Source organism: Panthera pardus, unplaced genomic scaffold, assembly GCF_024362965.1.
Source record: "Panthera pardus isolate Hobbes unplaced genomic scaffold, ASM2436296v1 HiC_scaffold_11, whole genome shotgun sequence".
NCBI classification, from domain to species: domain Eukaryota; kingdom Metazoa; phylum Chordata; class Mammalia; order Carnivora; family Felidae; genus Panthera; species Panthera pardus.
The window spans coordinates 88,861,331-88,928,089 of NW_026526666.1; the positions used below are offsets into that span (position 1 = coordinate 88,861,331).

At 43.1% G+C, this 66,759-nt stretch overlaps 2 protein-coding genes and 1 pseudogene across 8 annotated transcripts; 2 read left to right on the plus strand and 1 right to left on the minus strand.

Annotated features, from left to right (window-relative positions):
* Nucleotides 1–18,597: 18,597 nt before the first annotated feature.
* LOC109273888 (RNA transcription, translation and transport factor protein-like) lies at nt 18,598–20,346 on the plus strand (annotated as a pseudogene).
* Nucleotides 20,347–30,888: 10,542 nt separating this feature from the next.
* On the plus strand, nt 30,889–44,498 carry SRSF10 (serine and arginine rich splicing factor 10). 6 transcript variants are annotated; one of them, XM_019461791.2, is made up of 7 exons: nt 30,891–31,088; nt 32,548–32,652; nt 36,225–36,328; nt 37,925–38,087; nt 38,315–38,368; nt 38,502–38,603; nt 41,958–44,498. In XM_019461791.2, exons 1-7 carry the CDS (start codon nt 31,024–31,026, stop codon nt 42,016–42,018), a joined length of 654 nt encoding a protein of 217 aa, XP_019317336.1. In that variant the 5' UTR covers nt 30,891–31,023; the 3' UTR covers nt 42,019–44,498. The 6 variants fall into 6 exon arrangements, with proteins under 6 accessions (XP_019317332.1, XP_019317336.1, XP_019317334.1 ...); XM_019461787.2 differs by lacking the exon at nt 41,958–44,498 and having other exon boundaries at nt 30,889–31,088; nt 38,318–38,368; nt 38,502–40,596; XM_019461789.2 differs by lacking the exon at nt 38,502–38,603 and having other exon boundaries at nt 38,318–38,368.
* A 1,127-nt stretch (nt 44,499–45,625) lies between these two features.
* Nucleotides 45,626–49,984, minus strand: PNRC2 (proline rich nuclear receptor coactivator 2). Of its 2 annotated transcripts, none has more exons than XM_019461793.2 (3): nt 49,683–49,984; nt 47,978–48,183; nt 45,626–47,706 (listed from the first exon to the last, which is right to left on the minus strand). In XM_019461793.2, the coding sequence occupies exon 3, from the start codon at nt 47,686–47,688 to the stop codon at nt 47,269–47,271; it is 420 nt and encodes a 139-aa protein (XP_019317338.1). In that variant the 5' UTR covers nt 47,689–47,706; nt 47,978–48,183; nt 49,683–49,984; the 3' UTR covers nt 45,626–47,268. The 2 variants fall into 2 exon arrangements, with proteins under 2 accessions (XP_019317338.1, XP_019317337.1); XM_019461792.2 differs by lacking the exon at nt 49,683–49,984 and adding an exon at nt 49,054–49,248.
* Nucleotides 49,985–66,759: the final 16,775 nt, after the last annotated feature.

Sequence of the window (66,759 nt, forward strand, 5' to 3'; positions counted from 1 at the left end):
AGAAGAGGAGTCTCTAAGCTGGGAACTAGAGCTTGTTTAGTCCCGTCAGCCATCTTATGGAACAAAACTTCACTTATTTTCCCAACAATGGGAGCAGGAAACAAACCAACAGCGGCAAATCCCTTCTTCCTCCCCTGCCGCCTCCCTCCAGCTTCCACAGAGAGTAACAGTTGGCAAAGCAGAAATTTCCTAATTCAGAATCCCAGAGCAGAAAGAATATGGGAAGGTGGGTTGGCACAATAATAAGTAAGTAAATTGTGTTACAAAATGGTGAGGGCTGTGGGGGGGAAATATAGGAAGGGAAAAAGGATCAGGAATGTGGGGGGGGGGGGGACGAGGTTACATTTTTAAACAGGGCAATCAGGGTGGGCCTCATTGAGAAGGTGATGCTTGAAGTGTAATTTAGAGTAATGAGATTTACTACTACTCTGACAACAATGCCCTCAAGGTAACCGTCCAGTACTCTCCAAGAACACCCAGCAGGACTCCACACGCCAAGAACGTTCTAGAGAAAGCTTGTTCTCAGAAACAGAGACTTGCCAGGTGTAAATACACACACACACACACACACACACACACACACACACGTATATGCGTGCATTTTCAGGCCGTGAGAATACTGATGTCCAGACTGGGAATAATCAAATTGGTAAATTAGTCTAGTCATCTCAAAATCACTTTAAACAATTGGCATATTCCACTACACAAAATGTGAAGGCTTTTCAGACAAAAAGTAAAAGCCTGAGTAGAATGAGCCACAGAATCAAGTAGCCTCTTGAGAAACAAATTAAAACCACAAGGCTATATCATAACACACCCATCAGAACAGCTAAATCAAAAAGAGTGACAATGACAAGTGTTAGCAAGGACCTAGAACAACCGGTGTGCTCATATCTTGCTGGTGGGAATATAAAATGCTACAACCTCTTTGGGAACCTGTTTGCAGATTTTTCTAGAGCTAACTACATGCCTACCTTCACATTCCACAATGCCAATCCTAAGTATACACCCAGGAGAAGTAACTGCACAGAAAGACACGTAAAAGAATGTTCCGAACAGCTTAAATGCTGATAGCCAATGACCAGAAACAATTCAAACGCATCAACAGATGAATGGGTAAGAAACTGGTATATGGGGCACCTGGGTGGCTCAGTCGGTTGAGCGGCCGACTTCGGCTCAGGTCATGATCTTGCGGTCTGTGAGTTCGAGCCCCGCGTCGGGCTCTGTGCTGACAGCTCAGAGCCCGGAGCCTGTTTCAGATTCTGTGTCTCCCTCTCTCTCTGACCCTCCCCCATTCATACTCTGTCTCTCTCTGTCTCAAAAATAAATAAACATTAACAAAAATAAAAAAATAAAAAGAAACTGGTATAGTCACACAAGGGAATACTACTCAACGGCAACCAACAGCCATGGGTACACTCAACAACATGGATGAATCTCAAAAACAGAATATTGAGCAAAAGGAGCCACACACAAAAGTCCACACTGTATACACAAGAACAGGTAAAACAGAGGATAGAAGTCAGAATTGTAGGTAGCCCCAGGACTGGGGTGGCGTAGACTAGGGAAAAAACACAGGAAGCTCACTGTGTTGCTGGGAACATTCTCCATTTTCATTTGGGTGATGGCGACAAGGATGTGTCCATATGTAAAAATCCACTAAGCACCTAGAGTCAGTACAGGCTATGAACTTTGTAAGGCGTATGCTATTCCTCTATAGAAAACAGAAAAAAGAACGGCGCCTGAGTGACTTAGTCAGTTGGGCGTCCGACTTCAGCTTGGGTCATGATCTCAGGGTTTGGGAGTTCGAGTCCCATATCAGGGTCTCTGCTGTCAGGGAGGATCCCACTTCAGATCCTCTATCAACCTCTCTCTTTGCCCCTCCTCCACTCTTATTCTCTCTCTCTCTCTCTCTCTCTCTCTCTCTCACAAAAATAAATAAACTTAAAAAAAAGACAAAGAAAAAGAGAGGAAAGGAGGGAGGCCAGCATCCTTCCTAGGAAGCATGGTAAGAAATCAAATAGTCGAATCATCTGCTGACTGCTCAAAGAGAAGTACAGGCTTAAATCTATCAAATCTATCAAATATGATGTGGCTTCATAAATCAAGATAGACACATCAAAGCCAATGATAAAGAACAATTTCAAGCTGCTGTAAAACCTCTAAAGGTTATTCTAGGCAGCTGCACAAACTGGACAGTTGCCACTGACAGACACTAAGAAGAAAAATCCCCAAAGTACTAAAAAGTATCCTGTTAGTTTTATGTCTATTTCCTCTTTTCTTTCCTTTTTTTTTTTTTTAAGTAGGCTCCACACCCAGTAAGGAGCCGAAGGCGGGGCTTGAACTCATGACCCTGAGACATAGACCTGAGCTGAGATGGAGAGTCTGATGCTTAACCGACTGAGCCACCTTTCTTTTTTATGGCAAATAGCAATGCCCTAAATCTTCCTATGGACAAATAAAACTGGTCCCAATCAAAAAGTCAGTAAAAAAAAAAAAAAAAGAAAGAAAGAAAGAAAAGAAAAGAAAAGAAAAGGCAGTTAACCAAAAATATACATAAATCCAAACAGGGAGGGGGGCAGAAATGATTCTGATATAATGCTTATCCAACTATAATTTGATAATTGTTCTTTGGAATAATGGAGGAGAGTGTGGAGTTCTGCTTGGCACTCGGTATTGGACAAACATTTCAAAAATTATACTTCTCAGGGCGCCTGGGTGGCTCTGTCAGCTAAGCGTCCGATTTCAGCTCAGGTCATGATATCACAGTCCGTGAGTTCAAGCCCTGCATCGGGCTCTGTATTGACAGCTCAGAGCCTGGAGCCTGCTTCGGATTCTGTGTTTCCCTCTCTCTCTGCCCAGCCCCTGCTCACGCTCTGTCTCTCTCGCTCTCAAAAATAAATAAAGATTAAGAAAAAAATTTTTAAATTATGCTCCTCTGACTCCACAATAAGATATAAATATCTGAAGCCCCCTAACCAAGTTGATGACAAAAGCCAGTTCAACTGCAAACATCTTTCAGACAGCTGGTCAGCTACACAAGTTTCCCCACATTCAGAGAGAGAGAGAGAGGAAGAGAGAGAATCCCAAGGAGGATCTGCACGGTCAAAGCAGAGCCCAACCCAGGGCTTGATCCCACAAACCATGAGATCATCACCTGAGCTGAAATCAAGAGTCTAATGCTTAACCAACTGAGCCACCCAGGGGCCCCCAAAGCATTTGATTTTTAAAGAAGCAATACAATGTCCCACATTGTATTGAGGAGGAGGGAAAGGAGAAAGAAGGAGAAGGAGGAGAGGAAGAGGAGGAGGAGGAGGAGGAGGAAGGAGGAGGAGGAGGAGGAGGAGGAGGAGGAGGAGAAGCAGCCAGACTGAACCAGAACCAGTCAGGACCAGTGACCTCCTCTTTGAGCTCAAAAAACAAAAAACAAACGAACAAAAAAAGGAAATCAACCCTCTTTTACTTAGTGACTTCTTTTATCTGATTTTGAATTAAGTAGCTCTTCTCCCCTTCAGCCAGACCCTTTTCTGCTTGCCCTTAAAAAATCCGTGACTCTTCCCTTTGGAGAAGCGGATTTGAGGCTGTGTCCTCAACACCCCCCCACCCCCTCCACCCCATTCATTTGGCAGCCTTTCGAATGAACTTTTTCCTTGCGGCACATTCAACGTCTCCGCGATCAGCTTGGCTGCACATCGGGCTCATGAACTTGGGTTCGGTTACAATGGCAACCCAAACTAGTTTGCCATTCAAAATTTGGGAGCTCACTGTGTCTTTTAAGATTTTTTAAAAATTATTGTTGAAGTATAATTTGCACGCAGAAAAATGCACAGGTCTTAAGTGTACAGTTTGATGAGTTTTGACAAATATGTAAAACAATAATACCAATACCTAAAACAAGTAGAAAGGGTTAGGAGTCCCCTAAAAAATGAGAGAGATGAGACATAGCTCTCTTGACATAAGAGAAGTCATTCTAGGCCCTGGGACATCTTACTGAGGTCTATGCCTGACCGGCACTACTTTCCCAAAGCACAGAATTTCCTGGGCTATGTTGAGATTGCAAAAGAATAGATCCCAGGAGTCAGTGATTTTAAGGGAACAAAAGAATATAAGAACAGCCACTGTCGGGCCAAGAGATGACCTAATCACATCAGGGACAGTAAGTCAGTGGTAAAACTCCCAGTGCTGATTCGAAAGTAAAGGTTGACCTGATACAAATTCCTAAGTTATCTTTGCAGGATTTAAACCCCTTTAGTACTCAGGTACAGGACAAACTGAAGCCAGAAAATTGATGGTGTTGACCCTTACTGCCCTTGTGACTTCGACCTGGACTCTGTCATCTTGAGATGACTTTCGCCCCAATGCCATGCGGAATTCCCCATCGTGCAGCCCCTGCATGAATACATGTGCACCTTCCCGAGTTTTGTTGTTGGAGGAGACACCGCTTTGGGAAATTTCCTTGGTGTTCTTTGTTGCAAGGAAAACCTCTTTTTCCTGTTCTTTGGCTTGGTTGTGTCTTTGGCTCGACACCCACCAAGCGGTGAACCCAGGTGTGGGTAACAGTAGGACCTTTTTATCAACCCAGTTTTTTTTCATGAGTCTTCATGAACCTTTGCTGGTCAAGCCCCTTCGGAGGTTACACTGTTCGGGACTCTTACAACCATGTATTAGTTTCTACCTGCTCTTGAACTTCATATCAAGTGCAAAATTGTGCTTATCGTGCTTCTTTCACTCAACCCTAAATATATTTTTAAATCTAAAAAACAGAGCTGACTTTTGAATATAGGTTGGCTGAACTCCTCTAGCAGAAGCCCTTGGGTCAGCTAAGCACCATTTACTTCGGGTACCTACTCACTTAGCATGTGCCCAGCTCCACTTATCTGGGAAAAAATATTTGGAACAACAGTTCATCCTAGCACAAAAATATAGAAGGAAACCTAGTTGTGTAATATCACAAACATTAAGTCCTCATATAACACTTGAACATCACTGAAATCCAGGCTTGAAATTATCACTCTTCATCCCCAAAGGGCAGGCAAGGACCTCACCTGTCTGTAGAGCAAGGCAAAAGGGCTCACAGTGACTACTAGCAAAATGCATACAGGCTCATTAAGGAACCCACCTTGAAATAGCTATAGGCCCTAACTGACCAGTTACAGACAGGCACAGGTCCTAAGATTACCAAAAAAGAGAAAATTCCATACGTCCCCATACTCCCTCACTCTGCCCTATAACTATAGCCCCTCACCACCACCACATGGTGAACAGTCTCCTTTGCTGTCCTGCCCTCTGCTCCCTTGCAGTGTATTCAAAAACTTCTATTGCTTTTGTTCTGCCTCCGGTGAGTTCTTTCACTGCCATGCTGCAGGCCTCCACCTGATTGGAAGGCCCCACATTTGGTGGCCCCTCCAGCCCATACAAGTCCCCACACCATCCTGAGCTCTCGGCTTCATACTGTTTCCAGCTATCTTCCCCCTTGGCGGGCCTTCCTTAATTTCCCAAAAGTCTGACCTCACCCTGGGAGCCCTCTTATATTTTCCAAGAGCAGAGGAAGCCTTCCAAATCATTTCCCATTTACTAGAATTTTCTTTTTACCATTTTTTTTCCTCCTCAAAAGGAAATTTTCTCTCCTGCTGGAAAAAAGAAAAAAAAAGTCAGTCAAAAGGTCAGTGACTCTGACCTCCAGAAAAGATACCCAACAAAGAGATTCATGGGTGAACAGGAATCTCCCAGAATTGCCACAGTGACACATGGGGGTTTGCTTCTGTGGTTTGTGTGCACATATGAAGGCCTATCAACAGATAGAAAGGTTGCTGTTTCACCAGCTAACACGTGTGATAGGGCAAGACGCCAGCTCCTCCTCTCTGGGGCTCCTGGCCCCCTACTGGATCTCTCCAGGGAGTGTCTCTCATATCCTCAGCCCACATCGAGCCTCTCTGACTGAACATCTTGCCGCCCCTCTTCGACCAAAGCCCCTGTGCACCATTGTAGTGACCCCTAATGTGGTCGCCAACACTGCCCAAACCACTCTTGCCCTAAGGCACCAGTCCCATTGGTCACCTCCCCACTGGCGTCACATTGACTTGAACACCCAGGTCAGCTCTGATTGTCCCTTATCTGGCTTTGAGTTCTCCACAGCCATTGTCACCTCCTTAGCAACTGTCAAACAAAGCTGGACATGAGCTAAAGCAGCAAAAACAGAGTCTGTTCAGTAACCACTGACAGCCGGGAAAATTTCTGAGCTCTATTCCAATCTGTGCAGAGGTGACTGGGTGTTTTAAAGGAAAGAGGAGGGAGTAGGGAGGGAAGACACTGGGACACTATCCTTCCTGACAATTACTTTCCAAAGGAATGGCTCTTGGGACCTTGGGAAAGCCACTCCTGACTTGTAGGAAATACTTATACATCTCAAAAGGACAGAAGAAGGACTTCTAAGCCCTTTTTAGTAAATGCTCTAAGAAAGAGGTCAGAGCCTATGCCAGGTTCTGGCTAGAACACAGTAACTTCTTTTGACAGCCCTGAGTTTTTCCAGACAGGACCTCCAAAGGGGGCTGGGTCAACCCAGAGACTCCACCTTAGGCTTCTAGAAGCCCTGCTAGGGTTGGTCAGGTCTCAAAGTGCAGAGGTTTGGACAGAGCTATCGTGTGCCAAAATTTCCTGCAACTCTCACTACCTATCACCCAGATCCTCACCCTCAGGCTACGGACCTTGCTGTTGCTACTTGCCTGCCTGCCTCCAACCTCTCTCTGTTCCTGCCCACAAGGTGCCAAATGCACCACCACCAGTCGCCGCTTATATATCTGTCTCTGCTGTTGCCAGTCTGCTGCTGGCAGGGGAAGAACTCCATTTTCTCTGTTGCTTGGCTGGGCTCCCGTTGCTACGACCCTCTCAGCTTTTCTGCCCAGAGCACTCTCCTTGTCCTGTGTAACCAGGAGCCACCACCAAGGGATTCCAGATACAGCCTCAGCCTGGGCAGAGAGCCACTGCTCACATCCCACCCAAGGCCCCAAATCTGAGCTCAGAGGGGCCAGATTCCTTCTTCCCCACTGTCACTTCTCTCCCTGGAACATAGTCCACCTACAGTGAATTCATCCACTCCCTGCCAATCGACTCCACCCACCCACCCACCCCCACCAAATAAGCCCAAACAAATTCTATCCCAAGTGAGAGCAAAGTTCGAATTATTTCCCTTGGCGCTCCTAGGCCTACGTACATAAACAGCTCTAACCATGCAGCGGGTACTTTTTTTTTTTTTTTTTCCTCCTACTTTACGGTGTAATCTGATGTGGATTTTATCTTTGAATCCTTCCCCTCAGCAAGAAGCAGCCAGGGCATTTGAAGCTCTCCCTCTGGGAAGTGATGGAGGATATAGCAGAACAAAGGCTCCATTCTTAGCTTTCGAGTTTCAAAATAGACCTTGAAATTCATGGCCAAGGCCATATTTGAAGGAGGAAAAAAAAAAAAAGCAGGCAGAGGGAGGTGAGGGAAAGAGGATGTTGAATTTTAAAATCTTGGTCATGAAAGGGGCGCCTGGTGGCTCAGTCGGTTGAGCGTCCAACTTCTGCTCAGGTCATGATCTCCCTGTTGACAAGTTCGAGCCCCACACTGGGCTCTGTGCTGATGGCTCGGAGCCTGGAGCCTGCCTCGGTATCTGTGTCTCCCTCTCCCTCTGCCCCTCCCCCGCTCATGCTCTGTCTCTCTCTGTCTCAAAAAGAAACATTTAAAAAAAATTAAATCTTAGTCATGAAAGATTCAGAGCATAACATTTATATCTCAAGAAATTCAGAAGAATGTGAAATAAAGTAAGAGCAGTTTTTCCAGGCCCAGGGTTGTGAGGACAGCAGGGAAACGTATGGGGGCCCTTCCCCCTGCCACCCTCAGTTTCTGGTCCCTTCCCAAGGATGGGAAGGACAGTGGAATCCCATAAAGGTTCACAGAGGGCCCAAGAGCAGAGAAGGCCATAAGTGGATGTACCAGGGGATCATGAAGCTCAAGTTTTTGGGCCCCTGACTTCCAAGGTCCTATGCCTGATTTTATAGTAGTAATTTTTTTTTTTTTAATTTTCCTGAGAAGGCCCCCAGAACTGCATAAGTTCCAGGATCTTCCCCTGAAGGTCCCTGAACTTCACTCCTGAGCAGAGCCTGGGAAAGCAGCAGACTTCCAAGGACCCCAGCCTGCCATGCCAAGAAGCCCAGGCAGCCTATTTGAGGATAAAACCACAAGGAGCAGTGACTCATCCTCACTGAGGGCCCAAGCAACCCACCAGCTGACTGCAGCTGTAGACTGATCCCAGGCAAGACCTGCAGAAGAACTGCCCTACCCGGCCACGTAGCTGACCCACAGAAGCCAGAGCAAACCAAGCAATGGTTGTTATAAGCCACAAAGCTTGAGAGTGGTTGATTACACAGAAACAGATAACTGATACAGTGAATTTGGACAAAACATTGGTGGGAAAAAGAAATAAATAATATAATCACTTCTAGAGCATGAGCCTTCTATTTTTAAAGGTGTGCATTCTGGGCATCTGCAGAGAAAATATCTGGAAGATCACGTAAGAGACTGACCAGGGGTTAGAGATGGGAGCTGTGGGGGAAGTAAGCACACTCTCAATAGGTTTAGGTGTTTACAAATGTGCATTACATTTAAATAAAAGGAGATTCACTGAGTACTTGGCTATGTACCAGGCACTACGCTAGGCGTTAGGGTCCAAAAATGAGCTAGACATCATTCCTCCCTTCAGGAAGCTCCAAGCCTGAATGTGATGACGTGCAAACAGACCAGTGGAGCCATGCAGACACTGTGATAGTGATGGGGGGGGAGGGGGGCGGGAGGGGCAAAAGAAGCACATGACCGATGCTAGGGGACAGAGCGGGAAATGAAAACACTGAACACAGGACAGATTGAAATAGTCCACAGGGGAGCCTTAAAAATGACTAGGTCCTGGGGCGCCTGGGTGGCTCAGTCGGTTAAGCGTCCGACTTCGGCTCAGGTCATGATCTCGCGGTCCGTGAGTTCGAGCCCCGCATCGGGCTCTGTGCTGACAGCTCAGAGCCTGGAGGCTGTTTCAGACTCTGTGTCTCCCTCTCTCTGACCCTCTCCCGTTCATGCTCTGTCTCTCTCTGTCTCAAAAATAAATAAACGTTAAAAAAAAAAAAAAATGACTAGGTCCTGATTGAGCAAACTGGGAGAGGGCCTGAGAGTTGGGGCGGTGGTCTGGGGGAGGCACTTCCCTATCTGGGCTTTGGATCTTCATTCCAAAATGAGAGAATCAAGCTAAATTATCTTAGGGCCACTTCCAGTTCTGAAGCTCTACACCTTCACCTTCTCTCTCTCTCTCTGCACAGGTGGCATACTTCTCACACAGCACAAATTCCAAAACTAACCCCATATATAGGGGGTGCTCCATATGTGGGCAGAGCTAAAAATATGAGTTTCTTAATCAGACATCTGCAGGCAAATACTATTTTGTGTTTCTGTGATTCAGATGCCATATGTGTGAATTTCAGATGTCAGGTGTAGGCTAGGAAACGTTTTTCCTCTACCAATTTTAAGTTCTAAGTCCATAACAAAAGACAGATTAACAAGAGAAAAACAAAGAGAACTTTATTAACATGTGTATGTGGGGGAAACTCAGGGCTGAGTAACTCAAAGAGTGGCTTAGAACTCAGGCTTATGTAGCATCTTCAACAAAGAGAAATGGCAGGACACAGGAAAGTGGCTTCAGGCTTCCAAGGATGGCAAACTGTACGAAGATAAATAAATGAAGAGTAACTAACAGAGTAAGGATTCCTCAGGTGCCATCTCTGGGCTGACAAGAGTCTAAAGTAAAAGAAAACTTATATCCTGTCTTAAGGCAAAAAAGCGGGAGGTATAGAGAACTCTTCCTGATTTTGTGGTTTCTTAATTGCCTTTAGCGTAAAATAATTCTTACATGAAAGAGGCATCTTTTAGGGTGACATATTCTTTTATAGATAGATAGATAGATAGATAAAATTTATTGTCAAATTGGTTTCCACACAACACCCAGTGTTCATCCCAACAAGTGCCCTCTTCAGTGCCCATCACCCACTTTCCCTTGTCCCCCACGCCCCATCAACCCTCAGTTTGTTCTAGGGCAACATATTCTGGTCTCCTTCACAGGTTATATGGACCAGCCACATTGCACCTGCAGTTGGAATCTTGGAAAAATTTGGAAATTATGAAACAGAAGATGGTGTCTTGCCCGGGCATCCAAGGCAAGTTCTTAGTAGGACTGAGTAGTGAAATAGGAAAAAAATACTGAACTCAGAAAATTGACTTTAAATCTGGATCCAGGGGTACCTGGCTGGCTCAGTCGGTAGAACATGTGACTCTTGATTTCGGGGTCATGGGTTTGAGCCCCACATTGGGTGTAGAATTTACTGACAAAAAAAATTTTTAATAAAGTCTTTTTAAAAAAATCTGGATCCAGATGTGGGATCTTGGGTGAATTATTCTCTCTCAAATCAATTATTCTTGGTTTCTCCATTGACATGTCACTCAAATGTAACTAAGTGTCCTTGGACCTACCCAAGACTTAAAGTCAATCTCACATGTAATCACATTAAGGGGTGCCTGGGTGGCTCAGTTGGTTAAGCATCAACTTTGGCTCAGGTCATGATTTTATGGTTCATGAGTTCGAGCCCTACATTGGGCTCTGTGCTGACAGCTCAGAGCCTGGAGCCTACTTTGGATTCTATGTCTCTGTCTCTCTCTGCTCCTCCCCCACTTGCTCTCTCTCTCTCTCTCTCTTTTTCTCTCTCTCAAAAATAAATAAACATTTTTAAAAATTTAAATGTTCACACACACACACACACACACACACACACACACACACAACTGCAAAGGCAAAGATAAATAATGTGGTCTTGTTTTTCCTTCAAGTGCCCAAGATCCCACATCTGGATCCAGATTTTTTAAAAAAGATTGTATTTAAAAAATTTTTTGTAAGTAAATTCTACACCCAATGTGGGACCCAAACTCATGACCGCGAAATCAAGACTCACATGTTCTACCGACTGAACCAGCCAGGTACCCCTGGATCCAGATTTGAACTCAATTTTCTGAATTCAGTGTTTTTTCCTATTTCACTACTCAGTCCTATTTCACTACTTGGAGGAGGGAATCACTGTACATATCACACAGCAAACTTCCCAAAAATCTCGATTCTGTAAGGGAGGAAAAACAATTTTCCCTTTACACTTCTGAATTCTTGGCTGAGATCCCTGTAATGAAAGACTAACAAGAAAGATTAACAAGACAAAAAAGCCACCAAAGAGTTAGCTTTAGACTTCAGGATTAAATACCATCTTAATAGGGAGAGGGGATGTAGGAAAGGAGAGAGGGTGATTTTCAAGAAAGCTGAACGGGCCCTTAGAGGAACACACGGGAGATGCGTTAGCTTTCCTAGCGCGATGTCACTTCTAGCCTCTCCTGTGATAAGAGTCCACTCAATCTTTTCTGACTGATGACGCTCCCAGGAAGCGGATTTATGACAATTGAGTTCCTTTTGGAAGACTTAGTTTTAAGCAGATGAGAAGAGTTCAGAGAACGCCTCTCCCTGCTTGTGGTGTCTTTCAAGCGTCTATGGCTCAAAATAATCAATATGCCAAAGCAACGTATTTGAGGGTGGAAGGTCCTGAGGTCCCACAGTCATATATTGGGGTAGCATGTTGTGCTGGCCTTCAGTGCTTTCCTCAAATTTCTCTCCCTTTGGCAGTGGCCACAGTTGTTCCCTCCCTGTGTGTGTGTGTGTGTGTGTGTGTGTGTGTGTGTGTCTCTGCCTTTGCCTCTCAGTCTCTCTCTCTCTCTCTCATCTTCCAGTCTCTCTTTATTCTCTCAGCTACTGATTACCCTGGTGCCTTAGCCCCCAGGTCCGGCTGCCCCTTTTCTATGAATAACAATGACTCCACCTAACACTCTCCTTGGAGAATTCTCTATAACCAAGTGTCCACACTGCTGGTCTCAAAAACCAGAAGAACGCAGACCCCACCAAGTCACCGAGAAGATTAAATAGGTGTGTCAAGCACCCAGCACCGAGTGGCAAACGTGTGTTCCGCTTTTTGCCTTCCTTTCTCCTGGACAAGAGCAGATAGACCAAAGTGGAAAATGGGACAGAAAAGCAAGCTGGCCTGAAAAGAGCTGTTGATCACTGAAAACCAGACGTTGTGCTGAGATGTCGGTGTATGTGATCTTGAATCCCGCTCCCCCCACCACATCTTTCTAAATTCCCCACAATCCCCCCCTTCACCCAGTCGCGGGCCATTGTCTTCAGACATTACTTCTTGCGGCCACTTTCCTACCTGGCCCTGTTCACAGCTACCTACTGATTTGAGAAACAAAGGCAGAAGAAAATGGCAGATAAAATCAAATTTCCTTATAACCAGCAGCCCACTGAGAACTACTTGAGGCAGGCAAAGAGGAATGCATCTCCAGGAACTCCCTGCTGTCTTAACGCTAATGCTTTGCTAGAGGAAAAAACAACCTTAGCTTGACAACAGCTAGGCCTCCAGTATCCAGAGTCTTCTTTAGCATATGAAAACCTCACTGGAAACTTCCCCTGGACTTTACCTCCCCCAACCCCATAGTATATAACTAGTCTCTCCTCATGGTCCCTGGGGGGTAGCTCTTCCTGCGCACAGGTCCGGTCCCGTTCTTTAATAAAATCACCTTTTTTGCACCCAAGATGTCTTCAAGAATTCTTTCCTGGCCGTTGGCTCTGGACCCCACAAAACCCCACTATCACCCCAAAAACCTCATCACCTACCAAGAGGTGTTCATGGACCTCCCCAAGTAAACAGGCAAGCTACCATTAAAGGACCCCAGTCTCCCTTCTTGCTGCCTTGGAATCCCCCTGCATCGTACTCAGGAGCCATTGATTCCAGTCCCTGGGACCAACCCCTAACTGCCCCCAGGTCTTCCTCCACGCGTGCTGTCTGGCAGCTTCTTAAAAAGGTAAGTATGCATTTGCCACCACGTGGACGCAGCCATTCCTCGGGGTATTACCCAGGGCCATGAGAGGAGAGGATATGTTCACACAAAGACTGGTACACAAATGTACCTGGCAACCGGATTTGCGGTAACCAAGGCCTGAAAACAATCCAAATGCCCATCAACAAGAGAACAGACAAATGGCGGCCACTCCGCACAACGGAACCAGCAATGAAAAGGCGTGGAGCGTGGAGTGTGGCCACTCAGATGAATCTCAAACACACGCTAAGAAAAGAAGCCCACCACCCAAGTGTCTGCGCTAGATGAGTCCATTCGTAAGAGCTTCTAGAATCTGTGGTGACAGACCACAGATCAGCCATGGCCGGGGCGGGGGGGGGGGGGGGGGGGGGCAAGGGGGAGCGGGGGGGGAGGGGGTATAACTGCAAAGCGTCAGAAGAAACGTTGGGGGTCGACGGAAAAGTTTTATACCTTCATTGTAGTGGTCATTACCCCAGTGTATGCATTGTCAAAACTCATCAAACTGTACGCTCGAAATGGGTGCATTTTATCATGTGCGATCCATACCTCCACGAGGCCAATCTCTTAAAACAGCTTCTGTTTCAGCAGGGCTCTCAGAAGCGGGCTCTGAATCTAACACCTGGAATGTAACAACTGGAAGAAGGAGCTGTCCCCGCGGCCTAAGGAAAACCATCCCAACTCTAAACCTGCGGGGCCCCACAGCACACTCCCCAGAAATCTTTCTCACCCAGGGTCCCGGTTTCCTAACTCAGTTCGCCATGCCAAAGTTCATCCTGCTGTGGGCTGGGAGCAGGGCTGGGAGCAGGCCTGGACTATTTCAGGCCCAAGGGCAACATCCCTGAGAAGTTCTATCTGGAAAGAGTGGGAGATCGCCATGGCAACCTGTCCCAGGCCCAGCCCTGGCAGAGCTCCAAAGCACACAAATAAAGCCATAGGAATGTGGTGCAGGGCTGGGCGGGGCAACTAGGAAGTTGCCAAGTTTCCATGAAAATCAACTGCGGGAGGCCTCAGCCTCTGGAAGGGGTCAGTAGGGAATCTTGAGTCCCAACAGCAGGATCAGCCCAGGGAAATGTAACACATTCTCAAACACACACACACACACACACACACACACACACACCCTCCTTGGAGCACAGCCGTACTGCTTCTTGAAAAAGAGAACTGGTTCAATAGGAGCACTGGCTTCTGAGCCTGACAAACCGAGTCTGGTGCCCTAGGTCACTTCCTGGCAATCTCAGCAAGTTTCTGAACCAGTTATCCACATGGCCCACTCCCTCCCCTCTCCTCCTTGTCTCCCCTTCTCCAGGAGACTTTCCCTGATCACCTTAGATCAAACTGCAGCCTCCCCTCCACCCTCAACTCCTGCTCTGCTTGATTTTTCTCCATGGCGCTAAGCACCGCCTGACACACCATGATTTACTTGTTTATCCTGTTTGTTGCCTTGTTAGTATCAGCTCCGTGAGGGCAGGGATTTTTGTCTGTTTCATCTATGCTCCATTCAATGCCTAGAATGGTGCCTGGCACTTGATAGGTGCACAAGGAACATTATAGAATGCACGGACTGCTCTGAAGCAAAATGGGGAGAATTCTACCCCCATGGGGTTCGCGTGAAGGTTAAAGCAGTGGGCTTAAGGCTGTGGGTTAAGTCCCCAGCCCTTAGTGGGGGCACTAGTGTTATTCACAGTTATAGCTCTCCTTTGGTGAGACGTAATCATGAACACATTTTTCATTACCGCCCTAAGGGCACTTTGGTCCATATTTAAGAACACCTTTCACTGGATCTTACCTTGCCTCCCCGATCCCTGAGCCCAAGAGCTTACCCCTGTCCTAGTTCTGCAAAACCACTAGATAATAAAGACAATGGAACCAGAGATGGAGTCCACAGAGAAACTCTCTCGCTCCAAGTATTTGTTAGGAGACTGAATACATGAACTAATTCATTCATAGGAAAGCAAGCTCTTCAAAAATGTAATGACGATTTGAACAGGCAAGAAATGCTTCACCTGTAAGAGAAGAGAACAGGTATTTCTTGTATCCTTAACACGTGCCAGGTGGTGTGTTAGGTACCTGACATGTCTTATGTTGTTTCACTTTTGTATCAACCTTACCAGGAAGGTATCTAAGAATGACGAAATTGAGGCCAGGAGGTTATGACACCGGCTTGAGACCTCAGAGCGCTAAGCAGTGGGGCAGGAGTTGAACCCAAAGTTGCTCAAGCCCCAAAGCCTGTGTTCTTCCTGCCACCCTACCCCACCTCCTTTGAAACTACTTGGGAAAAGGTCCCTCTGCCAAGCGAGGGAGTTTGGATATATTCTGTAGGCAATTCTAAAAATAAAAAGGCGACTGAGTATAGATATATCGAAACTCCTAGGAAGGAGGAATTATTTTTGCCTGCGAGAAATCAGAAAATCTACCAAGAGGAGCTGCAGGGGACTTGTATTTCTGGTTCATTAACTCATCTTTGTGGAGGTTATCACTGGCTTTTGGTTCTAACGCATGACAATGAACAACACTCTGCATTCATACACGTTTTCCATCTTGTCATATTTTCAGCAGGTCATTCCTTTGGGATCCTTTATTGTTATTTATAGCCGCGTGCATCATTTCATCACCAGAATTTAGAGCGTTCTGGCAACAGCTATGCTCTCAGAGGCTGGAGCCTCCGGCACCACAAGCCTGAGAGAGAGCAGAGAGCATGGAAATTTGGAGCCTGCTGGGACCAGCTCTCATGTTCAACGAGTTCGTATAGGTGGCTTGAAATTAGCCAAGGTGAAAGTCTTGACACCCCAGAAAATGACAAATGCTACAAATCGAGGCTTTTCGTTCCCCCTCTGGGGAGCCAGTTGTTAAGCATTGCACCAAACACACACCTGGCTTAGCCAGTGGAAAGAGCGGATAAGAATTCTGGAGAGGAGTCAGAGAGCTTGAGTTTTAACTTCGTGTCATTATTAACTCACCGTAAACCTTACAAAGTCATTCCTCTTCCCTCGACCTCACTTTCCTGATCAATTAAATTTGGGGAGATTGAGTATATTCAAAAACCAGGGGTGCCTGGCTGGCTCGGTTAGTGGGGCGTCTGACTCTTGATCTCAGGGTCGTGAGTTCAAGCCCCATGTCGGGCGCGAGGTCTACTTAAAAAAACAAAACCAAAATACAAAACAAAAACAAAAGCAAACCCAAAAAACAGGACTGCTAGGTGCTGAGTTATTCCCCCAGAAGCAAACAGCTTGGCAAATCTTCAAGCAATTTTCAATAATAAAAGAAAAAGAACCCCACTCATTAAATCCCCTGAGAAGTCCAAATAGGTTAACTTAAGTAAATCGTGTTTAGTGGTGCAAAGCTTTCAAAATCTGAAACCTGGGCGAAGGACAATAAAAGGCAGTCAGCCCTCTGTTGCCTTCAGTCCAACATACTGAGCACCTGAAATGGGGTAGTCACTGCTGGACATTGATGCTATCACACTGTAGAAGACCCAGACCCTGCCCCCGGGAGCTGATGAGGGAGGCAGACAGACCTTAGGCATGTATCATAATTAGTGGAATCTGTGCTCTGATGGGGTAGGAACCAGGCTTTAAGACAGCATGCAGCGGGGGCACTCTCAGTGTTCGGGGAGCCGAGGATGGCTTGGGAGAAGGGACAGCTAATGGGAATTAAGTCCCGAGGTCGGACACCACAGGAACTTTGGGGAATTGCAATCTTCAAGAGGAGCTGGGGAGCATGATGCAAATCAATGCTGGAAAGCCACGTAGAGCCTTCAGGATCAGGTAAAGGAGTCCGGAATTGATCTTTAAGGGCAGGAATTTGAGCTTTAGAAATCTTGTTCAGGCTATTATATGGAGAATGAATGGAAAGAAAGCAACACTGGAAACTGAGAGGCCAGTTCAGTGGCTTTTGCAGCAAATGAGGGATCCGGTAAACCGAGGCAGAGAGTGAATGAATTAGGGCCTCGTGATACTGTGATTTATCATAAGAAATACAGATTTGGTCTTTGTTGCCAGTCCCTGACACAGGGCTCTCAAAACTCTTGTAAATGCCTAAGTGAGAAGAGCACTGGGAGCTTCTTTTGTTTTACTGAAGGGACCCTGAGTGGGCTCCTGATGGCTCTGGATGGGGGCTGCTCCCCAGGAAGACCAAGCCATCATTAGAAACTTAGAATTTCCAGCCACTCACCACCAGCACTTCTCTAGACAGGCGAGAGGGGCTGGAAATAGAATTAATAATCAGTCATGCCTAGGGACGCCTGGGTGGCTCCATAGATTAATCGTTTGGCTCAGCCCATGATCTCACAGTTTGTGAGTTCAAGCCCCACGTCAGGCTCTGTGCTGGCTACCTCGCAGTCTGGAGCCTGCTTCAGATTCTGTGTCTCACTCTCTCTCTCTGTCCCCCCTCCCCGCCGCCCTTTCTCAAAAATGAATAAACATATTAAAAAATTTAAAAAAAATAATCGATCATGCCTATATGAGGAATCTTCCATAAGACCCCAGTAGCACAGGGTTTGGAGAACTTCCAGGTAGATGAACCTGTCCACATACGGGGAGGGTGACAGTCCCCACCTCCACCGAGACAGCAGCTCCTGTGCTCGGGCCCTCCCAGACCTCACCCTACGTATCTCTTCATCTGACCGTGCATCTGTACCCTTGATCCTATCCTTTAATAAGCTGGCAATTGTTTCCCTAAGTGTTGCCAGATTATTCTAGCAAATAATCAAGTCCAAGGGGGAAGAAGTCATGGAAACTTCCAATTGGTAGCCAAGTCAGACAGAAGTTGTGGGTAACTTAGGGACCTACACGTGCAGTGGGCATTTGAAGTGGGGGGAGGGGGGGCGAGGGGGAGGGAAACAGTCTCCTGAGACCAAACTCTTAACCGGTGGGATCTGACACTATCTCTTGGTACACAGTATCAAAAGTGAGTTAAGTTGTAGAGTGCCCAGCTGGTGTCACGGAATCGCTTGGCATTTGGAAAAACCCCCCACAAACTCTTGACCAGAAGTGTCAGAAGCATTCTCTGTGAAAGTAAAGAAGACACAGGTTTTTCCGAGACAGGCGTGTGTGAGTCTCCTGGGGCTGCCATCACAAAGTGCCACAAACGTGGTGATGGCTTAAATAACAGATACGTATTATCTCACGGTTCTGGAGGCTGGACATCCGAAAGCAAGGCGTCAGCCAGGCCATGCTCCCTCCAAGAGCTGGGTAGGATCTTCCTTCGCTCTCCCTAGTTTCTGGAGGTGGCCATCAATCATTGGTGTCCCTTGGCTCATAGCTGCCTACTCTCGTTTCTGCTTCTGTAGTCCCGTGCTGTCTCCCTGTGTGACTGTCTCTTCATATCCTCTTCTTACAAGGACACCGGGTGTATGGGATCAAGGACCCACCCTGTTCCAACATGACCTCCTCTTAACTAATCATACCCACGATGACCCTCTTTCCAAACAAGGTCACATTCTGAGGTTCTGGGAGTTAGGACTTCAACATATCTTTTGCCAGGGGCGGCGATTGATTAGAGATTGATTACGTCTTTAGGGGAAGGGCAAACAAAGGACAGAAGTCGAGCGTTCACACACTGATTTCTATGAGCAGATGGTAGTCAGATGAACTGGGTAGGGAACGCAGGAAGAGAATGGATTTCAGGGAGAAGGTGGTGAGTTTTATTTTGGACGTGTGTCAGTTGCCTTCCGGGCCGCACAGGCTGTGTGGGACAGCTCTGGGGGTCCTTTGACAATCCACACCTGGAGATCTAGCCGCCTTTCTGTTTGCTTCACTTCCATGAATAACCCTAATCAAAAGATCTTGTCCAGACAGAGCTGAAGAGTGGCAGAATACGCCACCCCAGTATACGCCACTTTGGCATAGGATTATTTTAAGCTAAAGACACTTGAAAAACAGAAGGTACAAAGGACAGTCTGCTCCCCGCACCCCCCCCCACCACCACCCTTTTCTTTCTGAAAGCAGGTGATAAAATTCCCATGTGAAAGATGTCCTCCTATGCCGGGAGGAAAGAAAAATTCTGATCACCAAGGATGGGGAGTAATTCTGTCCAAACAGACCTTGTCAAAATAATTCTTACCTTCCCTTGGCCCCCCCCATATATTTCAGTTACTTTTCCACAACTGTCTCCCTTTGCTCAACCTGGTATGTAAGCCCTTGGGCCTTTCTGCTTTTTGGATCTTCATTTTCCTCTGGGGGCTCCCATGGCCACGTAAACATCCACGTGCCTTTCTCCTGTTAATCTGTCTTGGTCAACTTAATTCTCAGGTCTGGCCGGAAACCCAGATGGAATGGAGGTGAAGCTTTGTCTCCCCTACAGAGCCTTTAAGGCTGAAGACCTGAATTTAAGAGTTAAGAAATGAGAGAGTCCTAGGTGAGGCAAGGTGCAGGGTGTAGCCACTTAGGGGAAGCAGACGTAAAAGTCACTGGTATTGAGGGTCACAGGACTAGCAGGTTGCCCTTGCTGTGTCACTGGCGGCCTGTGCTGCCCACTCCTCTTCACCTCTCCCGTCACTGGCAGAAGCCCAAGGTAAAGGAGCGAGAAGCTAGGACCATGCCACAAGCATACCAGCTTCAACTGCAAAGACGATACACGATTCAGAAACTTTATTATTTAGCCCAAAGACCAGGAAATCAGACACTACAGGATCGAAGACAGAAGTAACTTAAGAAGCATCCACAGCGGAGACTGGCCCAGTGCCTCTGAAAAGTATTTCAGAGATGTTAACTGTCCTTTCAAGATTCAAGATCACCAAGAAGCAACAGACTGCCTTCTCGGGTTAGCTGTCCGATTTGAACACGGAGATAATGCTGAAAAATACAAGAACTTGGTACCAGATAATGCAAAACGTATTGGTGTTGCAACGAAAAATGCAGAACCATCCATCAGTCTGGATGTAAATAACTCTGGTCTTCGGGCTGGTGCCATGGCTTTGGTTAACCTTCTTGGGGAAGTCAGGGTGACGACCTGGTCGTGCTTACGACGGCAGGATGCGGTTGCCAAAGCAAATCAAACAAAAGAGGGCCTGCCTGGCGCCTTAGATAAGACTATCTCAGAACAGGAAGTGCAGTTCTTAGGAAAGCTGCTCAAATTCTGCTATCTCTGCACCTGGAAGAACTCAGAGAGCTACAGACAAAAATTCATGAAATCATAGCAGCTGTTCAGGTGATTCTTGTGGATCCAGAGACCAAGGTGGGGGCAGTAAGGTGGGGGGGGAGTGGTGGCAGCGGGAAGACAAACCAAGACCGGGGAAAGTTGGAGGATGAACATTTTAGGATTTCAGCTTTTCACCTGCTTCGTGCAACTGGGAATCACGTACACTCTGGCATGCGTTTGGAAACCCAATGCCACCTTTTCCAGGGAGGGACCCCGGAAAATTGAGGATGTTCTAGAGATTGACCGTCATTGCTTTTTCTTTAATAAAGTTCAAGAAAGTGGGGCGCCTGGGTGGCTCAGTCGGTTGAGCGTCCGACTTCAGCTCAGGTCACGATCTCACACTCCGTGAGTTCAAGCCCCGCGTCGGGCTCTGTGTTGATGGCTCAGAGCCTGGAGCCCGCTTCGGATTCTGTGTCTCCCCTTCTCTCTGCCCCTCCCCTGCTCATGCTCTGTCTCTTTCTGTCTGAAAAATAAATAAAAACATTAAAAATTTTTTTTAAAAAAATAATAAAGTTCAAGAAAGTGGGGAAAAGAGAAAGGAGCTACCAGAGTGGATGTGGAATGGGCCATCTGCATAGACATTGAAGACGCAGAAGGAGGCTCAGAGCCAGGTGCCCAATACAGCAACACCAACAGAAGTAATCATCACTAACGTTTATCGAGTGCCTACCGTGGGCCAGCACTGTGCTGAGTGTTCGCACGTATCTTCATCCCATTTAATCTTTCTTTTCTTTCTTCAGGTCTCGGCTTAAATGGCACCCCCCCCCCTCCAGACCCCCTCCCCGATGTAGGCCCTCTTTATTCTCTACCTCAAGCCCTTCACAGAATATACACCGATTGATGATTATTTGTTTACTTTCTAGCTGAATGAGCATGGAATGCCAAGGTATCATTTCTATCCCATTTTACATCTAAGGCAAGGTAAGTTCAGATATTAAGTAATTTGCCCAAGATCACATAGCTACAAAGCGGCATGCCTGAAACCGCAGCCCGGGAATACCTGACTCCTCAAGCCTACATTCTGGATGATACCACCTCCAAAAAATCTGCAATGGATGAGAGGAAATAACCCAGGAAGAGGACAGGGCAGAGGTGGGTGAACTGGATGATAGGAGAGCGGTAGGAACAAGGCCTTCATGCTAGAAATGGTTCAGAAGCGGCACTGGGAAGGAAGGAGGGCTCTTAACCCAAGTCCTGCCCCAGGGATTGGAGAAGTGGGCAACGAGGAGCATCTTTTTGAGAAAGCTACAGACAGAAAACTTTCAGAGGAGTAGTCAAACCCCGCAGCCTAGGTTTAAGGACCTGCTAAGCTAGACCAAACTCCCTTTCATAATTTCTCCATACTCCGTTTATTTTCTTTTAATTTTTTAATGTTTATTTATTTTTGAGAGAGAGACAGAAACAGAGACAGAGCCTGGTGGGGGAGGGGCAGAGAGAGGGAGATAGAATTCAAGGCAGGCTCCAGGCTCTGAGATGTCAGCCTGGAGCCCAACGCGGGGCTCGAACCCCCGAACCGTGAGATCATGACCTGAGCTGAAGTCGGACGCTTAACCGACGGAACCACCCAGGCGCCCCTGATTTTGAATTATAATTTGAAACAATTTGTCAACTCTGCACAGCAAACTTTAAAGGAGTTCACTTGGCCTCCAGAGACACTGTTCTTGAGTTAATCCCAAGCTAACAACCTAGTCGAGGGTGTTAGTAAACTACACAGCTTGCCAACTAATATCAAGTCAAAAACAGAAGCAAACAGAGTGCTTGCAAGGGGTGTTGCTCAATAGGGATTTTTTGGCCTGAGGAAACTTCTAAGACACTGAAGTGCAAGGACCCAGAACTAAATAAATTTCTGCTGAGCCCTCCTGAGTCTATTCTGAACAAAGTTTAGAAGACGCAAAACAGCCACAGATCTTCTTTCTCTGTGGAAGTTTTAAAATATGGTGCAGAATACTAACTCCTAGCAACAAAGAAAATCATTCGCAAACACAAAGGGCAATTACCAAAGAACCTAGAGACATGATTCTTGTCCCAGTTCTTCCCTGGATGATGCCTGTCCCTTTCCCTCTCTGGATCTCAGTTTCCACATCTGGAAAACGAGGAAGTGGAACCATATAATCTCCAAGGGACCTTCCAACCATAAAATTCTTTAACTGCTTTCTGCTCTCCTTGTTACAAAACATCCCATTATTAAATGAAGACCATTAATCATAGGTTATCCTCGGGGCCACCACCATGACTGTTCAGGTCGCACACTGAGCAAATCCAGAGGTCACCATTCACATTATACTCTGTGTAAACTATACCCCTGTGTTGGGTGGTATATAACCTAAACATCCATACATGGCAACCTTGATGATACTCTTCAATCTTATAAATATTTAATGTTTCACTTTTTATTTTCTTAATACCCATTGTTTCCCTACCATGGGTCCCTACCAGCAGAGATAAAACTACATTAATAACGATACTGAACAAAGTACTCTCAAGGATTAACTCTTGCTCATGGTTAGCATACATATATTTAAACCCGATGAAATCCTGTGATTATCATCTTTATCCTTCAAATAAGGGATATTGAGGAAACTGCCCAGGATTCCGCTAGAAAGAGGCTGGGACAAGAATTCAGACCCACCTCTGACTCCAAAGTTCATTCTCTTTTAACTCCACTGTCCATCTCACCTGCTGGATGCTTTGGAATCAATCCCCCCACAAACCTGACACTCTTGGGACATCAGTGAACAAGTCATTCAGTTAGCTGGAAACGGCAGTGATCCAGCATAAACACACTGGAAGGAAAGTCGGCACCCGCCAATTTCCATCCCGATCTTGTCACTAACTACAGATGTTTTTGCCTCTCTGTGGGCCTCAGTGTTCTCATCTGTCAAATAGGGGTGATGGCTTGGGTCCTTTTTAGGATATGCAAGTAGCAGCAATTCCTATAGCGACAACTATTTAGCTGTTTGCATTCTCTGACTTTTAAAGTGTATTAGTCTTTTGGGCTCCAACTAAACTCCTGTGCCTCTCTTATGATGACTATAGCCACCAAGGAGAATTCCTTGTGGTCCCTGCTTCTCTGGGCCTCCCTAAGGCCACTGCTGTGCTTTCCTCCTCACCCTCAAGACCCCAGATCCGAGAGTTGATTCCATACAATTGGTAGCCTTTGAGACACTCGCTTATTATCATCAACCCTTGTTTCCTTCCCTCTCACGTCTCCAGCTTGTTGGGGATCTTTCCCAATGGATCATGCATCGCATTCCCAAAGAGGGTCGATGTGAGAGTCACGGTCCAGCAGAGGTGAAGCGTTTGCTCTTTCACAGACGCTGTCTTTTGATTTGACATCGCTCGATAGAACTAGAAGACATCTGAATGAGCAAATGCCCAAGTTTCAGACCCAGACCCAGTTTTCCCTCTCGCTACGAATGGTCAAGTCACTGTGGGCGTGATGATGAGGGTAGACACAAGTTGAGATCTAAATAAAATTAAGAACATGTGTGCGTTATTTCCCAAGTACAGCTAATATTTTATGCTCTGTAGTACTTGGATGCAAGATACAAACCGTTTCCTTATTTTTCTACACCAAAGTATAGCTGGCTCTGAACTCTTACTTATCAGGATGGGAAAATGTAATCCTAGTTGCATAGAGGCCCACATCCTTCTCAGAATTGTACTTGGGTATCAGAGCATTTAGGCAATCCCGAAATTTGGGGGAAGATTCTCTGTCTTCGTTCTATCCAAGTTGACAGTAAGATGCTCATTACCCAAAATGATATGGCCCATTAAAAGATGACAGCCCACAGGGTGCCTGGGTGGCTCAGTCGGTTGAGCGTCTGACTTCGGCTCAGGTCATGATCTCGCGGTTTGTGGGTTCGAGCCCCGCATCAGGCTCTGTGCTGACAGCTCAGAGCCTGGAGCCTGCTTCGGATTCTGTGTCTCCCTCTCTCTCTCTGCCCCTCCCCAGCTCATGCCATGTATCTCTCTGTCTCTCAAAAATAAATAAACATTAAAAAAAAAAAAGTTGACGGCCCATAGCATCCACTTCCTCCATGCCCAGCCCAGCCATAGAGACCCCACTCATCCCCAAACCCCCATGATGCTTAGGGTTTGAACCCCAGGGCTCCAACGCCACACTCAAATCAGAGGAGCTGCCCGTCCTGGAGTGCTGAATGATAACTGGCCAGGCACTGGTCTCTGCCACTCTTGTGACCACCACAGCCACCAAGGAGAGTTCTCTGCGGTCCCTGCTTCTTTGTGACTCCAGCCCAGGCTATCCAAATCCTGAAAAGAGGTATGTGATGTGTTAAGCCTAGATCGCAGGTTCACACAAGGGAGGCTGGGGAAAAAAGCGTCCGCTTCTATAGCATCTAAACTGTGAGGCAGGTTTTCCTTCTCAGTGAGACACATAAAGTCGGGAATAAGAACAGCAAATGTCTACCCAGTTTCAAGCTGTGGATCTTGGGGAAACCCCTGGTCTTCTCTTAGCCTCAGCTTCCTCAGTCAAAAATAAGGATAATAATACGTACTTCACAGGGTGAAAGTCCAGGAGACAAAGACAAACCTGAGGGATTTGCCGCCCCCCCCCCCCCCCCACCGTCTCGTGGGTATGGCAAGATTGGGAAAAAGAAGACTGGAAACCAGGAGAGAGTTGAACCCATAAGGAGCACAGCTAGAGGTGATTATGTTTTGATCACCAGGGCAAGGAACTAAGCTGAAATGCCCATTAAAAATGGGTATGGTGGGGCGCCTGGGTGGCTTAGTTGGTTGAGTGTCTGACTTTCGCTCAGGTCAGGATCTCGCGGTTCGTGTGTTCGAGCCCTGCATGAGGCTCTGTGTTGACAGCTCAGAGCCTGGAACCTGCTTCGGATTCTGGGTCTCCCTCTCTCTCTGCCCCTCCCTCCTTCTCAAAAATAAATACACATTTCAAAAGAATTCTTTAATAAAGAAATAATTAAATAAAAATGGGTATGGTCCAGGGGCACCTGGCCAGTTCAGTTGGCAAAACATGTGATGCTTTACCTAGGGGTTGTGAGTTCAAGCTCCAGGTTGGGTGTAGAACCCACTAAAAAAAATTTTTTTAAGAAACAAATAAAAGCGGGAATGGTCCAGAAGTTATTCCATTCCAACAGTTATCAGTGAGCAAAGAGGATTCTAGAAAGCATCAGACTTAAAGAAAGGAAAAAGAGAAAGAAACAGATGCTCTAAAGTGGGACACACTGTGCATAGGAGCCAGGAGAGAGGAAAGTCAAAAGATGGGCAGAGGTCATCTTGCCCTAAATCAGAACCCAGTAACACCTTGAACTTTTCACTGAGAGCTCCAAGTCACCTGATCCTCCCACATGCCAGCAGGCTGGCCGGTCACCAAGTCACATAGTCGTGAGTACAGTAAGAGTAAATAATTAAATCTCTGTGTCTTTGCGTTTTGTGCCTAAGTTCTCTCCATGTGAAAAATAAACCTAATGCGATTTTTCCCCATAATCGTGGGCCTCTTCTCATGTTCCAGATACAGAAATAAATACCAAGTGGTTATGAAATATGGTTCCAAGAAGAACATTAATAAGCTTGTTTACTGGTATTTTTTAAATCTCTGCAATAATCTGAGCCCAAAAATAACAAGAAAACTATAATTACACACAATGAGTGTATATATGTACGTGTGTATGTGTTTAAAAAAAACTCCCTACACAATTCTTTGTTACCATATATTTATACGCCATAGGGATAATATACACAAACTCTATATAAGGAGGGTGAATTGGTAGAATCTTTCCAAAGCGTATTTTGATCATATATATTAAGTTCTTAAAATTCATATTCTTTGACCCACCAAGTCAACACTTAGGAATGTGTCCCAACCAAAATGTACAAAACGTTGGATATGCAATGACGTTCCTCTCGCGGTGAGTTTTAATAATGAAAATTTCGGGGGAGGGTAAATGCAAAGATCCAGCATTTTACTGAATGATTAAAGTCTTTTCTATTTTATAGCCTGGTGTTTTTCTTTAATGTGGGGAAATACACGTAATATAACAATTTACCATGTTAACCATTTTAAAGTACATCAGTAGGAAGAGGTAGGGTTATTATTGTCCCGCCATGGGGGTTGGGAGGAATATGTGTGGAACCCAGGTGATCTAGTTAGATCCCTCTGGACATCCCTTAACAGTTGTACTGTGAAGGGACAAGTGCTGTCACCCTGGCCTGAGAAGGATATAAAAACAGGGAGGGGGACAAAACAGAAGAGACTCATAAATATGGAGAACAAACTGAGGGTTGCTGGAGGGATTGTGGGAGGGGAGATGGACTAAATGGGTAAAGGGCATTAAGGAATCTACTCCTGAAATCATTGCTTCACTATATGCTAACTAACATGGATGTAAATTTTTCAAAGTAAAAAATAAAGTTAAACAATAAAAAAAACATATAATTGAAAATCATGAGTTAAATGGCTGCTAAAACTGTAACATTCTACTATGTGAGTTTTTTTCTTTGCTTTTCTGTGAGAAAAGTGCCTGGCATTGAAGTGCTCAATAAGTGTTAGCTATCATCATCAAGATTATTTCAGGCTTCTGTTACTGGCAATTGAACCCAATTTATACTTGCTACAGCAGCTATTAAAAACTGTATTTACTGGGGCGCCTGGGTGGCACAGTCGGTTAAGCGGCCGACTTCGGCTCAGGTCATGATCTCATGGTCCGTGAGTTCGAGCCCCGCGTTGGGCTCTGTGCTGACAGCTCAGAGCCTGGAGCCTGTTTCAGATTCTGCGTCTCCCTCTCTCTGACCCTCCCCTGTTCATGCTCTGTCTCTCCCTGTCTCAAAAATATATAAAACGTTAAAAAAAATTAAAAAAAAACGGTATTTATTAAAACTATTTAATGGCCAGGGAAGATATTCTTTATAATCTATCTGGTGGAAAAAAAAAAAAAAACCCATGTTATGAAACTATACAGTATGACTCCAATTTTAACAATTAGATACATGCATAGAATGCATAAAAGTGTTAATACTAATGAATTCTGAGTTGTAGGATCACAGGTGATATTTGTTTTCATTTTTAATACTTTTTTAAGTTTATTTATTTTATTTGTAGAGAGAGAGGCAGAGAGAATCCTAAGCAGGCTCCGCACTACCAGCACAGAGCCCGAACTCTGTGCTGTGGGCCTCGAACTCAGGAACCACGAGATCATGACCTGAGCCGAAACCAATAATCGGACACTTAACCGACTGGAGCCACCCAGGTGCCCCTGTTTTCTTTATAGTAAAGAAATTATTTCGGAAATTAAAAAAAATTTTTTTTAATGTTTATTTATTTTTGAGAGACAGAGAGTATGAGCAGGGGAAGGGCAGAGAGAGGGGGAGACAACGGAATCTGAAGCAGGCTCCAGGCTCCAAGCTGTTAGTGCAGAGCCCAATGTGGGGCTCGAACCCATGAACCTCGAGATCACGACTTGAGCTGAAGTTGGATGCTCAACCGACTGAGCCCCCCAGGCGCCCCTCGGAAATTTTTTAAATACATGCTGGACACTTAGAACTACGAAAAATGTTATTTTAAGATATTAAAATGAGGCCAAGATATACCAAGTAATTTTTTCTTACCTTAAGCAAATTCAAGGTAGCAACCTATGTGCTAATAGATTATCTAAGGAATATGATGAACACATGTGCATATTCACAGTGTCTTCACCCTCAGAGCAGAACTAGTGAGAGCCAGAGGTTCTAAGAACCTGAACACAAGTAAACTGATAATGTGTACATAACGCGTGCGCTCCAAAATTCCCAACCCACAAATAAGGAATGTTTAAATCTTCCTCAGTCTGGGGAACTTGGCCTGTTGCCTACTCATTAGTGAGAAGGCTCATAGGAAAATCAGGCATGTCTTATGAAATAAATTTAAAAAGCATGCTTCTAATTGACTGTTTGCCCATGGAGACAGAGGCCCAGGGCTAAGCACCGTCTGTGACAATCATCTGAATTCAACGGTTATCCCAGTAAAGTTAATCTTGATATATTGACGCAACGTTTGGGTTCTGCTGATGGAGACAGGCTCATCATTCCAAGGCCTTAGCACCTGGATTTTGTGTTTGTGAGTCTCCCTCTAGCAAACAGCACAACTCACTCAGGCATGACGTCTATGCTACGGCCCGTAAATCAAGAAAGAGCAGTCTCAGGATCAAGGAAATTCATAGTTGTATTATTGTACGTTTTGGTCTCCTTTGTGCGGTTCTGAGGATACTACCCAAGGAAAGTGGTTTTCTGACATAAATCCCAATAAAACATAATTTCCTCCAGAAGCAGCACAGTGCTCACAGACCATTTTCCGAGATTAACGTTTGGTCTTCGAAAAAATTACCAGTCCTGGTATTTTGTGTGCTCGGAGTGAAATGTGGTGCTTTTATGGCAAACCGTCCACCTCAAGCTCCTGCTGGCTGAAAGACGCTGGCTTTCTCTGCTTTTCCCAACAGCATCTTTTTTGAGGCTCTGGGATTCTAAAACACAAAAGATCAAAGGGGCACTTGGTACGTGAAGCCGAAAGCAATTCCAGTTAGTAAATATTCACACCTCACCTGCTCCTATTATTTCTCAAACATTATGAGTAATGACAATAATGGCTAACATTTAGAACAGCCTTCATGGGCATATGCCACCTGTGCAGTTACACAGGGCACCACACGCAAAACAACCTTGCACTTGGGGGCGCCCGGGGGGCTCAGTCGGTTAAGCATCTGACTTCGGCTCAGGTCACGATCTCACAGTTTGTGGGTTCGAGCCCTGCGTCAGGCTCTGTGCTGACCGCTCAGAGCCTGCAGCCTGCTTGGGATTCTGTCTCCTCCTCTCTCTCTGCCCCTCTCCCACTCGTGCTCTATCTCCATCTCTCTCTCAAAAAATGAATACATTAAAAAAAAAAAAACCAACCCTGCACCTGGCTTAGTGCTCTGCTATTGTCCGTCATCTTAATAATTTTTGAATATTTTTTTTCTCTACTCTTTCTTTCTTTCTTTTTAGAGAGAGAGAGAGTGTGTGTGTGTGTGCGAGTGAGGGAGAAGGGCAGAGGAAGACAGAGAGACTCTTAAGCAGGCTCCACAGTCAGCATGGAGCCCGATGAGGGGCTCAATCCCTTGACCTTGGGATCACCACCTGAGCCAAAATCAAGCATCAGATGCCCAATGAGCCGAGCCAGCCAGGCACCCCTTGTTTTATTTTCTATGAAAACGTTAAGTTCCATGTTTTTCACCCCTGAATTTCCAGCATCTAGCACAATGTCTGACACATAATGGGTAATTAATAAGTGTTTTAACAAACTGTGTCCAAAGCTTCTTGGAAAACATAAGTGCAGGAAAACAATAGCTCTGCTACAGAGCAGAGCCGACCATCACCACCCTTGTCACGTAACTGCTTTGGATTGAAGCAAAAACAATGCTTTTATTGCCTTGTATAAAATAAAAGTTCATATAATCAAACAGTACTTGAGTTCCTGCTGTCTGTTTGACATTATGCTACATGCCAGAGGCATTTTAATAAGCGATCCCGCATCTCCAAAAATTGAGTCTGATAGAGCAGGGAGTGGTTCTCAATGTCTGGTAGGGGTCCCCAGGACCCTTTCAAGGGATCAAAACTATAGTGAACATTATTTATCTTTTTCATTTGCACAGTCTTTCACAAGCAGAGAGCGGAGCTTCCCAGGGGCCACAGGATGCGTGATGAAGGACAGTGGGCTGTGTGCTTGTGTGTTAATGCGCCCTAAAATTTCCTCTGTTTTAAATTCTAGTTCAGTAGGGGCGCCTGGGTGGCTCAGTCAGTTAAGCGTCCCACTTCGGCTCAGGTCATGATCTCACAGCCTGTGAGTTCGAGCCCCGCATGGGGCTCTGTGCTGACTGCTCAGAGCCTGGAGCCTGTTTCAGATTCTGTGTCTCCCTCTCTCTGACCCTCCCCCGTTCATGCTCTGTCTCTCTCTGTCTCAAAAATAAATAAACGTTAAAAAAAAAATTAAATTCTAGTTCAGTAAATATTAGTTAACTGTAACCCACACAAACAAAACCCTTTGGGGTCTTCCATAATTTTTAAGGGCGTAAAGAGATTCTGAGACCAAAAAGTTGAAAGGACTATTGCGACACAGGCCGTTAGCAACAAGGGCTAGCTGTGGATGACAACGGAGACTAAAATGTGAGGTTTGCGGTCCAATCAAAAGGTTGAGAAGGGCCTTTGATCAAGAGGCAACAGGGTGGGCAGGTGGAAGAAGGGTGTGAGAAGGGTGTGAGCGAGGGGCAGCCCTGGCACAGGCCCTCTGGGAGTGCACCCACGGCGTGCTGAAAGCCCTGGAGAGGCAGGCCCACCTCCTCTCAAGGACACACACTTCCTTCCCTTTCATACTCAATACCAGCGGCTGATCAGCAATCTAATAAAAGCCAGGGCATTACTTGGACCAGACAGGAAACCGTATGGCAGTCTCTCTCAAGTCTAAGGTTTAAAACTCCGTCTAAGTTGGCAATAACTGCAAAGTTTGGCGTAGGGGTTAAAACGTCTGTTTCCTGACTTGGGGTGGAGAGGGGAAGGAAAGGAAAAACCGCTGCAAGGCAGAAAAGGGCGGGAAAATAAAGCACCAAAGAAAGAAAGAGCGGGCTTGGGGGAGGGGAAAGACACAGCTCAAGAAGCCAATGAATGAGACCGAGGCTGCCGCACGTACCCTAGCCGCCCGCCTGCGCAGGCGTACGTCGGGTGATCTCGCGGGAAAGAACCGTTGCGGGTCCAGGCGTTGCGCCCAGGTAGGAGGGGGGTGGAGGCGGGAGTGAAGTCTCGCGAGAAGAGGAGGTTTCGTAGCGGAGCCCTCTGGCTGAGCGTCTGAGGATCCGCCGCCGGATCCGCGGACGGTTTAGTGAGCCCGTTAGTGCCCCTGCCGAGACTCACGTCGCCGTCATGTCCCGCTACCTGCGCCCCCCCAACACGTCTCTGTTCGTAAGGAACGTGGCCGACGATACCAGGTATGTACGAGGAGGTACTCCGGGCCTAGCCCGGGAGGCCGCAGGCGCTTCGGGAGGACCCGTGCGGCGGCGGCGGCGCGCTGGGCCGGGGGAGGGGAAGCGCGAAGATGGCGGGTCCCGCGCGGGCTTTCGGGCCCAACTAGGCCGCGTCGCCAGCTCAACCGCCTCGTGGGAGCGAGGGCGGCGCCCCTGGTCCTCCCAGGCAGCGGCCGGGAACGCGGACCGCGTGGCGCGAGTTCGGTGCCCCTCCCCCTCCGCAGCTCGGCCTCTCTTCCTCCCCGCTTCCTCTCGGCGCGTCCAGCCCCCGCCGCGGCCGAACATCCGCTCCCCATGGATTTGAAGTTCACGTTCCTTGGGGTACACGCCCCCTCGGCCCAGAGATTTTTTTTTTTTCCCGTAGTTAAAAAATCGCAGCGAAATAACGGGATCGGGGGAGGGGCGTTATGGCGAAGCATTCGCTACCCCTTTTTTGTCGTGTTACGTTTGTGATTTTTTAAAACATTGGAGATGTTTAGAGAAAGAGAATGTCGAAAATTGGGAGGTAAAATTATTCCAGTAGACCCTGCGAACTAGCTCTTCTCATTTCCCGGAAATATAACTGGTCACCCTTCGAGAAATGAGGTTTAGGAAGCATCTACCATTTGGGCCTTGATAAGCTAAATTGGATTAATCCAGTCCGTGCCTTTGTTCTCACCAATTCCCTTAATTGCTTGTAGTCGCCGTCAGAATTTTTTGGAACAGATCTTATCACAAGGAGAGACTGCGTTTTCACAATCACTCTGACACCCCCCACCCCCACCCCCACAAGTCAATTTTATTTTGGTAGCCTTGTGATTTACATTATTCTGTCCTAACTTTAAGTAGGAAAGTAAGCAGTATTCTAGCGTCCAGAAAAATTCCTCCTTAGGACATTTTGACCTTTATTATTTAAGGAGTAACATATATTTTTGTGCCTTTTATTTTTCCAACTTTTGTCTACCTCCTATCAAGTGTCTAACCCTGTCTCTATAATTTTGGGGATGAAAGTGATTGGTATTTTTTCAGACTACTAATGTTGGTTTGATAGTGTAAGAAAAAAAAAAAAACACTAATACTTAATACAACCTAATGTTACTGTACCCTCTACGAAAAATTAAGATGTGGTTAGAAACAATAGGTAAACTGTGACTAAGTTTCCTTAGATGTGTTTTCCTGTTATAATGTAAAATAGTAATGGGTTTTATTACAAACTGCATTATCTTCCAGAATCTTGGATCTTAGCTTTCCTTTGTTTTTTGTATGTTCTTAAAGTTGGCTCTTGATGTTGAGATTTAGAAAGCTTGTCTGTTTCAGGTAACCCAGGGATACATCACAGCCCCTTTCGTTAAATGACAGATTACAGAAAGTTATCTATTTCTTACAGAGACATTCTTTTAAGGGAGTGAACATAAAAATTGGGGGTCTTTTTATGATGTTTTAGGTCCGAAGATTTACGACGAGAATTTGGTCGTTATGGTCCTATAGTTGATGTGTATGTTCCACTTGATTTCTACACGCGTCGTCCAAGAGGATTTGCTTATGTTCAATATCCTTTCTTCAGATGGCTGATTAGTGAGGGGTGTTGAAGTTTGAAATTCAAGTTTATGTAAGAGGTAACATCTAAAAAGTAGTTTACTTTTGTCCTCTAATAATAAATGTTTTGTCTTCAAATTTTTGAAAATTAATTATGACTCACACATTGCTCTTAATTATTTCTTAAAGTTAATCCAAAAATAATAAAATATTTAAATTCCCATTCATGCTGCTGAAACTCAAATCTCAATGATTATAATATGTGATTTAAATTTGAATACACTCTGGTTGCTACCACCTTTAATGTAAGTCAAAAGTTAATATGTTCTTGTGCTTAGCAATTAAAGTTTGGTATTGTCTGTTAATTTGAATCACTTGATCAAAAACAAATTGTATAACAATGAGGTAAACTTCTTTAATATTGTCCCCTAATTTGCTGTCCTCTGTTGTTACCTCAGAGAATGTAAAGCTGTACAGTTATGGCGACCCCAAAGAGAAAGCATGAAAGAACCTTTAGAGTAGAATTCAACACTTAAGGCAAGTAGACAAGCCAAAGACCTCTTAAGGATCAGGCTTGAAGAGAAGGGAGAGTTTGGGAAAAGAAAAAATAAAGAAAAGCTGGAAGAAGGACAAGCCTAATGGGAGACAAAGCCTCGCTTTATCTACAAAAGGGGGAAAAGGTTGTTTTTCAAAGTTAAAGATAAAGCCATCTGTCATATTTGGCCAAGCATCTCATGACAAGTCCTTCTGACAAGCACTTAAAGAGTTAAAGGTCAAGATGAAGTTGAATGATGGCCAAGATTAAAGGAGTCATACCTGATGTATCCTACAGAATAACTATTTTCCTTTTTTTTTTTTTTCTTTTTTTTTTAATGTTTGTAAGCAGTTAATTTTCAAAACTATTCTGGTTTGGTCTAGTGACAAAACCTGTAACTTGATTTATGTGGGCCTTTGATGTTGTGATTGTGGTCTTGTATAAATGCACTTTCTCTTAGATTGTCAAGTTAAAGTGTATCAGGATGTAATGTTGTTAAGCTTAAATTCAGCATATTTTTGTTTTGGGCCATATGGTCAGATGCCATAGGGTAATAGGCAATGCTCTTTGGAGTAGCATGAGGTTCTAGGGTCAGGCTAACTCCACAGAGCCGTGCTTAAAGGGAGACAGGTGCTCGCACTGGGACCTCCTTAGAAACAACTCTGGTGGTCTTGTAAGGTCAAATCCACTGGAGATACTACCTGTTTAGAGATTTTAAAGTGGCTGCTATGGGCACACACATACTCTTGACTTCTAAACTTAGCTCTGTGAAGTCTGCTGGTCCTGCACTGCTTTAGCACATAGGATCAGTTGGCTCTGAGTGGATTGCAGAAGGCCTTATCCCTGCTATAGGTACCTAATCAGGACCTATGGGAAGTCATTCCCTGACCCAGAGTTTTAGGTGACATTACTTCCTTCAGTGAGACAGCAAGGGTTTGGGCTGTGGGTGTCAGACTAGGAAAAGTTCTTCCTGTTAAATTCATTGGGTCTCTTGAAACTTAGCAGGGGCCCTAGTGAGACTTAGGGGAAATGCTGAAAGCTGCTATTTCTACAAAGCTAATGATCAAGGACAGTTGGGGGGATTGGTTGCAAAGTTCTGTTACAGAGAGGATAAGAGCTATATTTGGCTTGGTTTTTTGTTTGTTTGTCTATTTTTAAAGGGCGATGCTTTCTGGCTTACAATGCTGACCTGCTTTTACTTGGTTTGGGGTGGCCTGGGAACCAGGATCAACACTAGTTTGCCTCAAGAGTATGTGATACTTGAGCTAGAAGAGAGTTGTCATCTAAAGGAGGATCATGTATTTCATATACACAAAGTCTTTCTATGGTCTTAAAATAGTTAAAAAGAAGTAGGTCTCAGGATTTTGGAAAGATCCCAAGTACAGATTTCTCCATAACTAGCATCAGAGTGATATTTGACACTTCCCAATTAGGCTTCTCTTTTGCATATAGTAAAACTTTGCCATGGTTGATTCAGCTCAGGATTCTGTTTTTGAGGGTAGACCCAAAGAATGATTTAGATTTACTCTCAATAATTTTTACACCTTTTAATTTTATCCTTTAGAAAGTAATTGTATTCTGCATCCTGGGGTAATAAATAAAGTGGTATACATGTTAAGCCAGCTTACTCTTTTTAATATTTTAGAGCCCAAATGCATTAACCTTGACAGGTGTTGAATTATAATAGTACTGAAGGTTCTGAACTCCCTGTCAACCTTTTTCATTTCTTGTTGAAAGTCCTATGACTTAGACTTGGGAAAACCTCTCCTCCTTTAACATATACATAATATATTCGGGAAGAGAGACCTGGGAACAGGCAGTGGTCCTTAATTCCTTTCAGAATGAAAAATAGGAAATCTGGTGAGGTAGACGTTTTAGTACTTGAAATAAACAGATATTAGTATCAGTCTTGGAGAGAGTATGTCTCATCAGCACTGTTTTTTAATCAGCCTAAGATCTACACTCTTTGTCTCTCAAGTTTGAGAAATATAAATGGACACGTTAGAATAGTAATTTTTAGGATAGAATGAAAATCTACACTCCAACTTAACCTAGGTCCCTTTCCAGAGCTTTTATATCAAACACTGCTCTGATTTGCTTGGCTTCCGTCAGAATGGTGGTTTTAGGAAAGGAGCTAAATTTGGACAGAATAACTTTGTAAAGCCAAGAGTTGTCATAGTACTATTGCTGACAAGGAGGGAAGAGGGCAAGGCAGCTTCTCCAGTCAGGGTACCAACAGTTCCTGGGTCAGGTTTATAAATGTTACCTTGAAGTTTCTCAGGTTGAAAACCAGTCCCAAATTCACTTCTTTGCAGTAAGCTATATGTTTAGTATTATGGTTAGGGCTTTTCAGTCCAGGAATCTTTAGAAATGGTCTGTTATTTCTTGACCGCATGCTTTTATAGTCTTTGCATGGGTGTAATATGCTTTTGGTGTAGCGATGTCTTGACGATTGATTGATTGATTCTATCTTGATATCCTCAAATGGATAGCATACCAATCTTTCCTGTATAGTATAAGGGAGACAGCTATGTGAAATAATAGTGTTAGATATATCTGAGAAAAACAGCAAAATAAATTTGAAGTTAATTCTTTTGTAAGGTAAGGTATATTATGCTTGCTTACACAAGAACTATTGGCATTTTCTTTTTTTCTTTGAAACAAAAACATGAAAAGCGGTTTTGGTTTTATTTTAAGAAATTTTTGTTTTAGCATACAACAGAAGTGACATTTGTTTTTCTTTTTTGTTTTCTAAAACTTAAAACTCAGGAAAATTTTTTGATAGGATTACTTGGTAGTTCAGCTCTAACAGATCTTATTTTAATAATTTTATATATTCACATGTGTTTTCAAATGTATGCTGTAGGAAATCACAAGTGCTTTAATGCTGTCAAATATCTGTAGCTGAATTAACCAACCTAAGTTAAGTGAGATCTGGATGATTTTCTAGAATAATGTTGAGAGATTGTGAAATATTCCAGACTTACCAACTGAATGTTCACTCGTTATCAAAGTATGCAAAACTTCCCAAGCCCCTTAACATTTAGCACATTTGAGGATGTACGTGATGCCGAAGACGCTTTACATAATTTGGACAGAAAATGGATTTGTGGACGCCAAATTGAAATACAGTTTGCACAGGGGGATCGGAAGAGTAAGTACCCTTATGCCTATTACACGTATAATACGTCATTTTTAAAACAGTGCTTTGATGTTTCTTATTGGAAGTATTTGCAGTTTGTCTTATTTAAAATCTAAAAAGATCTTGAAAAGATAGAGTAACTCAGATACTTTGCAGAAAGGTAGAATGTGAAAATCAGAATGACAGAAATTGGACTCTGGCATGGTTAATATTCTGGGGATGGAATTAAAAGGGAAATAATTTGGAAAGTATTAGGTCTTTTCAGCCATTTCTCTTCATACAGATTTTCAAGGTATAATTGGGTATTGTTGTTTTATTTTTTTTTTTTAATGTTAATTTTATTTTTGTAACAAAGAGAGCACAAGCAGGGTAGGGGCAGAGAGAGAGGGAGACACAGAATCCGAAACAGGCTGTGTGTCATCTGTGCTGACAGCTCAAAGCCTGTTGTGGGGCTTGAACCTATGAACCATGAAATCATGACCTGAGCCGAAGTCAGACACTTAACCGACTGATACACCGGCACCGTGGTATAATTGGGTATTTGTGTAGGTGTGTGGCTGTGGAAATGAACGGATAGAATTAAACAGATGATTACGGAATTACTAGAATCCGTTTTACATTAGTATGTGGTTTTATTATGCAGGCATGTACTAGGTGTTAGCTGCATGCTAATGAGGCTGGAGTACAGGCTTCAGAGTCAGGTAGACCAGGGTTTAAATTTTGGCTCAACCATTTTGTTACCTTAGGCAAGATAGTAAAAGAGATGAAGGTGCCTGGGTGGCTCAGTCAGTTAAGTGTCTGACTTTGACTTTGGGGCTCTCTGCGCCGCCCCCCCCCCCCCCCCCCCAAATAAACGTTGAAAAAAATTGTTTTAAGTTAGAGGTGAAAATAGCTGCTGAAGAGAGGAGCGCTCAGACACAGGCTATAATTCTCTGGCTCTTGGGTTGGGTGATGGGTCCTTCAGTATTCACTGTGTTATTTACTTAAACGCACATATGCATTTAGTATCCATTTCATAGAATTGAATGAGATAACATAGGAATTTGAGGACTGTCCAGGGGTGTGGGTGGGTCTAAGGCATCCAATAAATGTTCACTCTTTTCTACTTTTGTTGTGATCTCAGAACCCTAGATCCATATGTTACTGCATTTTGATGCTAAAGCATTGTCCATAGGTTACCAATAAGTATTTTGTCGTTGTTAATTGTGTTTCTAATAAACGAAAAACACGCAAAATAATTCCAAATTAGTATATGGTTCAAAGTCATTTTGTATTTTAATTTGGAATTTTTTTTAAATATGGTAAATTTTCTCAATGTTGAAATAGTTGGCATATTTTTAGACAAGCTAGATGGTGAAAGGTCTCTGAAAGAAAATAGTTGGGAAGATATTTGAGAGTATCATTTTTAACCTAAAACAGTATTCTTATAGACTTCCTTGGAAACAAATACCTTTTCCAAGATTAATAGTCTCACATTTAACCTTGACACAGATTGGGGGTATAAGGGAAGAGAATGCAGACATTTTCCCTATAATTTGAAGACTTAAAATACTAGGTTAGGTTTCAAATATCTCTGTTTTCTAAATCTCCGTTCTGTGTATTTCATAGCTCCAAATCAAATGAAAGCCAAGGAAGGGAGGAATGTGTACAGTTCTTCACGCTATGATGATTATGACAGATACAGACGTTCTAGAAGCCGAAGTTATGAAAGAAGAAGATCAAGAAGCCGGTCCTTTGATTACAACTATAGAAGATCTTATAGTCCTAGAAAGTAAGTTTGATGTGTAGTACAGTAATCTGTCAGAAAAGATTTGTTAGCTTTTAATTTTTTTTATCTTTTTGTACACTTTAATTATATACATTGTATGCTTCATTGAGACTAAAATTATTTTAGTGCTTTATTTTAAAAGTTTTATGGTTCAGTTTTTTTAATTAGAAACTTGAGAAGAGTGTAAATAGACATTTGTCACTGTTTGCTTTTTCTGATGTACTTTTTAGCAGTAGACCGGCTGGAAGACCACGGCGTAGCAGAAGCCATTCCGACAATGATAGGTAAATAACTTTGCTTTGAAAACGACTTCTACATTTTTCAATTTCAGAGTGAACTTTTGCTCTAAAAATAACAAATTTGATTAACATAGAATCTAATTTTTACTCTAATTGTATCTCTCCTCTGTTTTGAAAGATTCAAACACCGAAATCGATCTTTTTCAAGATCTAAATCCAATTCAAGATCACGGTCCAAGTCCCAGCCCAAGAAAGAAATGAAGGCTAAATCACGTTCTAGGTCTGCATCTCACACCAAAACTAGAGGCACCTCTAAAACAGATTCCAAAACACATTATAAGTCTGGCTCAAGATATGAAAAGGAATCAAGGAAAAAAGAACCACCTAGATCCAAATCTCAGTCAAGATCACAATCTAGGTCTAGGTCAAAATCTAGATCAAGGTCTTGGACTAGTCCTAAGTCCAGTGGCCACTGATAGTATAAACCTTGATATTTTTAGGCATGTATCATTCATTTACTCATAGTTTGGTTTACTTAAATTATCAGGAATACAATGTTGCAATGATGCTTAAAAAAACACTTGTCAGTTTTCCCTGTACCAGGCAAATGGTTATAATTAAAATGATATGCTGTTGAGAAGCCACTCTTAAGAGTCCAGTTTGTTTAATGTTATGGGCAGCTACCAATTTGTGGTGTCTCTGTATATTTTTGTAAAGATTCTCATTTTTTATGCTTGAAGTATTGGTGAAAAGATGTTGGTTGACCATAATTTGCAACATTGTCTTATTAAAAATAAACTTTCATATCCATATTTGGTAGAACTGTTAACCTAGAAATGTAGCTTGCTAATAAGATAGAATGATACAAAAGTGAGTTGTAGCCACAGTACAACACTGACTGATCAGACACATTTAGGTTCAGGGTGGACCTTTTTGTCTTGTTGAGATGTTTAGGCCCGTGATAATAATAGTTAATTTATGACAGCGTGGAATAGTTCTTTTGTTAACCCCACTGTCTTGGGGAATGATGCCAACTGGGTTAAGTAGGATTTGGGGCACGATTGAGTGTTTTTGACCGAAACATGGAGCCTTCACTGCTTTTTTCTGTTTTCTATGAAGAGTTGGAACATATAAACACGGGAAGAACTCAAACCTTAAAATTTGAGCAGGACAATGATGGCAGAAATAATTTCAAGGGAAAAAAAAATGCTCTCATGTAGTTACTCTAAACTTTAAGGAGCATTGTTGGTCGTATTGCTTAGTTTTCTTACTGCTGTTAAAAAAAGCAGCAAGTAAATTGTTTCAAAGTAGGTTTTGTTTATGCATATGCATAGTGTAAAACTGAATTTTGATGCTTCTAGCACTCGGTCTGTGCGTTTGTATCAAAATTTGCCTGCTACTTTATGAAGGAGGCTTGTTCTTCACACTTCAGTTTATTTCATGTGAGGCAAGTTGAAGGAGAACACTCCCACTCTAGGTGATTCTGTGGTGCCATGAAATTTAAAATATTTTGGAAAAAGAATTTTCAGTAGGAATCTCATCTCTTTGAGTTTGATTATCAATGTAGTACCTGGCAGTACCTGACTAAAACAAAACAAAACAACAAAAAACCAATACCCTAACCATTTATAATTTTTAGCATTTCTCTGAGAGATCTTTTGGGGACAATAAAAGGGACATGTCCAATCTCATTTCAGAATAAAAGCTAGCATCTCTAAAATTTTAGATTGCTTGCTTGCAGGTATAAGTAAATATTGTGGGGAAACTATTCCTTTTAGAGGATTACTTTTTTTGATTTTGGTTTTAGTAATATAGGCCTTGCCTGTAAAGAACAAAAGATGGTTTTTAAATACTGTTTGTGGAATGTGTTTAAAGGATTGATTCTAGAACCTTTGTATATTTGATAGTATTTCTAACTTTCATTTCTTTACTGTTTGCAGTTAATGTTCATGTTCTGCTATGCAATCATTTATATGCACGTTTCTTTAATTTTTTAGATTTTCCTGGATGTATAGTTTAAACAACAAAAAGTCTATTTAAAACTGTAGCAGTAGTTTGCAGTTCTAGCAAAGAGGAAAGTTGTGGGGTTAAACTTTGTATTTTCTTTCTTATAGAAGCTTCTAAAAAGGTATTTTTATATGTTCTTTTTAACAAATATTGTGTACAACCTTTAAAACATCAATGTTTGGATCAAAACAAGACCCAGCTTATTTTCTGCTTGCTGTAAATTAAGCAAACATGCTATAATAAAAACAAAATGAAGGAAATAATGATTAACTGGAATTATTATAGTTTTGAATGAGATTCTAAAATAACAGTGGAAACAATCCTTTGTAGGTTGAGGAATATTTTTAATCACAGTGTTGCACTAGGCACAACTAACTTTTACTTTGGAAATGATAGAACTTGCCAGAAAGGTACATCTTTTACATACTACTTAAAGATTCCTTATGTAATGTCAAAGTTGTTTCATGATTGCTTATTAAGCCCCTTGGGTTAAATAACTTAGAGATTATTGGTAGTATTAAGTATTAAAATGAAATTTGAGTCAGCTAAATTGTAAGTTTATATTTTCATTATTGAATGGACCAATAATTCTGCTCTTCCTTGTCCTAAACAAGATGCGTTGGGCCTTATATTAATGGCTTGATTTTAAATATGTTTGCATTGAATGTCAGTGAGCAGTTAGTATATTAAGTGATAACCACGTTGGGGAACTGATTTAGGTGTTTTATGGTTTGAGTTCTAGCTACTTACAATGATAACGATAGCCGATATTTAGCATTTATGATGTGCCAGACACGCTACTAAAAATTTTGTGTTAACTCGTTTATTTTTCACAAAACCCTTTGAGAAAGATATTGATTTACCCCATATCGTAGATAAGGAAATCGAGATACAAAGAAAAGGCTGTAAAAAAGGCAGATCGAAGCTTTGAGCCCAGGCCTGGTCCTTCGTGACTTTTTTTTCTTTTTAATGGACTGTAATTTGAGAGAGATAGATTGAGGAGGTGGATAGCCCATTGAAACTGTTCTCAGTCTTTGTGTAGAAATAGAAGGCCTGATGATTTCATTTTTATTTATTTGTGTCACTTAAAATGACTCACATGGTTTCCTTTAGAACTTTTTGTTACTCCTAAAGTGACCTACCTAATGAGCTTCAGAAGGACTAAATTATAGTTGAACCCAGGATAGGATCCTGCTCATAGTTGATGAGGATCCTTACACAGTGCTTTAATTTTGGGCTACTTAGTTCCACAGTTCTGGAGTATCCACTGTGTGTCTGGCACTGTTGTCACTATTAGAGTAGATCATATCAAGACGCAGTGAGGACTGACGCTTCACCTCTCTTTTGACTTAAGATCTCTCTGCATTTTGTTCTGTTTTGTTTTGTTTTGAAGCCAAGTAAGCAAGAAGAAAAATGACAGATAATGCTTCAGTGAGAAAGGAAAGGTGCTACATAGAGTATGAGCTGTTAAGTTTACAACCCAGGGAAAAGACCTGGGAACTATTGTACTATTCTCTTGCAAATTTGGCCCAGTAAGCTGCTACATCCAGTTCAACTAACAAAATCCTGTATACCACAGAGAAGAATAAAGAAAACCAAACTGACAAACATCCTTCTTTTATTTAAGACCAAACTGCAGCTGGAATACCCAGTACAGTTCTGCTTACTACACTTCAAGAAAGATCTGAGAAAGCGGAAAAAGAACCAAAGAAGGGCAGTTCAAGCGACCAAAGGGTGGGTGGAAGGTGCTGCAGTATGAATACTGTACGAATATTTTGACTCTGGTCTGAAAAGATAAAAGAATGTTATCGAAACTACATGGAATAATTGAAGTCCCTTCAAGTTTGAAAGTAAGCATTTTAGGACAAATAAAAAGAAATTCAACTTTGTACTTGTGGAAACTAATCCCTAAATCTGAATAGGTTTATATTGATTCGTGGGTAACAGGTCCATAATAAACTATTGGAAACTAGGATGTTTGAATATCAAGGAAGACAGCCATAGTCTCTTACAGTGCCTCTATTGGTCTGTCTCAAACTGAATTGGGTGAGAAAAGGTATGGTCCAATATAAACTTTTTCTTGGTTATCTCTTAAAGTCAGTTCCATTTTCGCTATTGGCAAATCTTGCCTTTGTTTATTCCAGTGCCAGTGTTTTTCTGCTTAATGGTTTGCTTTGTTGGCATCTGAGTTTATTTACTTGTATGCCGTGTGCAGTTTACATCTTACACTCTCTTTTCCAGATAAATTCCAATTAGAATACTTGACATCTAGCTAAGAGGGTCCATCTCTTCTCACCTCTGTCCTAAGTCAGTATATTCAGCAAACATTTATTTACTGAGCCCTTACTGTGGGCAAAAATTGTCCTGGGTAATTGGGGAGAAAAATAGAGAAAATTGACTTAATAAATACCTACTGAGCACAATCTAGTCAATCATTACAGTATGGCCTCATTGTTTTGAGGTGTATTTTTCGTAACGATATTTTTCACCATTCATATCTTAATGTAATTATAAAACCCAGAATACTATCAATGATCATTTTGTGGTTATCTGCCATTTAAAAGTATCCAGTATTTCTGTTTGCATCCCATTAATACAAATAATGAAAAAATGATGTTTTAATCTGTAATAAACTGATTCATTGTGCAGTGACTGTAATATACTAGAGTTATATTAAATTGTTAACTCTGCCTCCTCAAACACACATTAGGAAATAATCCCAAAAATAAGTAACTTTGCATTAGATCTAAAGGAGACTCTGGGTGCTATAATTAGATTATTTTGAGGCAGACAGAGAGCTGTTATCCCAACTGATTTAGTGTGTTCTGTAATTGAGAAAATGTTCACCAGATTATACTTTTTAGTGATTTACTTGTACATTTTATAGGGGACATGTTCTGTGTATAGTGAATAAATAACTTTTATAGTATCACAAAAATGTTTTGGATTCCTTAGTTCCTTATTAGGATATTAAGTTTGTTTATACATTGATTCTTCCATCACTCATACTTGATTTTTGTCATTTCTGCCACATATTTTAAGTTGTTCGTGTGAAGTTCTTCATCTAAAAGTATGGAAGTGTTTAAGCCTTTACAAAAAAAAAAATTTTGAAAGTTGCAGAATATACATAACGGTTGGAGATATGAAATGTAGGTATTTTTATCCGTTTGATTAAAAAAATTTTTTTCAAACTTGCCTAAGATCACACAGCAAGTAAGTGGCAGATCCTGTGTTAGAGTTAACGGTTTTTTCATTTGGTTCCTGTTTTGTGCCTTTTTTTTTTTTTTTTTTAATCAAATGGAAGATTTTTTATAACTTACTAAAATTAATATAATGGAATCTAGAGTTCATGCAGAGGGAAGATTTAATAGATTTATGAAAAAGATTCAATATCAAAAAGTATTTTGTTTGTACTTTGTGGATGAAAAAGAGGTTAAATGTAACCCAAGATCTCAAGCTATTGTGACTCAGGCTCTCCATCCTGGCTTTCCAAATTTCAGTCGCATTGTATTGCATTTTGACCATATTCTTGTTTACAAAATCCTGAGATACTTTGAAAGGAGGAGGCTGTGATTTGAGACAGCACAATGATAGTGGAGGAATAACCTTAATGGCATTTCTACCAGGTCAGAGCTTTTAGGAACAAACTGTTGTCATTGATAAATGAAGTAAGCAACCTACTTGTTTTCGTTCAACTATTGACATAGTTACTATAGAAAAATTTCCTTCTCCAGGGTTTTTGTCTCTGCCCCTTCCTCCAACAGTGTTGGTTATTATGTTTATTGCATTCTGTGTTTCTGTGTATTCCTAACGGCTGTTTCACCCTTATTAAAGTGGGAATCTTTATTTGGAATAAAAAGCAAGGCATGTAAATTCCTTTCATTGATAATTGACAGAGTAGTTTGTAAAGAAGTAAAAGGCCTTTGTGTCTAGTTTTTGTAGATCCACATCTCTTTGAATGCTAGAGAGTGAAATTAACAACTGGTCTAGGAGCCAAACAATTTGGGGTTTTTTCCCCCCTTTCTCTTTTCCTTAGGTTTAACTCTGCCCTCCAGGTTTGTGGCTGGGTGGGCTTTCCTCATTTGAGTAGGAGGCTTTAGAGATGTATCCCTCCTGTTTTGCAAAGTAATTGCCAATAAGAATGCAATTAAAGAAACCAGAAAACTTACCCAAACCTTCAGTTTTTTTTCCACTTTGTGCTTGCTTTTGGGAAGAATAGAACTTAACCAACCAGAAATTAGATGTAAGGATAGGTTACAGTTATTCTATCATACTATACACTGCCATCAAAAAGATGACAAATTTAAACATGAACATTGACTGACTTAAGATTTCACGCTATGGCTGACTTCAGCCAGTTGTTTCTAAAACAACTTTTTGGTTCTCACAACTACAATGGTTAAGGAATTTCTGTCACTATAATTCCTGTAGGCTAACCAAAACTATTAGTACCTCTCTGGGATGTGAGATGTTGAAATCATTAACCTTTTCTTTAGGTTACCCTTAACTTTTAAAAACTTCAGTTAGAAGCCTTTTCTACACCCACCCTCAAGTCTGAACAACTAACCACTGGAGTCCATCCCAAACCAAACACCTAATACTGCATAAATCCAGAATTAACACACTTAGGCTGAGAACTGTTAAATCTAGTGAAATTCCACTGGTTATAGTAAAGAATTTGACAGTCCTTGGCACTGCCTGTAGACATTACACAGAGAATGGGGGGAAAATGGAGACTCAAATTTTTACTTCCTCCAAATCATTTATTTCCTATGGTTTGCGTGACAAAGTAATAGCCTTGCCGTGGTAACAACCTATTCTTAAACTAGTTTAAGCTACCCCTATCTCTTGGAACCTATGGAGTATTCTGATGCCTTAACCCACCCCCCCACCCCCAAAGCCTCCTGGTGGAAATTATACTTTTACATAGGAACATATGTAACCGTTCTTGTCAATTTGAGGAATGTTGTTTTCTATAAACCTCAGTCATCTTAGAATGTAGAGAAAAGGGAGAGATGCAGGGAATTAAACCTGGTTTACTCTCTTGAACTAGAATCTTAGTTTCCAGAGTATGCTGTGTCCTTTTACTGTTAGCCCTGCTTCGGGGGGGGGGGGGGGGGGGGGGGCTGGTCATAAACAGCAGGTTTAATTGTATAGCTGTTGAACTGATCCAAATGTGTCTATCAGTTGGCAGATTGGTTGCCTTGTAAAAACCAGCAGTCCTACCGTTTCTTCAGTTGGATTATGAGTGCGTTAAAAATAGTCGTAATTTTTTACAAAATACAAACCAACCACTGGGGGGGAAGAAGCAATTTTATTTTTTAATTTCATGCTTGAAATTTGCATATGTACATTAAGTACTATGTAAACTTGTCTTTAGAATACCATTATTTGATTTGGGCAATATTACCTCATCTGAATTTACTTGGAGAAATACAACTTCACCCTTCTCCTTTAAAATGTCAAAAGCTGCCAAGTTAGAATAGGGCACCTAAAATCAGAAATTTTAAATTGACTCTCCCACACACATTTGTAATTCACTATTGGGTTAATTTATATTTAGGTAAAGTATGTTATCAAGTTATGCAAGAAATTACATCTTTTACATTAAGTGGTCCCCTGGGTTGCACTTACTAGTAACAAAAAATATATATACTGGCATCATACACTAAACTATATTCATGTTATAGATTACAAAAATTATTAAAAGCCAAAATGAATCTTTAAGATTGGAGGGACCTTTTAATGGTTAATCTTTGGGCTTAAGGAGGAAAAATTAAAATAGTCCCATACTGCATTTCACATCTCTTAAAAATAGGAAGTGTTTTAGCAGCTTTAAAAACCTTTTCAGTTATATAAAACTTATTACACTAGGGTTTACTTTGAAATATAGTTTACCACCAGATCAATTATACATACACCGGCACTTTAGCACAAGGGCAAACCTTAAAAACAAATTATTTTGGACCTTTAAAATCAGGCCATAGCATAAAAAACAAGAGTCATGGTCTTACATTCAGCAAATTCATACTAAAATATTCTATTTTTATAGGATAAATGCCAACAAAACTTTACATATGCTACAAGTTTATTACATATATTTACATGGCTCTTTCCTAGGTACTTAAAACTTTCACATTATACAGCTCCCCACTTAAGTAAGCTTTGCAGGGATAACTTTTGAGACCAGATCACTGTCAGAATAGCTTATGCAGTGCTAGAATACAAAAAATGTATTCTGAAAGCTACTCAGTGACCACCAAATACTGTTTCTATAAAAACTGGTTTTGGTGCATTAGTTGGCAGACGCTTATCCACTCACTGCATGAAAGAAATGGCCATTGGCGTATGTGGTCTCATTCTAAATTAGACAGCCACGAGTGCCCTTTCTACATTCACCAGCATACAGTTTACTAAAATGCAACCATTCTCTAAGAAAAAGTCACATTTTCTTTTTGGCAGTGCATAGGATTGTTGGCATATTATTGGTTTGGGTGTTTCTAGGACTTTAAACTTTCAAATACTCAACTACTTCTTAGTCCCTGTATGTCTTAACTAGATGCTTAAAATCAGATTCACTAGCTTTCAACAGGTCAATCTAGTGATCCATGAATGATAATCTTAAATTAGTATTTTCACCCAACAGATAGGAAAAGTTGATTACCATTCCCCAAATCTAAACTTAAACCACTTAAGTTACTCAGTTGAGAACACTTAGTATCAAGTACTATGATGAATAATTTTGTTATTTTAAGTTGCACTGATCCCACCATCACATCACAGTGCACACAACACATAAAACAAGTTAAGATGAAGTCTAATTAGATTTTCTACATTCATTAGCAATTTTACACAAATAGATTAGTTCCCTAGTGAATTTGGTCTGAAACAATTGACAACTACCCTCCAATATAACTAAGTTTAAATAGTATTTTATCTTATACCTGTACTTTAAGTAAGGTTTTAAGTTGAAATGTCATTATTTCCTTATCAGAAGGATTAAAGGAAACTGGAACCCAGTGGCTTGGTGGTTTAGGGAGAACACTTGGTGATGGTGGCTCACTAAATTTGGCTCCAGCATAGTTCTGATTAGTTTGAGACTTAAAAAGTAAGCTAGAACTTGATAAGCTAGAGTTCCAGTTTTGATTATTTGGAAAATTTTTGTTCTTCCCCCCATTTTGCATGGCCTGCCGTGCAGCTGCTGAGGAGGTGTAAGTATGTCCCCTTTCTTTTTTCTTATGAACAATCTTCATCTGGGAATTCTGATCCTTGGTCTTCTGTCTATTAAGCTGTTGCTGGTTCTTACTAACATTTCTCGATTGAGGGGCTGGAATGTTATACCTCTCTCCACCACCCATCTTCAGCTTCTTTGTCACCTGTAAGTAAAGGGAAAATATTGAGCAAAATTCCAGTAAGAAAAGTTCAAAACTTTAATAAGCTTCTATAGATAAGCCTCAACTTGTAATTCCAGAAATCATTTTAAAATTGCTACTCAACTGCTTTAACCCCATCCTATGTGTGTACACACATTATATTCACAGCCTTTATCACCTTAAAAACAAGCTTCTCCACAAATCTGAATCAACAAAAACAAAAAATAAAAACAAACGGTTTAGGATGTTTGCCCCCACAACATGAGTTTTATACCTTTCAGTCTGCTTTTCGGATTGCAGGATTTCCACTACCTGTCCCCTTCCTTGCTGCCAAGCCCAGGATAATAGATGTTGCTTTCTGCCGGATCCTTTCCTTTGTCTCAATACAGAAGTTTTCATGGGCCGATCTGCTGAGTTCAGCCTAGGAGCTGAGGCCAACATCTGAGTCTCCTCAGCACACAAGTATGAGAGAAGTCCTAGCTAGAAAAGCAAAGACTAGTTCATTACTTCAACTCAAAAACACGGGGGAAAGCGATCACTTAGATTTACGGCGGAAATACAGTTAAGAACGGCTACTTCCTGAACTAACAAAGGTAGAAAATAACCTTGTAACTGTCACCATTTAAAAGCTCCTCTCAGCCTTGAGATCCAGGAAGTGGGGAATTTGGGGACGGGGGTCTGCGAGTCCCACAAATTATTTTACCTTTACTGGGGAACTTTTCTGAGTCTCACACGGATTTTGTCACCAGTATGTTCAGACTAGGGAAGCATCAGCTTTTGCAGCCATGCCAAGAAGCTGGCTTAAAAGGAGTTTCCTAAAGAGACCCATGTTTTTAAAATCCTTTCGGAAAGTTCCAATCTTGCGGGAGATCGCGTATCCGTTTTCGAAAAGCCTCCTCGCCCAACACGCCTACGTCCAGAAGTGTCTCCTTTAGTTACGAACTCTCGACTCCACCTCATCTTGAAGTTTTCCCAAGTCACAACCCAAGCCGATGTTCCCTCTGAACTATAAGACATGCCTCCTTACAGTGAGCATTAACCATTCCGAGTTTTCATTTAACACCCCAAGAAACCAAGTTCCCAAACAAATAAGCCCTCTTTTCGGAAGGCTCAGAGGCCCTTGCACACTGTTTTAACAGCCCGTGAGTCATTCACAGCGCGAGCCCGGAAAGTTCGGGCCTTCCGACGCGGCCTGGCTTCCGAGCGGCTCCCTTTCTCGAGCCCGGCCCGGGGCCCCGGTGCTCCCCGGCCGCCCGCGCCCGACCCGGTTCCCCGATCTCCCCTCCTTCCCCCAACAATGGGGAGCGCGGCCGCCAACATGGCCGCGCCCGCGGCGCCGCCGCCACTCACCGACTTCAAGCTCGGAACGGCGGCGGCGGCGGCGGCTCTTGCTCGGCGTCTAAGCCCCCCTCCCCTTCCAGGGAGAGACGAGGCGCGGGACGTACGAAACCCACGGGCACCGATGAGCTAGCTGCTGACCGCCTCAGCTTCCCGACCCGACCTCCTCCTTCCGCCTCTACCGACAAAATGGAGGAGGCGACGAGCGCCGAAGCGGGGCCGGGAGGCACCGCGGCCAATCAACACACGCCGACGCGCCGCCCGGCCAATGAGACGCGCGCCACCGCCTGTTGCTGGGGCCGGCCGGGGCGAGGGAGGCGAGCTTGTGGCCCAGGGTTTGAAATCCTCCCCGAGAGGAGCATGTCGGGAACAACTGCTGAGGCCCCGGCGGCCGCCCGCCCGCCCGCCCGCCGGTCCGTCCGTCCGCGGAGGCGCTTGCCCCTCTGCCGCCGGCCCCACTGGACGCGGCGGCGCCCGCGACCCCAGGCGCCCGTCTTGCCCGCGCGCGCTCGGCGTCTGGGAGGGGGCGTCAGCCGCCCTCGGGGCCGCAGCTTCAGCCTGGGCTACCGGCGCGCGGGCCCCGTGGCCCTGAGACCCCTGGTGGCCCAGCCTCCCACCCACGGGCGGGGGGTGCGGATTACCGAAGGGGCGTCGGTTCCCGAGGTGGGTTCGCAGTGCCGCGTAACCGGTTTTTACAGGCGGAAGATACTCAACAAAGTTGCCTCCCGAGGCCTGGCCCCTCCCCACTTTGCTCCTGACGCTCTTCTCCTTCTCCTACATCACGGGACCTTCTTTGTAGCTCCCAAAGCTTGCGGTTCTCCTGCGGGTCTCTCTCGTGTCCTCCGCCCCAGCCTCGAAACTTCCCCAAGTGGCCGCCCTTGTGAAGGCGTTTCCGACACATGCGCGGATCGAGTCCATCACTTCCTCCTTTGTGCCCCCACTGGTCCTTAACTTCAGTTAGAGCCCTTCGACGTCCCGCGCGGTAACTGCGGCTGCCTGTGTCTGAAACCCACGCACCCACCCGCCACCACGTCCTCGAAGGGCGAGGCCGGCTTTTAGTTTTCTGAACAGAGCCTCTCGAACAAGAAAACGTTGTGGCGAGAACGGGGGCTCCCTTATTCCCCTTTCTGCCCAATTGTAAGTGTGAACGGGGAGAAAAGATCTAGTTTAGGTGATGATGCCAGCGAGGTGCTGGGAAGAGGGAAAGGACAACTTCTTTGGGGTAAATGGATAAGCAACCCAAAATGAGTGTTGTAAAACAGAACGCCATGTTCTCTGTACATACGAGCATGTCCATTGCCGGGTTTATGTCCACTTTTTGTTAAGTCCCACGTAATTCGTTTTTTAGACTTCAGGTTTTCGCCGCCATCATCCCCCCACCCCCACCCCTATGTTTTTCTAGTCACGGCTCTTAAGATTTCTTAAGAAAACCTACTTAAGCTGCTGCATTTTAAAAGAGGAGTTTGTTAATCAAATTAATTTGGTGAAATACATAGAAGAGATATTTTTGAGCATGGGGCTTTCTGGTGCTAATCATATTATAGTCAAATAAGATGAATGTAATAAGCACCAGCTAGTTTACTCAAAGTGTCATCTGTTTCCTAAAAACTCAAGATGCCCGGTAATTGCCAGGCTGTATTTTAATGACTTCAAGATTTTAACTTCGAAAAAGACCCTTGCAATACACTTTTTTTAATGTAATGGTTTGTAAAGTGAACAGTCCGGTTTCAGTCTGAGCAGCTGCTTCTATTTCTTTTTTCTTCCTATCATCGAAATACCTTTCAAATTCATCCCTACTCCACTCCCACCCCTGTGCTCTTCTCTCTGCTCTCCACAGGATCTTATTACTGTTACTTAAAAAAAAAAAAAAAAAAAAAAAAAAAAAAAAAAATTAAATTCTTTGGCTCCACATTGTATTACAGAATTCAATCGCCCTGCCCTCTGATTATTACCCGTGTAGTATATTGGATTATTAAAAAAAAAAAAAAATTTTTTTTTAGAGTGTTTATTTTTTGAGAGAAAGAGATAAGAGTGTTGAACAGGGAGGTACGGAGAGAGAGGCAGACACAGAATCCGAAGCAGGCTCCAGGATCCAAGCTGTCAGCACAGAGCCCCAGGCAGGGCTCGAACTCACCAACCATGAGATCATGGCCTGGGCTGCTTCATGGACTGAGCCACCCAGGCGCCCTCTTGTGTTTTGAAAACACACACAATGTATTGGCTATTTTCCAATGTATTGGCTATTTTCTCTGCACCGCCCCCTTCCCTGTGCTACATTGTTTTTGCTTATTTGCACAAATCCTGGGGTAGGTGCTATTTTGATCTCTACTGTGCAGATGAAGAATATGAAGCCCAGGCAGTTTAGTGCTGAGACTCTGGAGCCCAGGCTCTGCGTTCCCTGCAGCATCTGTGTCTGAGTCACCTCTGTCTTTCCCGGTGCCTGAAAGGTGCTTTGCCCAGAGCAGATGCTGAGTACCTGTTGACTGGGCTGCGGGGTTGCTTGGGCAGTTGGAAGCCTCCATTTCTGCTAGGTCAGAGCCAGGCTGCCCTCAGGAGAGCGCTGCGAAAGCCTTTACCATGTCTCAGACTCCCAGCAGCCTCTCGGTATAGCTCCTGCCTCATCCTTCATCCTTAACCAAGCGCTGATTACAGCTCAGAACCAGAGAGCGGGAGCTAAAAACATAACCCATTCAGGACATCCCCTGCAGCCTCTGCCTATCCCCTGCCAGTGTTTAAAGTCAGTGCCACCAACACAATCCAATTAGTGGTTCTCAGTTCAAACAGGAAAATGGTGATACAGAGAAACAGCTCTCAGGATGTAGATCAGTCACCAACGCTGGGAGCCACATGCATAATAAGTATGTGGGTGTTTAATACAAAACATTTATTTAACCAAGATTTATCTGCTGCCTTCTTTGCAGCAGGCACTCTGCCAAGCCCTGGGGATACAAAAGTGAATGAGGCTCCATCCCAAGGGTAAAGGAACAGAAAAGGCTCTTCCCTGGACAAGTTATCAGAGAGGAAAACTGGATGTCTGGGGAGATTCATTTCCTCGGTTCTTCCCGTAAGACTCAAGGACAGACAGTGCCAATTGTAAACCCAAAAATCCACCTGCTATGGAGTGCAGGTTATAGACATTATACCCGGACCCCCTGGAATGGAGGGGAAAAGGAAGGGATTCGCACCCTCGAAGGAATCCTTTCCCAGGAGGATGCGTTTTGAATTATGTCTCAGCAGGAACCAAAATCAACAAAATCTGTGACATAAAATTTACCCACCTAATCTGTAAATAGAAGTGGGGCAAAAAGGTGTTTTGGAAAGTCTGGCTTTGTAGGATTGGCGAGTTGCAGGCTGCTACTGTATTTTAGACCCGGTGAGTGGCAGGGCAGTGAGGCAATCACCCAGGTTTGCCACACCTTTCAAACAAGTCTCTAATTGGACCCACTGGCTTTCAGGCTCATCATGTACCTCCCCGTTTGTCTATCTCAAAACAAGCTGGTTTGGTTATTTGTCTTTCTCAAGCTCACCTGTGAATTCAAAATACAACTTTGAACGCTTGCAGGCCAGTCAACTGATGGCTAATTTCAGTTAGGAGAAGTGAGTTCTTGGAACTTGCCAAAAAACCAAAGTGGAACACCTGTCTGATGTTTTGATGTCCCTTAGGGCTCTACTCTTGTTGCCAAACTGGTATCAGAACACACACCCCTCCACACACCGTGAATGCGTTTCCTGGGGAAGCATCTGCTGCGCTTCCCCGGTTGCTCACAGATTCCCAAGCTGTTGCAAATCAGTTCTCAGTCATCACAGCCATTTCAGCCGAATTACTAAATGGGGTACAGGAAGTCAATGCTAAACTCCCACACTTCCTGTGACTCTGACCCAGGGGTTCTCAGCCTCCAGGACCTTTAAGGGACTCTGATGCATGGACTCGCACCCCAGAATCAGAATCTTTGAGGATAGCTGCGTGGGTGTTCCCGCAGAGCTCAAAGAGTGGCGAATGTGCCACTCACAGATTTGCCACTGTGGCAAATAAGGATTATTTTGAACTAAAGGCACTTGAAAAACAGCAGGTGCAAGAAGGCCACTCTGACCTCTCCTCCCTTTGTCTTCCTGAAGACAGAACAGAAAATTCCCATGTGAAAGATGTCCTCCAACACCAGGAGGAAAGAAACATTCTTATCACCAGAGATGGGAGTGGAGGCCTGGAGAATTCTGTCCTAACAGATCTTGTCAAAATAACTTCCCTTCCTTTACCCTCCCCATGTATTTTAGTTACTCTTCCACGATTTATCTCTTGTTCAACCTAATGGGAAGGCATTTGGGCGTTGTCATTTCTTTGGGCCTTTATTTCCTTCTCACCTAAAATTTATATGAAATAAATCTGTGGGTTTTTCTCCTGTTAATGCCTTCTGTCATTTTAATTCTCAGGCCAGAGACCCTGAGAGGGTGGAGCTAAGGTTTTGTTTCCCCGACACAGCTGATTCCACTGTCTCACTCTGGTTGAGAACTGGTCTCGGTTTTTCCAAGAGCAGTTCCCCTGATGGGAGGGAGGTGGTTTGTATGTGTGAAGGGGACTTCCTTTGTCCTTTGTAATCCTCAAAGGCGGTGATTATACCAGACAACCACAAAAAACGAACACCCAGAGTTATTTGGATCAGCTTTTTAAAGTGTTCATCACACAGGCGGACTCCCAAGGTCTACCACCAGTTTCCTTGCTAGTCTGTTGATCCAAACTGTCCATTTCTTGCTCCACTGTGAGGTCTGAGCTCCCAGTCCTTCAGGCCAGAAGCTGTATGAACAGAAAGGTGGGCAGCAACCTTGAGAAGAACAATCCAGACAGGCTCAGACTGGCAACCAGATTGATACCAAGAAGTCTGGGACACCCAATACTATACTCACTGGAAAAAAAAAACACTGGAATATGGGAGCCATCGAATTCTATGTAAGACCATGACTATACCTGTCTCCCAATTATTCACACCTATGATATGAAGAAGAGACACACTATCAAGAAGAAGAAGAGGAAGAAGAAGAAGAAGAAGAAGAAGAAGAAGAAGAAGAAGAAAAGAAGAAAAGGAGAAGAAGGAGGAGGAAGAAGAAGAAATAGAAAAGGAAGAGGAGGAAGGGGAAGAAGAAGAAGAAGGAGAAGAAGAAGAAGAAGAAGAAGAAGAAGAAGAAGAAGAAGAAGAAAAGAAGAAGAAGAAGAAAGAAAAGGAGAAGAAGAGACACACTGTCCTTAGGTATCATGGAAGGCTCTAAAGAGAATCTGGTGAGATAGGAAACCACTCAAGCTCCTGCCATGTTTGTTCAGCTCGACAGTCTCTGAATTTCCGTGGATGTTTTTGTCTTCCCGCTTTCTACTTTGTGTTGCCTTGTATTACAGCACCTATAGCCTTTTGAACACGTTCCAAATCTACACTATCAAAGTTTTTTCGCATACATTATCTCACTCAGTCTCGGCCTTAGCGCGACAGGATAGGCATTATTACCATTCTATAGGTGAAGAAACCGAGGCTCTGAGAGACTGGTTCAAGTCTGCAATAGACATCCACCTTAAACATTTTTGTCAGAGTGTGTCTTGTTACGTAAGTAACATGTATTAACCGTAGAAGGCAGATCAACAACGACAAAATCACTCAACATCTTACCTCCCAGAGGTAACCACTGTTAAGGTTTTGAGGGAATGTCCTTCCAGTCTTTTTTCCATACTGAGAGGCAGTGTGCAGAAGAGCACAGACGCCACAGCCTGCCCGCAGTCTCCGCTCTGCAGCTTTTCAACCTCTCTGTTTTAGTTTCTTCACCTGTAAAATGGGGATAATCACAACACCTAATAGTGTGAGGATTGAACAAATCAACATATTGGAAGTACTCAGAACAATGCCTGAAATCAACAATTTTGAAGTACTTAGCTTCCAATTACTGATCTTTGTGGGTTTTTTCTCTTCATAAAAATGGTAATGAATGGTATATTTTCTTTTTCATGTTAAAAAAATTTTTTAATGTTTATTTATTATTGAGAGACAGAGAATGAGCATGGGAGGGGCAGAGAGAGGAGGAGACACAGAATCTGAAGCGGGCCCCAGGCTCTGAGCTGTCAGCACAGAGCCCAATGCGGGGGCTCAAACTCACAAACCGCGAGATCATGACCTGAGCCAAAGTCGGATGCTTAACCAACTCAGCCACCCAGGCACCCCTTAAACCTCCTTTTAAACTCAATACATTGTGATGGGGTGCCTGAGTGTCTCAGTCGGTTAAGCATCCAACTTCAGCTCAGGTCATGATCTTGCAGTCCATGAGTTCGAGCCCTGTGTTGGGCTCTGTGCTGACAGCTTGGAGCCTGGGGCCTGCTTCCGATTCTGTGTCTCCCTCTCTCTCTGCTCCTCCCCCACTTGCACTCTCTCTCTCTCAAAAATAAATAAACATTAAAAAAAAATAAACTCAATATATTGTGAACCTGTTTCTGTGTATGTATACGTACCTAGATCATTAACAGTATTTTATATTATGACCGTGTTATGAATGTCACCATCCCCTACTGTCATTTCCAATTTTTTGCTATTATATGCTGATCTGAATGTCCCTGTAGATACATCTTCATTTTGTTAAATAAATTTCCTTTAAATACATTGTAGAGGTGAAATTACTACAGTAAATATCTAGGTAAGACTTCTGACTTACCCCCCCACCATCAGGGCGTTAAAATCCAGTCTCCGGCTTCTGGCCTTAAGGATGCTATACTCCCACCCGGTTATTTATGACTGCTTCTCTGACATCGGATCTGAAAGAGGAGTTGGTGAATTTACATAGAAAAGAAATAGTCAAAAGAATTTTTAAGGTTTTTAATTTAATTAATTTATTTTTTTTAACGTTTATTCATTTTTGAGAGACAGAGAGAGTGACAGATCGTGAGCAGGGGAGAGGCAGAGAGAGGGAGACACAGAATCCGAAGCAGGCTCCAGGCTCTGAGCTGTCAGCACAGAGCCCGACGCGGGGCTCAAACCCACAAACTGTGAGATCGTGACCTGAGCCAAAGTCAGACACTTAACTTACTGAGCCACCCAAGTGCCCCAAAAGTTTTTTTAAAAGACCACAGGTTATGTATTGCCCCCAATTTTAAGAACTATGCGTGTGGGACGTCTTTCTATAAGGGGACTTGATACTAATAAGAAGTACTTATTCATCATAGGTGACAACCTCCATAGCTGTCAGTCCGGCAGTTAATGAGCCACAAACATCTGGACTTTTCCGCTGACTCAGGCAGGCCAGTGTTTGTCCTCTAGCTGATTGCAGAGACTGTGAGTCAAGCCACCATGGCACAAGAGCCATGTTTTGCCACAACAGTAAAAGGCACACAGACTGACATAGTTTTAATAGATGATTAAAAGTGTTGAGCCTGCTTGACACCAATGGGACGCCTCCCACTCCTGAGAATAGCAGACATCAAGGGAGCCTCCGTTAAACCCACATTAATCCACCCACGAGGAGAAGTAACCTGCCTAAGGACAATCCGATCTCTTGACTCTGGTTCACCATGGATGAATTTTTGTATCATCTCCCTGCCTGTAACTGATATATCGTTATTTTATTTTGTTATAACTGTTACCTTTTAGAATTCAGGAATATTCAAGGATTTTCTTTTGCATTCCCTAAAGGTGCTCCTCGTTAGCAGTAAGTATTGACCACTTTACTATGAGCAAGACACCGCACTGAGCGATTTATGTGCGTTATCTTGTTTGCTTCTCCCTGCAACTCTACTGAGGTCAGTAGTATTTTTATCCCCATTTAACAGATGAGAAAACTGAGGCCTGGAGAAATAGGTTAAGTGATTTGCCCAAAGTCACACACTCAGAACTCAAACCTGGGTGAGTGTGATACCAAAACCTCTGCTTGTAGCCACTCTGCTATGCTGGCACAGTCTTCAGAGCCCATATCTCTAGGAGGATCTCAGAATACAGCTTGCTGTAGAATAAGAGGTAGCCACTCTTCTGAGTCCAGGCTATCATCAGCCCAGTAAACTTGCACATCTATTCTTAACTCCTTTTGGAAAGAAAGCAAAGAAAAAACAGAGTATTTATATATTCCTCAATATATGGAGTTGTTTTCAAAGGCATCCTGCCCATGAGGGGGCATCCTTCCATGAAAGGATACTGCTAAGAGGCAGAAGCTGAAGGAGCTTCTGCAGCAGTGAGGGCCTAAGGAGGAACACAGCCCACCGTAGAGAAATGGCAACCAGGTGAACTCATGAGGAGGAGTTGGTGAAGAGCCCCCCAAAGTGCCCATGATAGAAAGAGGCAGCTTTAGATATCCATCAAGCTAGGAAACCATAAAGCCATCTGACCAGATTTTCGGTCCAGAAGGAAATTTCTTGCTCTCCTTTACCCTTCTTCCCTGACTGCAATCCCAGAGATGTCAGGGATCTGGCAGTTAGCCAGCTGCAGAAGGCCGAGGAAGGAAAGACAGAGCATTCAACTGTCAATCAAGCTCAGAGTTCTGATTATTCCCTGGGCTGACCAATTTTAATTACTGAATCAAAATTGAATTTAAAATTTAAAATGACCGCTGAATTCTATTACCCAAAAGAAAGAGTGACAATGAAAAGATCAACTAGTGTCACACACACAACATCCAATCAGACATCTGATTGATCAACATTAGACAGCCAATAGGGCCATCAGGAACATACTGGTTGAATGTCAGCCCTCCCTAGCAGTAAGCAAAAAGGTCACCTTGCCATGGAAATGGATGTTTTGCCCATTGGCTGGAGAAGAATTATCAGCCTTGAGTATATTTAAAGGAAGAATAAGTTTGGGATGCCTGGCTGGCTCAGTCGGTAGAGCACGCAACTCTTGATGTCCAGGTTGTGAGTTTAAGCCCCACACTGCATGTCGAGATCACTTAAAAAATAAAATCTTGGAGAAGGAGGAGGAAGAGGGGTGGGGAGGGAGGAAGGAGGAGGAAAAGAGGGAGGAGGAGGAGGAGGAGGAGGGGAAAAAGAAGTTGTTTATGCAACTAGTCGCAGACCATTAAATGTATGAACCAAAAACTGATAGAACTGAAGGGAGAAATAGACAGTTCCACAGTAATAGTTTAAGACTTCAACACCACACGCTCAATAATGGATAGAACAACCAGAAAGAAAGATGAGTAAAGAAATAGAAGATTTGAACAACATAATAAATGAACTAGAGCTAATAAATATGTAGAGAATACTCGACCCAACAACTAATAGCATGCACTTTCTTCCCAAATGCACGTGGGACAAACACTTCTCAAATGCACATTCTCCAGGATAGATCACCTTTTAGGTGACAAATTAAATCTCAATAGACTTAACAACCTAGGCATCCTTCCAAGTGTCTTCTTGGACCATAGCAGGATGAAGTTAGAAGTTAATTACAGAAGAAAACTGGAAAATTCTCAAAACTATAAAAATTAAACTAAACAATACACTCTTTTTCTTAGCAAATGCAAATTTTATTTCAACTGTACATAACAGATGTCTTTATTTATTTTTATTTTTTTTATTTTAATGTTTGTTTATTTATTTTTCGAGAGAGAGATGGAGACAGAGAGACAGAGACTGAGCAGGGAAGGAGCAGAGAGAGAGGGAAACACAGGCTCCAGGCTCTGAGCTGTCAGCACACAGCCCAATGCGGGGCTCGAAACCACAACCTGTGAGATCATGACCTGAGCCGAAGTCTGACGCCCAACCGACTAAGCCACCCAGGTGCCCCCAGATGTCTTTTTTTAAATAAAACAAACACTTTATTGCCATATGCAACCACAAACAATAATATGCATACTTTACAATACTGTACAATGCGACATTTAGGTATACATCCAACTGAATCTTCAAACGGCAGTCACCCACTAAAAACGACTCTCCCATTCACAGATAAAAAGCACAATATATAGATTTTTTTCAAGGTCTTATGCCATATATTTTGGCAATTTCATGAAAAACACATAATTAATAGTTTATATACTGGGGCAAGTGTAAATTCAATGGCAACACCATGTAGGTCCCCCACAAAAGGCCCAGAGACGGCTTACACCTCCCTTCTGGTTCAGGGTCTTCACCCTCTCACTACAACACTAACTGTGCATGCGGCCATGACAGATAAACAACACACTCTCAAACAACCAATGGGTCAAAAGATATATCACAAGGGAAATTATAAGATACTAGTTGAGTAAAAATGAAAGTACAACCTACCCAGACTTTGGGGACCCAGTGAAAGCAGTGCTAAGGTGGAAATGTTTAGATATAAACACATTAAAAAAAAGACATATCTCAAACCAACCACCTAACTTTACAACTTAAGGAAATAGAGAAGGACAAACTTAATGCACACCTAGCAGAAGAAAGGAAATAATAAAGATTAGAACAGAGATAAGTGAAATAGAGAATTAAAAAAAAAGAGAGAAAACCAATGAAACCAAAAGTTGTTTCTTTGAAAAAAATCAACAAAATTGACAAACCTTTAACTAGATTGACTACAAAAACCCCTCAAATTACTAAAATCAGGAATGAAAGTGGAGATGTCACTACCAATTTTACAAAAGTAAAAAGATTATAAGAGAGTGCTATGAACAATTGTACCCCCCAAAATTGTATCACCTAGATGAAATGGAAACATTCCTAGAAACACAAAACCTACCAAGCCTAAATCATGAAGACAGAAAATCGGATTAGACCTGTAACTAGTAAGGTGATTTAATCAGAAGATTGAATCTCCTGAGAAAGAAAAGCCCTCCACCTAATGGCTTCACTGGTAAATTCTACCAATATTCAAGAACCAATATTAAAAAAAAAAAAAAAAAAAAATGAAGAAGAGGGAAGAAATCCTAACTCATCCCATAATACCCTGATACCAAATCCAGACAAAGACACAGCAGGAAAGGAGAACGACAGACCAATTTCCCTTATAAACGTTACTACAAAAATCCTCAACAAAATACTATCAAACTGAATTCAATAACATAGTGAAGCAATTATACACCATGACCAAGTGGAATTTATTCCTGGAATGTAAGGATGGTTTGACATACAAACATCAATGTAATACACCACATTCACAGAATGAAGGATAAAACATATGATCATCTCAATTGATGCAGAAAAAACATTTGACAAAATTCAACACTTTTTCATGATGAAAACCCTCAACAAACTAGGAATAGAAATAAACTGCTTTTAACATAATAAAAGCCATATCTGAAAAACCCACAACAAACATCATATTCAATGTGAAAGACTGAAAACTTTCCCTCTAAGAGCAGGAACGAGGCAAAAACACTCTTTCACCATTTCTTTTCAACACAGTGCTGGGAGTTCCAAACAGAGGAATTAGGCAAGAAAAATAAATAAAAGGCATCTAAATTGGAAAGGAAGAGGTAAAATTATCTCTGCTCACAGATGATGTGATCTTTTTCTTAAAGTTTACTTAGTTACTTTTGAGAGACAGAGAGAGAGAGAGAGAGTGAGTAGGGGAGGGGCAGAGAGAGGGAGAGAGAGAATCCCAAGCAGGGCTTGTACCAACACAGGGTACAATCCCATGAACTGTGAGATCATAACCTGAGCCAAAATCAAGAGTTGCACACTTAACCAACTGAACCACCCAGGCACCCCTGATATGATCTTATATATAGAAAACCTTATGGGTTCTACCAAAAGACTATTAGAACTAAGAAATAAATTTAGCAAAGAAGCAGGATACGAGGTCAACACTCAAAAATCAATTGCATTTCTATATAGTAACAATGAAAATATGAAAAGAAAATTAAGAAAGCACCTCCATTTATATAGCATCAAAAAGAATGAAATACTTAGTAATTAAGTTAACCAAGGAGGTGAAAGAGTTGTACAATGAAAACTACAAAACATTGCTAGAGGAAATTAAAGAAGACATAACTGAATGAAAGATATCAATACTCATAGATTGAAAGATTTAATGTTGCTAAGATGTCGGTACTGCCCAAGTGATCTACAGATTCAATACAATTGTTATCAAATTCCCAACGATATATTTTCTCAGAAATGGAAAAATCCATCCTAAAACTTATGTGGAATTTCAAAACAAACAAACAAACAAACAAACAAACAAACAAACCCAAATAGCTAAAACAATCTTTCAAGAAGGACAGAAGAACAAAGTTGGAGGTCTCACACTTCCTGATTTCAAAACTTACCACAAATCTACAGGAATCAAGACAAAATGATGCCAGCACAAAGATAGATATGCAGGTCAATGGACTAGAATAGACAGCCCAGAAGTAAATCCTTCTGTATATGGTCAAATGATTTTTCAACAAGGGTACCAAGGACATTCATCAGGGAAAGGACAGTCTTTTCCACACACGGTTCTGGGAAAACTGGAGATCCACCTGCAAGAGAATGAAGTTGGACTCAAATCTTATACCAGAGACCAAAAAAATAGCCACAAATGGATAAAGACCGAAATAAACATGAGAGCTGAAACTTGGGATAAAAGCTTTACCACATTAGATTTGGCAATAATTTATTGGATTCTGACACCAAAGGCACAGACAACAAAAGAAAATATAGGCAAATTGGATTTTATGAAAACTAAAAATTCTTGTGCATCCAAGGACACTAACAACAGAATGAAAAGGCAATCTGTGGATTGGGAGAAAATATTTGAAAACCGTATATCTTTTAAGGGCTTCATAGCTAGAATATATAAAGAACTCCTAAAAATCAACAACCACAAAACAACCCAGTTCAAAAATGGGCGAAAGGCTTGAATAGATATTTCTCCAAAGAAGATCTAGAAATGGCAAATAAGTACATGAAAAGATGCTCAGCATAACTGATCATTAGGGAAATACCTAACTCCACAACCATTAGGATGACTGTCATAAAAACAAAAACAAAAGACACAAAATGTCAACTTTTGGCAAGAATGTGGTAACACTGTAACCTCTGTGCATTGTTAGGGGGAATGTAAATTGCTATGGCCACTGTGGAAAACCATATGGTCGTTCCTGAAAAAAATTAAAAATAGAATTACCTTATGAACCACCAATTCCTGTGCTGGGTATATACCCAAAAGAATTGAAAGTGGGGTGTTGAACAGATATTTGTTCACAGCAGCTTATTCACAACAGCTTAATCATGGAAGCAACCGAATATACACGGACAAGTGAATGGATAAGCAAAATGTAGTATATACGTACAATGTAGTATTATTCAGTCCATCAGCCTTGAGGACATGACATTAAGTGAAATAAGCCAATCACCAAAAGATAAATACTGTGTGATTCCACTTACACGCAGTTCCTTGAGTAGTCAAAATCACAGAGAGAAAATAGAACGGTGCTTTCCAGGGACTCAGGGGCTGTGGGGGTTTGGGGGAGGGGCAGGAATGGGAAGTTACTGTTTAATGGGTATAGACTTTCAGTTTTACGAGATCAAAAAGTTCTGGAGGCGAGTGGAGCTGATGGTTGCACAACAATATGAATGTACTTAATCACTGGACTGCACACCTTTTTTTGATTAAATTGGTAAATTGTATGCCATATGCATTTTAATTGGCATTAAAATTGACAAACGCTGAATTGACAAGAGAGTGAAATAAAGATACTTCTTTGCTGTTGTTTGTTTTTAAATTTTATTTATCTAAGTAATCTCTACCCCCAACACAGGGCTCGAACTCACGACCCTGAGATCAAGAGTCCCACGCTTTTCCTACTGAACCAGTCCGGTGCCCCAATATTTCTTTATACCACGAATCTTTTTCAACATACCATCATACTTGCTAGACATATGTGGGGTCTGAGGTAGGGATACAAACAGACACCCACATGTATTTGTCTAAATATTTAATTGGGGCAAACTAAATGAAAGTTGTTCTATATTCCTACTTCGTCAAATTGTCATTCAACTCCTGGCTGATAGAATTAGGTTTATTCGGACATTCTGGTTCACATTTCTGGATCCATTTTGAGACAGGGTGCTAATCGCCTGCTTGTGTACGTCATTGATAACAATGATTTCTTGCAATTTGATTTCGAGATTTCATTTTTACCTCTTATTCAATACATTTATTTTATGTGTGTCTGCGATGGGGCCCTGTCAATCGTCAGGCCCAAAGCAAGGGCCTCTCTTGCCTGAAATAGGAGGTAATGTATCTGCTGATCTATCCCTAGAATCTGGGAGGAATGAAGGCAAGATCTGGTGGCGTATCCAATGGTCCTGTGACCGCTGTGTCCATCAGAAGCAGTGGACACATAAGGGCCTTGCATTGCCTTTTCGCTCTGTTGATAGTGAGTGTCCTTTGATGCACAAAAGTATTTAATTTTCATGAAATCCAATGTGCCCATCTTTTCTTTTGTTGTCTGTGTCTTTCTGGTGTCAGAATCCAATAAATCATTGCCAAGTGTAAATCGGTAAAGCTTTTATCCCAAGTTTTCCTAAAAGTTTCAGCTCTCACGTTTAGATCTTTCTCCGTTTGTGGTTATTTTTTGTCTAAGGTATAAGATTTGAGTCCAACTTCATTCTCTTGCAGGTGGGTCTCCAGTTTTCCCAGAGCATGTGTGGAAAAGACTGTCCTTTCCCTGCCGAATCGCGTGGGCACCCTTGTTGAAAACCATTTGACCATATACGCGAGGATTTACTTCTGGGCTGTCTGTTCTATTCCATTGACCTGCATATCTATCTTTATGCCGGCATCATATATTTTGCTTCCTGTAGATTTGTGGTAAGTTTTGAAATCAGGAAGCGTGAGACCTCCGACTTTGTTCTTCTGTTTTCAAATTTGTTTTGGCTATTCGGAGTCCCTAACGCCTCATCACTTTTGCTATGTTCTGTTTGTTGGAAGCTAGCCCCTGAGTCTGGCCCACAATCAAGAAGGGATTACACAAAGGCTGTGAATACCAGGAGGCAAAGATTACTGGGAGCCATTTTAGGGGCTACCTACCACAATAGCTAACATTTATTAAGGACTTAATACGTAAGCAATACGTATATATAGTCATTTAATCCTGAAAATAACCCTGGGAATCTGGAGCTATTATTACACCTAAATTTTACTAGAAAGAACTGAGGTTTAAAGAGATTAAATTATTGGGGCATCTGGGTGGCTCAGTCGGTTAAGTATTCGACTTCGGCTCAGGTCACGATCTCATGGTTTGTGAGTTCGAGCCCCAGGTAGTGAGTTCGAGCTGTGCTGACAGCATGGGGCCTGGAGCCTGCATCAGATTCTGTGTCTCCCTCTCTCTCCGCTCCTCACGCTCTGTCTCTCTGTCTCTCAAAAAGCGAATAAACATTTTAAAAATGTTTAAAAGAGAGAGACTAAATTATTTTACCAATGGTCCCACAGCTACAAATGCTGGAGTTGGGATCCAGACCCAACCTGTCTAAATCCAAAGCTGTACTTTTAAGAGCTGTATGAACCACGGACACTTGGCTGCCTCAATATTTCAGATGCATGTAAAATGTTATTAGTTATAATTCAGAGCTTACATCTATGACTGGCCAAATCTCAGATGACTGCTCATGAGTAAAATAAGCTATTTCAGCTGTGTTTGGCACTAGTCAAATGAGTTTGAGAAATTCTTCTATTTTGGTTCCACGTCAACTTCTTACGGAAATTTGCCACCCACTGTGGAAAAGGAAGGACAAAGTCACTAACTGGAGCATGTTGAAGAATTTCCCTTCTGCCTACCCTGAAGCCTGTTTAGGTTCTCCAGGCTTCTAAAAGAAGGACCTCAGCTAAGGGAAGCTTCGGGACCCGATTTCAGGGGCAGCTGCCTCATAACATCGAATTTCTCTTGAACTTCCCCCGGTTTCTGGGTCAGGTCACACACAAGAGAACTTTGTGAAAACAAGTCTCCACAGAACTTCTTGGCCTGAGAGAATTCTGCTTTCAAAGGACCCCACCCCACCTCCTCCCCAGTCGGATTCCGCCACTTGGGACCAAAGGCCTCTTTCCCAGCCTGGGGAACGCCTCAGGGAGTGTCTGAAGGAGTCACAAAGACTCTTTGCTTCTCTTTCTCCCCTTCTTTTGTGATTACATCTGCAAACTCTGAGAAGGAAAGCACTGGGTTGTGTTTTAAAGCCCGGGATAAAAATCTTGGGCTAAAAGTGGGCTCGGAAATGTTGAGAGGGTTTTTCGAAGGTGTGCTTGTTCTCGTTACGTTTCTATGAGCGGATATAATTGCCTTCACGGTTCAGCTTAAAAGGGGAATCCACACTGCCCACGTTTTTATCTCAGAGCCCCAGTTCAGTCCCTGGAGCTGGGTTGGGTGCTGTGCAGGTGCAGAGACGAATTCTGGGTCTTACCTTTAAGAAGCCTTGCCAGTAGGACCCAGACTCGGGAGCAACTGTGTCTACGGTGGGGCAGAGCATGCCAAGGGCCACAAGGGAGCTGCAGACACCATACAGCGGGCTCCTCACCTTTGCACGAGGTGCCACTTTTGTTTACCTTGTGAAGCTCTCCTTGAGTTTCACCCACCCCAGCTGGGTCAGCACAATGTTAAGAACACAAGCTTTGGACGGAGCGCCTGGGTGGCTCAGTGGGGTAAGCGTCCAACTTCAGCTCAGGTCATGATCTTGTAGTGCGTGAGTTCGAGCCCTGCATCGGGGTCTGTGCTGACAGCTCAGAGCCTGGACCCTGCTTTGGATTCTGTCTCTCTCTCTCTCTCTCTCTCTCTCTCTCCCCTTCCCCCGGCTCATGCTCTCTCTCTCTCTCTTTCTCCCTCAAAAATAAATAAATATTAAAAGAAAGAAAGAAAGAACACAAGCTCTAGAGCTAGACAATCTGCATTTGAATCCCAGCTCTGCTGTCCAGAGGATGCATAACCTTGGGCAAATTATTCAACGTCAATGAGGTCAGTTTCCTCATTGGTAAAATGGAGACAATATTCTCTATCTCACTGACTGGTTGTGGTGGTCCATTTAAACTGCTCTGCGTTGGGGCGCCTGGGCGGCTCAGTTGGTTGGGTGGCCGACTGCGGCTCAGGTCACGATCTCGCCGTCTGTGAGTTCGAGCTGTGCTGACAGCTCAGAGCCTGGAGCCTGCTTCCGATTCTGTGCCTCCCTCTCTCTCTCTGCCCCTTCCCTGCTTGGTCTCTGTGTGTCTCTCTCTCAAAAAAATTAATAAACATTTAAAAAATTTTAAACGGCTCTGCGCCAGGATGTGCAGAACATTCAAGAAATGTCAGCAGTTATGGCTTGTCCGTTTCATAAACGAGGAGGCTGAGCTTTAAACTGACCTGCCCAGAATCATTCAGCTGGGGGGGTGGGGAGGGGGGAGCTTGGACCCAGGGCTTCCAACTCCAAGTCCAGTGCTCTTTCCGTTGTTTGGCGGCCGAAAAGCTATGGGAGTCCTTCCCCCCTGGGGCTGGGGAAAGGATGGAGGTGGGAGTGGGGAGGGGAAACCCAGGGAGGTTTCCTAAGACGGTACGAAGTGCAGACTTTTCTTAAGCTCCTGAATCCAAAAGCCTTCACCTAAAGATTACTTCCAACAACTCAGTTTGATGGTGTATCCTCTTAGATATATTAACGTAATTTCCTTCTTCATGTAGAACATTCCACCACCTTTAATGGCTGCCCCCGCCCCACCCTTGTATTCTCCAACACACTGTACATCTAGGGCATTTGGGTTACCTGCTCTTCCAGTTTCGGTTGCTGCACAATAAACCACCCCAGAGCTCAGTGGTTTAAAACAACAGCAAGCATTTTACCATCTTTCT

Coding starts and splice junctions, on each gene's coding strand:
- SRSF10 (XM_019461785.2), top strand. CDS start 31,024: ATGTCCCGCTACCTGCGCCCCCCCAACACGTCTCTGTTCGTAAGGAAC. Junction 32,653..36,224: donor AGAGGATTTGCTTATGTTCA/ATATCCTTTCTT, acceptor AACATTTAGCAC/ATTTGAGGATGTACGTGATG. Junction 36,329..37,924: donor TGCACAGGGGGATCGGAAGA/GTAAGTACCCTT, acceptor TGTATTTCATAG/CTCCAAATCAAATGAAAGCC.
- PNRC2 (XM_019461793.2), bottom strand. CDS start 47,688: ATGGGTGGTGGAGAGAGGTATAACATTCCAGCCCCTCAATCGAGAAAT.